The following is a 72,089-nucleotide window of genomic DNA, read 5'->3' on the forward strand; positions in this document are numbered from 1 at the left end:
GTAAGTTGCATTGTAGTTGCTAGTTCTTGTAATGGGTGGACACAACTTATTTTTATATCTGTTACTGTTTCCAGGAGGTTTCCTCCAACATTGGCAAGTTTATCGAGCCTGGATGCAGTGATCAAGGATGGATATGCGAATATTTCTGCTAGTCTGAAATTCTTAAATTTGGTAATGCACTGCAATTTCTTTGGCCTTTTAGTTTTTTTTCAGTAACATCAATATATTAGTGCAGCTGAATTGCCAGGAGATTTGACTCATGGGGTTTATATGAGACACTGGTCCTGTTTGATATGCTCATCAGAAAAAAGCCATCAAGAAACTATTTGAGAAAATATTCAAGATAGAGCCAGAAATCAATTTCTTTATATTGCGTTTGATAAAATTAATGGTTTACTAGAATAGCTAATGTTGCGACAATTTTAACCCGGGAAAGTTGTTCTTTTTTTCATTTTTTCCCGCTGGCTATTCGAAAACAACATGAGAACTCATTTTTCTAAAAACTCAGCAACGTGATATGGCTCAAATCCATTCCCGTGAATAGCTAGGATATCAAACAACTAATTATGCTTAGAAAATAGCCTTTTTTCTTGCCTTTACGGGGCTATCAAGCAGCCCCTAAGATGAAAAACATAGTTAGTTGACGATACTAACTTGGTAAAGAGATAACTCGGATATCAAACAACTAAATAAGCTTAGAAAATAGCCTTTTTAGGCAGATTTAAAGCTTGAATTTTTTCTACATCAAAAGGGTGATGTATTAGAAGTTTGGCTTATGGTTCAGCGCCTTTTTTGGTTGAGATTGCTTCCTTGCCTCACCTTCTAACAAGTATTTCTGGACTACTTTCAGATAGAGAGCAGATTTGTTGTCTCCACCCGGCTAACTGTCGAGGGACCACTTAGAATGAAAGAGGAATACGTTGAAGGGATGTTTGGCTCCCCAAAAGTTAATGAGGAAACAATGCCTGAACAACTAAGAGGTGCTTTAGTTCAGGCTACTAATACGTTGCAGCAGCTTCCTGTTCCCATCAGGGATGCCGTGGCAAATGGATTTAAGATCCCTCTTGGTATGTAATATAAGAGACTTGTACTGCTTGATCATGCAGTTCCACTTTCCAAGGAAGGAAAAGGAATGAATCCGCATATTTCATTATCGGTTTAATGGTTGTTAATTCTCACCAGTTATCATGTTTAGAGACATACTCCTGTTCTCGTTGCTTATCCTCCGCCTATCGCTAACACTACAACAATTCGAAAGTTTTCAGTGACCTAGTGATTCATTGCTTGCTTTTATTGGTTTTCAGGTGGGACATTCAGCAGGCTGTTATGATATCTTATCTCGACGAAGAGATCCTGGTAATTTTATTGTTTTGCAGATATCTGGACTTTATGAATACATGAATCTTAAATCAGGCAACGAAACAGGACAATTGTCGCATTTTCTTGATTTCTCGTCATTTGACAGTCATTTTTCTTATGCTCTTAATCATAAAACTCACTCTGGTTTTCACAAGTAGAGGAAGCCCAATGTTTATAGAATCATGAATGCATTATCTGAATTCTTGATCCGTGTGACTTGTCTCATCCCATTACTTGTTTCGCTATGTATGAATAGGATTCTATATGTGCAGATTATACGAGATACTGCTGGAGTCCCCGAAGTCCTTACAAGACTTGATCCCGGGCCATTGCCTCTAGTAGAGCCCATAACAGAATACGAAAGTTGAAGATAGCGTATCTTCGTGTAAAAGGATAGCCGAAGCAAAACTATGGCTAGCATACCTTTATTTTTATTAATAATACAAAGCTTCTAGTATGATTTTATGATTAAGGAACTTTCCTTTTTAAGTGGATGCAAGCTGAGATAAGCTTTTAGCAGTAGTTGATGCAGGTAACAACTAGCTGTGGTGGTTATATAAGTTGGTAAATATTGAAGCCTTGTTCACATTTCTTTTTTTGGAAATTAATGAAAAAGTGGGAAAAAATGGATAACTGTTTTCTAGAATTTTGAAAATATAGGAAACTGTCAAATGTGAATGCTGAATCTTTCTCCTCAATGATTTACTTCTTATGACTTGGGATTTTATAATTTCCACTTTTTGAGCGTCACTTCTTCTAAATTTATTTTGACTGACTTATATGATCCAAGTCCTTTTCATGGTTCATTGTTCTTAAGTTTTTTCTTCATGCAACTTGAAATCCAAAGTGTGTAAGAGTATCTGGAAATAATCACTTGATGTTTAAATCAGTTAAGACAAGGAAAATATACAGAGATGGTGTGAACCATATATGTTGTTCTAGAGTGTAATTTTCATCATGATGATCACTTAAAAATATCTGTATTGGACATTATGACAATTTATAAATTGTTTAATTGTCGTTTGCTAGGGTAGATAATTCCTCTATCTTGAATTTATTCGACCTAAAATATGTGTTATTATTATGGTTTGCATTATCTATCTTCATACCTAATTGTTACTTGGCTTAGTCAAACCTAAGCCCCAACTGATGTCGGTTTTGCTAATATAATTTTTTTTGCATTTGTCTGTTTTTTATATTATCAACTTCGTTTTAATCCTTTAAACAAGTAGTACTCTGGATAATCATTGATCTGCAACAATATATAGTATTACAAATTGTCAAATTACGAATATTATTGGCATTGACTTTGTAGTTTGCAAGTCAATTCTAACCCATTTATATATAGGGGAAGACTTGGGTTCACATCATTTGTTAGCCTGAATCAATCATGTTTCAATTCTTTTAATAAGTTTACTTCTTACCATATATTTTTGCTAATTTTTTCGTTTTAGATTTCGTGATTTACACTCACAACATTCTTCTAATTAAAAAACAAAAATTATTCAAAGTTTGTGCACTTTTTCCAAGTGAAAATATATATATGTGCAAGAATCCAAGTAGTGAAATGACAAAATTTGAAATACTAATAAATTCAGTTACTTGAAAATGTTCCAAATGGAGCCTAAAAATGTACAAATCCTCTCTTGTCAGCATACCAAAATTCAGAAAAAGGCACAAACCAACATATATATATATATATATACACAATATATTTACATCCCAAATTAGAAAAAATCGAGTACAAACAAATAAAATCATATAGAAAATCTCAAATGATCACCCTAGTTCAAACAAATCAATCATTGATCACCACAACAACACCAATCATAATTACTCTTATAAAACTAACTAATCATAATAGAAAACCCTAATCCTCACAATCAAGAAGTATAAGTAATTAATTATCCTCCCTTAATCCTAATCAAGCAAGTTGCAACCTTCCAAAAACTTGAAGTGATTAATTTCATCAAAACCATCCAAAAACTCATCTCCTCCTGATTTTCCACTCATCCAAAACTCTTCTGATGGTTTGGCGAATTTTTGATGGTGATGAATGCAGGAAAATACAGATCACGACACAGAGATTTACGTGGTTCGATTTACTGAGGTAAATCTACGTCCACGGGAAGAAAAGAGGGCAGAGTTGTATTGCTTGATCTGTTTTCTACAGCTTACAATACAGACTTGCTATTTGATATTTTATCTCTAGAGAGCTTCTTTAGAACTTAACCCTTTTCTATCTGATCTAAGTTCTATTTATACATTGAACTAAGATCGTGGCTTGCATCACCACTAATGATGGTTGTGGATGTCGTGGAGGTCATGGAGATCCTGCATGGGTCCACTATCTTGCATGAGATCCTGCATGAGTCCACTATCTCTGTACTTGGTCCACTATCCTGCATGTGATCCTGCATGAGTTGACTATCTTCCAGTTCGGTCGAATACTGAGACCGAACTGCTGAACTATTGCCGAGCAGCTTTAGCCGATCTGAGAGTAGAGCTTGACTGGTCGGCTTTTACCGAGCTGTAGGCTGGGGCCGAACTCTTTGGTAATGCCGAACTGATACTCTTCCTTGGGCTTTGGGCTGATGGGTCGTCACTGCTGTTGGGCTTGTTTAGTCCGTACCCCATCACTACCCCCCCCGAAAAACGAAGTGAATCACTTCGGCGAAGCGAGTCACTTTGGCATTCTGGATAAAGGTACGGGGTAAGTTGATGTTTGTCCTCGGTCTTATGAAGTAAACTCTTCTTTGACCGGACTTGGTTTGTGTCCTAATTTGGCGAGTTTTATCGCTCGGATCGGACTTTCCGTTGTCCTAATTTGGGGATCGGACTTTCCCTTGTCCTAATTCGGCGAGTTTTATCGCGTGGATCGGACTTTCCCTTGTCCTAATTCAGGCAAGTTTTATCGCGTGAATCGGACTTTTGTTGCAGTTCGTTTCAGACGAAGCGCTTGATTCTTAAGCTGAATTGTGGTCTTGTATCCTCTTTAGAAGCTTGGACTTCACAATCGTTGGCTTATTGCAGTTCGTTTCAGACGAACTGCTTGTTTAAGCTGAATTGTGGTCTTGTATCCTCTTTAGAAGCTTTGACTTCACAATCGTTGGCTTATTGCAGTTCGTTTCAGACGAACTGCTTGTTTAAGCTGAATTGTGGTCTTGTATCCTCTTTAGAAGCTTTGACTCACAATCGTTGGCTTGTATATGTTCTAAGAAGGGGATCAGCCTTCGAAGAACAAGATACCTCAGTAACATTTGTAAGAGACGACACGCACAGAGACAGACAAAACACACAGACAAAACGCACAGAGACAAACAAAGACCAAGCAAACCAAAGAAAGCACATTGACCGAACAGGACTCAAGACTGACTGACCGGACTGTCTCTTACAAATGGAACTTCTTGAGGTTGGAAATGTGCCATGTTCGGGGTACCTGTTCTCCTGACATGTGAGCCAATTTGTAAGACCCTTTGCCGAGGACTTCTGACACCCGATACGGACCTTCCCATGTGGGTTCGAGCTTGCCCAGCTTTTCTGCTCGGCTTACTTCGTTGTTTCTCAAGACGAGATCTCCCACTTGAAATTGCAGCTTCTTCACCCTTTGGTTGTAATACCGGGCTACTTGCTCCTTGTACTTGGCTGCTTTTATGCATGCCAATTCTCTTCTTTCTTCGGCAAGATCTAGCTCGGCTCTCAGTCCGTCGTCATTCATTTCTGCTGAGAAATTTAGAGTTCGGGGACTGGGTATGCCGATCTCCACCGGAATTACGGCTTCAGTGCCGTACACAAGACTGTACGGAGTTTCACCGTTGGAGGTTGTGGGTGTAGTTCGGTAGGACCATAGGACTTGAGGGAGATTTTCTACCCATTGTCCTTTGGCTTGTTCTAACCGAGCTTTTAACCCTTTCACCAGGATACGATTTGTTACCTCCGTTTGTCCGTTTGCTTGTGGATGAGAGACCGAAGTGAACCGCTGTTGAATATTCAGCTCTTGGCACCAATTCTTGAACGTCTTGTCGGTGAACTGAGTCCCGTTATCCGAGATGAGGATGTGGGGTATGCCAAATCGGCACACTATGTTCTTCCAGACGAAATCCAATGCCTTCGAGCTCGTTATCGTAGCTAATGGTTCAGCTTCCACCCACTTCGTAAAGTAGTCCACGGCAACGATTAGGAATTTTATTTGCCGAGGAGCTTGTGGTAGTGGTCCTACTATGTCTATACCCCATTGTATAAAAGGCCAAGGGCTTTGCATGGTGGATAGATCGGTCTGCGGCATCCTTGGGATATTTGCATGGATTTGGCACTTCGGGCATGTCTTGACGAGCTGCACTGCTTCTTGTACCAAGGTTGGCCAATAATATCCCCATCTTAGAACTTTTTTAGCTAAAGCTCTAGCTCCGATGTGGCTGCCGCACGATCCTTCATGAACTTCACTGAGGATGTAGTCCGTCTCTTCTGGCCCTATACATCGTAATAACGGCTGAAGGTAGGACTTTCTGTATAAGACTCCTCCATGAAGTTCGTACCGAAGTGCTCGGCATGTGATTTTCCGAGCTTCTCTCTTATCCTCGGGCAGTTGTCCTTGATCTAGATACTGTAAGATCGGCGTCATCCAGTTCGGCGAGCTGGTTACTGAATGTACCTCAGCTTCATCAATGCTTCGATGCATCAATTCCTCCACCTTTGAGCTTGGACATGCGGCTAACTTACTTAAAGTATCTGCTCGGCTGTTTTCTGCTCTGGGAATGCGGATTATCCGAAAATAAGAGAAACTTCGGCTAATGCTTTGCGCTTTGTCTAAATATTTCCTCATCCTCTCATCACGGGCTTCACTTGTACCCAACATGTGATTCACTATGACTTGTGAATCACAATGGATTTTGAGAGACTTGATACATAGACTTTGCGCTAGCTGGAGTCCGGCAAGGAGGGCTTCGTATTCGGCTTCGTTATTAGTGGTTGGGAATGAGAACCGAAGTGAATAGGTTACCTCGTGTCCATCGGGAGCGATAAGCAGAATACCAGCTCCACTTCCCGTTTTATTCGAAGCTCCATCTACGAATCCGCTCCAGCAGTCCGGCGGCTCTTCTTCGGATTCCAAGGGCTGTGCTAGTTCGGCATTGGCAGAATTTTTCTGTTCGGCAATGACAGGGATTGCTTGATCGAACTTGGCCTCTGCAAGAAAATCTGCCAAGGCTTGTCCCTTGATGGCTTTTCGAGGTAGGTACTCGATTGAGTGTTCTCCCAGCTCTATGGCCCATTTGGCGATTCTGCCTGATGCTTCTGGCTTGGTCAAAACTTGCCGAAGAGGCAGATCGGTTAAGACGCATACCTTGTGAGCATAGAAGTATGGCCGCAGTCTCCTTGCTGCATTTACTAACGCCAGAGCAATTTTTTCCAGAGGTTGATACCTTGTTTCTGGACCTCTTAATGCTCGGCTTGTAAAGTAGATGGGAAACTGCTTTAGGCCTTCTTCTCGTACAAGCACCGCGCTAATGGTTTGATCGGATGCCGCTAAGTATAAGAAAATCACTTCGGCATCTGTTGGAGCAGAGAGAATTGGAAGCTCGGCTAAATAACTTTTGAGCTCGTCAAAAGCCTTTTTCTGCTCGGCTCCCCACTCAAACTTTGGTGCCTTTTTTAACACTTTGAAGAACGGCAGTTGCTTTTCGGCTGCTTGGGAAAGGAATCTATTCAATGCGGCTAGACATCCAGTTAGTCTTTGCACATCGTGTATGGACTTCGGCATCGCCATGTTCTGAATAACTTGAACTTTTGAGGGATTTGCCTTGAGTCCGTCCTTTGAAACCCAACAACCCAGAAATTTTCCCGAATCTACCAAAAAGGTACATTTTTGGGGGTTGAGTTTGAGGTTGGCTTTTCGGAGCACGTCGAGAGTGGATTTGAGGTTGTCTTCGTACTCCGAAGTGCTTTTGCTTTTGACAACTATGTCGTCGACATACACTTCAACCTGTTTTCCGATTAGGTGCCGAAAAAGCTTGTCTACCATCCTTTGATAAGTGGCTCCGGCATTCTTTAAACCGAATGGCATCTTTTTATAAGCGAAAATGCCGAAATCGGTAATGAAAGCTGTTTTCGGAGCGTCACTCTCATCCATCAACACTTGGTGATATCCTTTGTATAAATCAAGAAAACAGAAAATTTCGAAGCTGATCAAAGCTTCTACTTTTTTATCTATATTCGGAAGGGGATAGCAATCTTTAGGACAGTGCTTGTTTAGATCGGTAAAATCTATGCACATCCGCCATCCTCCTTCTTTTTTCTTGATCATCACAGGATTGGCCACCCAAGAAGGATATTTCACCTCGAATAGTACATCCGCTTTTAGTAATTGGCGGACTTCGTCATGGATGACTTGGCTTCTTTCTGCCGCAAAGAGTCTTTGCTTCTGTTTTACTGGCCGGATTGAAGGATCAATATTTAACCGATGAGTGATTACCTCGGGGGGCACTCCGGTCATGTCCAACGGAGACCATGCAAAGACATCTTTGTACTCCTTGAGGAGCTGAATGGTCTTTTCCCGGAGTAGAGGCGTTCCTGCGAAGCCGATCTTGACCGTTCTGGATGGATCATCTTCGTATAACTGAACGGTCATTGAGTTCGGCTCTGAAGTGACTTCGGTCATCTCGCTTGCCTCTGACTCCGGTTGCTGTGATTGCTATGCTTGATGGTGCCGAACTGATTGCTCGGCACTTTTAAGCGCAATCTGTAGACATTCTTTTGCTCTCTTTTGATCACCTCGGATGACCGCTATCCCACCTTTAGTGGGGATCTTGATGGTGAGGTGATAAGTAGAGCAAACGGCCCGAACTGTGTTGAGCCAGTCTCTCCCCAGGATGATGTTGTACGGGGACCGAGCTTTCACCACAAAGAACTCGATCATCGTATTGGAGCTTGTAGGCGCTTTTCCCACCGTGATCGGAAGGCTGATAATACCTTCAGGGCGGGTGTCCTCCTGGGCGAAACTTTTCAGAGGAAGTGGAGCCGGACTGAGCCGAGCTGGATCCACTTCCATTTTATCGAAACATTCTTTAAAAAGAATGCTGACTGACGCTCCTGTATCCACAAATACTCTGTGGATCAGTTTGTTTGCCACTCCGGCTTGAATGACAATAGCGTCTTGGTGAGGAGAGATGGCTGGGACGGGATCGGCATCTGAAAATGTAATCACTTCGTCTTTCTTCAGCCTTTTATGTGTTGGCTCCTCTTGATTGGAACCTCTGCGTTCTGCTTTTAGGGACGACTTAGTCTTCCCGGCAGGGAGAGCATCAATAGTCTGGATTACTCCATCATATTGCGGCTCGTCGTCGTCTTCGGGATCCTCATGCCTTTTCGGATCCTGAGGATTGCAGTTCGCACCTCTCTGCCTTTTGTTCTTTTTCGGCTGCTTGCTTTGGTATTTTTTTAACGTTCCTGTTTTCACAAGAACATCAATACCTGCAGCCAAATTTCGGCACTCCTCGGTATCGTGACCGTGGGCTTGATGGAAGGAGCAATATTGATCCTGAGGTCGCCGCGCGGCTGATTTCGTCATCCGCTTTGGTTTTTCGAACATATCGGAATGTAGTTCGAAAATTTCCGCTCTTGACTTGTTTAATGGTACGAACTGAGCGGGCGGCTTCTCAGGATTGAGACGTGGCCCCAATCTGCCTTGTACCGGTGCCCTTTGAATTCTTTCAAAAGGAGTTCGGCGAGGAAGCACCTGGCCGCTTTGATCGGGCTTCTTTTTCTCTTCTCGGGATGAGCTGTCTAAAGACCGTTTTCGACGGTCTGCCTCATCCGCACGGGAAAACTGGTCCGCAATGTCCCACATTTCTTGAGCTGTTTGCGGACCGCACTCCACGAGCTTTCTGTAGAGAGCTCCGGGCAGGATTCCATTTTGGAATGCCGAAATGACAAGTAGATCATTGAGATTATCTACTTGTAGGCATTCCTTATGGAATCTCGTCAGGAAGTCGCTGATCTTTTCGTCGCGACCTTGACGTATAGAAAGCAGCTGAGCCGAAGTAATTCGGGCTTCCGCTTTCTGAAAGAACCTCCTGTGGAAAGCATCCATTAGATCTCGGTAGGATCTAATGCTGCCTTGAGGAAGGCTGTCGAACCACCTTCTGGCGTTCCCGATGAGCAGCTCGGGGAACAGCTTGCACATATGGACCTCATTGAGACCCTGGTTCGCCATATTATATTGATAGCATCCCAAGAAGTCATGAGGATCCACTAGCCCGTCATAAGTCATTGACGGTGTCCGGTAGTTCCGCGGCAAAGGAGTTCGGGTGATATCGTCCGAGAACGGAGTCTTTAATGCTCCGTACATGGCGAACCCGACATCTCTTCGGTACGGAGGAGATGGAGTTCTCCTGTGGTTCCGGTACCGAGGAGGAACAGGAACATGTCGGGGTTGAGGATTCTTTCTCCTGGAAGACACGTCACTACTGCGGTAGTGACTTTCATGTCTGGATGAGGAGGGAGAATCCGCCGTTGTCTTCTCCGGCTGTTGGCTCTTCTGCAGGAAGGTTAAGAACTCCTCCTGCTTCTCGGCCAAGAACAGCTTGACAGCTTCATTTAAATCGGGCTGCTGGGAAGACTCGGTGCGATCTCTCCTGGAGTGGCTTGTTCCTTCTTCGTGAGAACCGGAGGTAGATGTCTCCCGAGGCCGTTTTTCAGACCTGCGAGCTGGACTAGCTTCCTCACGGTTATCACGAACGGTATTACGGGTAGTATGTGATCTGGTATGCATTTTTTTGGGGTGGAAAAAGGGTCAAAAATTCGCTTTATCACAAATTTGGTTCTCTGTTTCCCACAGACGGCGCCAGTGATGGTTTGGCGAATTTTTGATGGTGATGAATGCAGGAAAATACAGATCACGACACAGAGATTTACGTGGTTCGATTTACTGAGGTAAATCTACGTCCACGGGAAGAAAAGAGGGCAGAGTTGTATTGCTTGATCTGTTTTCTACAGCTTACAATACAGACTTGCTATTTGATATTTTATCTCTAGAGAGCTTCTTTAGAACTTAACCCTTTTCTATCTGATCTAAGTTCTATTTATACATTGAACTAAGATCGTGGCTTGCATCACCACTAATGATGGTTGTGGATGTCGTGGAGGTCATGGAGATCCTGCATGGGTCCACTATCTTGCATGAGATCCTGCATGAGTCCACTATCTCTGTACTTGGTCCACTATCCTGCATGTGATCCTGCATGAGTTGACTATCTTCCAGTTCGGTCGAATACTGAGACCGAACTGCTGAACTATTGCCGAGCAGCTTTAGCCGATCTGAGAGTAGAGCTTGACTGGTCGGCTTTTACCGAGCTGTAGGCTGGGGCCGAACTCTTTGGTAATGCCGAACTGATACTCTTCCTTGGGCTTTGGGCTGATGGGCCGTCACTGCTGTTGGGCTTGTTTAGTCCGTACCCCATCATCTTCCTTGCTTGAAGGCAAAATTCTTGCATCTTTCTTTCGCAATCCTTTCGTTTTCTCGGGTTTCCCGGTGAGCCTCTGCACAAGCTCCCTGAAGTTTGCAGCATCGGTCTTGATGATTTCCGGTGCAAATATGTGGATTATTCGGATTTTCTGCTTCGTCTTTGAAATCGCTCGTGAGTTTCGATGCATGGCTAGGTTTGATGAGGCTGTTTTTGGGCAGTAGATTTGAATTTGATCTTCCATAGTAATGTTGTTTGTGAGATTGAGAGAGGAGAGTTGATTTTTAAGAGGAGGAGTTGGGATGTTTATTTATATAAGTGGGAATTGTAGAAGTTTGTTTATTGAATAGTTGACAACATAGGTAGAACATTAAAATAAGAGGAAAAAAACAGCTAAGAAGTCTACCTGCTGAGGCAAAAATTGGGTGAACTTTGTTATGACATATGAGTGAGAGAGGTAATTAAATAAAGTAGTCCCTTTATCGTAGCAGTCTGATAGAAAAGATAGATAAGATAAAACGCGACAAAAAACATGTACTAACATTTTGGGTTATTTTAAATCAGATAACTTCAAGATAGATGACTTATCTACTCTAGCAAATGAACCTCTTTGTAAATCAAGAGTGTCGTTATTGAAATGATGAAATGAGGGCTTTAGAGAGGGTTAATTACCAACTTTCACATAGTTTGAAAATTAAGCATAATTTTTGAAAGGGTGCAACAACTCATCGTCACTTTTCACTATAAAAAGCTAATCTTTTAAGGACATAAAAATAGAGACGCAACTACTTGCGTTGGAAAATTTTAAAAATTAACTGCAATTTAGGACGCAAAATAAAGTACCCCTAAGTTGAGGATGAATTATCTTAATATTTAGGTTTGATAAGAGCCTCCATTTGTACCCCATAATTTTAGTTAGGACATCAAGAATTAGGACACTTTTTGAAGCGTTGACGGTATAGTTAAAAACACAAATTAACGTCTTTATTTGCATGAAAGAAATGTCTTATCCCTTTTTTTTCTTTATAGTGTTTCTATTTGTTGTAAAAATTATATAAGAGCGTTAGCAATGGGGCGCCCTAAGGGACGCCCTAAAGCCCGCCCTATGCATCGCCACGTCAGCATTTTATCCTCTTACCATTCCACCTGCAGTGGGGCGCCCTATAAGCCGCCCTAAAGGCCGTCCTATAGGTTTCACTATTGTTTTGTTAATTAATTTAAATGTTTTCAAATATGTCAATGCAAAATAATTAAAAAATACCACGATTAATTAAAAACGTCAAATCCTACATTGATTAAAAAAAAGTTTTACACCAGTTAGAAATGAAAAAAAAATTGACTACTCTACAAAAATCTCAACTTGCGGCGCAACTCATCGATCATCCCCTGGAGGTATTCGGGATCGTACTGCGTGTTGGAGTCGAATGATCGATATTCGTCAGGGTCTGTAACCGGCCAACGTGCATCACCCCCAAACATCCGACTATTCGGACTTGGGTATTCACCGGAATCCATTTTATAGTGTAATTTGAGTGTGGAAAGTGAATGGAAAGGTTACAAATGAAGGTGGGGTAGGGGGTATTTATATAAATAAATTTTTCGAAATTATAAAAAAATAAAAATGCGTTGCATCGTCCGCGCCATCGTCCGCGTCGCCCACAGTGGGCGGACGATGCCCTATCGTCTGCGTATCATCCGCGGACGATCTATAGGGCGAGGGACGATGCATCGGGCATCGACCGCGCACCCACGGTGGGCGGACGATGGCGCGCCCGAGGCATCGGGCGGCCTTGTTAGAGAGATTTACTGAAATATGAACAACCGGATATACTGAAAGGCGTGAACAACACTTTCAGATCAAATCAATTTGGTAGTTTTACCAATATTTGATCGGATACAATTAAGGTTTGTAGAAGATTCGTATGTTGATTTCTAGATCAGAACTTAGAACCGAAAATTATCAATAAGAAGATGCAGAAACGAAGCATCACGTCTCTTCACGAAACATTGCGTCTCTTCATCAGTTAACTGATTTTTGGCGGGTTTCTAAAATTACAAATTAGTCCTTCAATTATCGAAAATTATATTTCCGGATGAATTTTCTGTACAACCAGTTTAATGGACCCCGCTAGGGCCTGCCGCCCCTTGGACCCCGCTACTCGGGGGCGCTGCCCCCGAACCCCCGTCTTGTCATAATGAATTCAAACAAGCGTGCACTCCGCACTTCCAACTTATATGATGTCTCGTTATGACAATATTGATCAATCAAGTTAATCCAATTACACTAAAATAAACAGCAGACCTATCGTCCGCCCATTGCGGATGCTCTAAAACCCTCCAAATTTTTTGTTAGCATTCATAGAGTTTCGAAGCATTCGTAATTTTTTGTTAGCATTCATAGAGTTTCGAAGCATTCGTAATTAGAGCCAATGCTGTCTCAATTTGATTGTCTCTACTCAGTATTTATTATTCAATTAGCATTACGCTGGACATGTCATAATAAAAAAATTTGGTGTTCTAAGGTTGTGTTGAAATTAAATGATTAGTGAAAATTTGTGAATTACTGAAATTAATCCTAGATAAATTTTTAAAAAGGATTTAGTTAATTACCACTATATAGATTTGATTAATTAAACAACCCTTTAGTTAGGTTAGAATTTAGAAGATATATGTAGTTGCCAACTTGTAAAAATAAAATATTTTTCTATGATTGTTATCATTACTCATTAGTCGTGTTTAGTTGGTCTCCTCTCTTAATGTCTAAATCATTTTCGTGATTGAGGGTAGATATATTTTATTGTAAAGTTTCAAAATTTATGCATATTCGATATGGAGTCATATATACTCAATATTTTTCATTTTCACCCAAATTAGGCAAAGAGTTGTCTTGAACTAATTTATGATCTAGAACAATGAAAGTCACTATTTATATTGTTTGGAAATCCTAGGACCTCAAACAAAAATGAAATTTAAAAAAGTTCAAAAAATAATAAAATCACGATTTCTTCAATCCCTTCAGTAATGTTAGATGGCCAAAATTAATCATACGTCCTGGCAAAGGCGATGAGTTTGACTCGCCAGCCCGTCTTGCAGGTTCAATCAAATTTCAAGTCATTTCGACATAGTTTACGTTCCGACGTCGGCGTCTAATTAATGGACTGCGTCAATTTCTTAATCATATATCCTTTTCATTGCGACTTTTTAGATGCATGCACGTTCCCCTCGATCTCTTTCTCTCTAGAAAAGTTTAACCTAGGCGATTTCATGACTTGAAAATAGTTATGCATTCGTGGCTTACATTTTCAATGATCTCAGCTAATTCTCATTGCATTTATAAGCATGCACATTTTTTTTATTATAAATATGTGTGCATCTTTTCGGTTTTATAATACTGTACTATCTCCATCCCAAAAAAACAAATTATTTTTATCATTTTGGGTATATCAAAATTAGACCAATTTCTAAATATAAATTTTTAAAATATTTAAACATTATACTAATAAATGTTAGACCCCACAATTCACTAACACTATTTTTATCTTATTTTATCTAATATACATTAAAATCCGTACAATATATCTAAGTACTTCAATTTTGCATGCCTGTTTCCGGACTCCTGAAACCATCACATCATCCCAATTCAATTTCATGACATTTATTATGAAATAAATGTATTTTTATGTATTGTGGCATTTTTCTCATTTGGCTTTTGTTCATTGTGAGAAACTCTCACATATTTTTATTTAGCCGACTGAAACAAATTAATGAACTAGACGGCCCATCTTTAGTGAAAATTAAACCAATTTGTTATTTAATCAATTACTTTTTTTTAATGAATCAATTACTATATATATATATATATATATATATGTGTGTGTGTGTGTGTGTGTGTGTTCTTTTTAATGTGGAATGATTGATAATTTTCAACAAAAAATTGTGTAACAACAATAAATTCAAAATTGGACATACAAGTAAGACAAGAAATTTGAGATGATAAATCTGATCAGTTTTTCCTAATAACAACATAAAACAAATCCCTTCAATCCATAATAATTAGGCTAAAATCAGAATTAGTTACATACTCAATCCAACTCATGAACTAATTAACTAATTAATCAAGCAAGTTGAGAGAGGCCATTGACATCCAAGCAGTGAGATGTTGTACCTTCCAAAAATGGAAAGTGGTTAATTTCTTGCATGAAGCCATCAAAGTCTGCAAAACCACCCAAGAAGCCACCTCCTGAATTGGCACTGCTCCAAATCTCCTCTTCTCCTTTAATTCTCTCTCTTAAACTTGCATGAAATCCTGCCCTCATACTCATTTTCTTGCTTGAAGGAAAGATTCTTGCCACTTTCTTTCTTGCTTTCGTCTTTGTTGTGCCACGGCTGCTCGGGTCAGCCTCAGAGGGCTTGCCGGTGAGCCTTTGGACGAGCTCCCGGAAATTTGTTGCGTCGGTTTTGATGATTTCCGGTGCGAAAATGTGGATGATTCGAATTTTGGGCTTGGTTTTTGATATAGTCTGGGAGTTTTTGTGCATTGATAGAGGTGTTGAAGGTGTGTTTGGGCAGAAAGCAAAGTGGTTTTCCATTGTATAAGAAATGATTTTTTTTCTTACACAATGTATGTATATATAGGTAGCATAGGCAAGAATTTGATGAGTGTTTATGTGTGTGAATAAAGTATAGGAAGTAAAACAGAATGGTCCCCCATATCACAATCATATATTCTATGCATCCATGCAATTATGCAAATTATGGGGTTTGTACTTTTGAATAAGACAAAATGACTACTCAATTAGACATATATTGTGACAAAACAAGGGGTGTATGTATTCAATTATGATTAAATTTAGGTTTAGCCCTTTTGTGGTAAAACATGCACATAAATGCTAACTTGCTCAGCTAATATTTTTTACTACTAATTAGGAATCTAGGTGTTATTACTCTCTCCGTCCGCGAATAGGAATCTTATTTCTTCCTTGCACGAGTTTTAAGAAATGTTACAATAAAAGTGAGTGGAAAAAAGTTAGTGATGTATGAGCCTCACTTGTATTATTAGTTTCAAATGATATGTGAATGGAATGAGTTAGTAGAATGTGAGATATATTACCATTTATAGTATAAATGAACCGGGACTCCTATTTGTGAACAGACTAAATGGAAAAACGGGACTCTTATTCGTGGATGGAGAGAGTAGATCTTAAAAATTAAAAAAAAAATCAAAACTATGATTTGGTTTATACAAATTCATTAGTGCACTATACTAACTACGTTTGTAGTATATAAATGGCTGATGTCTAATCTTGTCTAATGTTTGTGTGTGTTTCTACTATACATTATTTAGTGAAAAATCCATAGCCGGACTTCTTGAACCATCATCCATAAATTATTTAATTATGAATTACGTCTTTCTCCTAATTCGGCGTTTGCACTTATAAGTACAGATCTCAACTTTTAACATATAGTTTAATTAATTTGGCCGACCATTGCAAATTTGCAAATAAACGAAGTTGATTTAACATTGTTGTGATATACTAGTAATAACAGTCTGAGTTTCTATAGAATGGAACACTTTTTTCTTAAGTTGGATTTCAATGGTTGAGTAATTTCTACTTTGGATGTGAACTCACTCAATCTCGATCAATGTTTTAAAAACCGGACCGGCAAGCGAACCGGCGACGTTACTGGTTCACGGTTCAACCGGTCCAACCGGTCGAACCACCGGTCTAACCGTTTTACTGTTGCAAATATATATAAAAATATATTAAATTTAGTAAATGATTTACAATTAATAATATATAACAAAACATTAAACCTTATAGATAATTAGTGATGTATAAATATAAATAATATTAAAATTTAGTAAATATATTCAGATATATATATTTAATATTAGTTAGTCTAGATAAAAAATTTAATATTTCATGTATTAAAATAGATAATGTTTATATTAATTTAAGAAAATTTATTTCGTAAAATAATATATAATTAAATACGAATTAAGTACTTATTAATTAGTTTAGATAAGATTATTCATTAATGTCACTAGCTAGGGTATATAAATTAAGTATGTAATATAAAAAATTTATTTATAGTAAATAATGAATCTTATATGGCACTAATAATAATATTGGTGGTAAGTAGAGCATCATTCAAATATAAAGGATGATAATTATATATATTATAATTAACAATTATATTAAAGAATAATAAAACTAAAATGAATTATTAGTTTTTGTAGATAAAATTAATGGTTAATGTATAAAAATATTTAATGTTCAAATTGTTCAATGAGCCCATGTGGTGGAGTGGTAGAGGTCTTTTTAACTAGAAGAGAGGTCATGAGTTCAACCTCTACCAACAACAAATTTTTAAAAATTTTGAAAAAAAAATAGAAAACCGGTTTCCGGTTCACGGTCCAACCGGTCCGACCGGCCGGTTCCACCGGTTCACGGCGGTTCAATGCAGTAGTGGTTTAAAAGGGTGAACCGGACCGGACTACCTACCGGTTCGCGGTCCGACCGGTCGAACCGGCCGGTCCGGTCCGGTTTTTAAAACATTGATCTCGATAAAGTGACCAAGAATGCTTTTTAAAGTAGTACCCCGCATGTCCCATAAAAATAGATACATTTTTCTTTTCCATGTCTCATAAAAATAGCTCATTTCCATTTATGGAAAATTCTACCCTACTCCGTACAAATTTAACATCAATTTATATACAACTTATATCAATATGACTCGCCATTAAATACTAATAATAGTGTGAGTCTCACTATCCACAAATGCTATTTTAACTACCCTTATCCTCATTTCTTTTATTTTACCAATTATACATTAATTCTCGTACCGTTTGAAAAGTTTCTAAATTTATGAGACGAAAGGAGTATATGAATTTGAAACAATTTTAATTCATCTTATAGCCTCATACTAATTTAAAAGGATTAATGAAAAAGACATAGCATCTATATCTATTCTAGCCGGCCAAAGATACTGATATTTGAAATAATTAGGATCTGGATGGAGAGAATGAGAGCCGTTGGATGAGCACGTTGGTGTCAGAAGATCTGCGTCAGAAAATCATTAACGGCGTCATTTCGAACACGAAACTCGTGTGCCGGCTGGGCTGGCCCACATTGGAGCCCGCACGAACGGCTCTGCGCTGAACTGTTTCAACGCGCCATTTCTGAGCGCAGATTAAGCTGGATTCTTCTGCCTTTAGCTAACGTGCACCATTTCTTCTGTTTTTTTTTTCATTTTTCTAATTAAAGGAGCACACGATTTTACAACTCATACTCCACTATTCCTTTCTTCCTTCTATTCTATGTTTGGCATGGCAGCCACCCTTTTCTTTCTTTTTTCTAGAGGAAAATTTTGCAGTTATTAGTTGGAATTGATGCTTCCATCATAAGAGAAAAATTTTACGTAGTGTAAGTAATTAAGAGAAATCTATTCTCGACTAGTGTGAGTAATTAAGAGGTATTCTAATTTTTTTAATAAGGTAAATTGCCAAATAAATCATGAGGAATAGTCCAATTTTATCTTAGTCTCTTAATTTTCAATACTGGTGAATGATAAGTTATTTCATACGTCGTTTTTTCGATGAAACCCACAATAATATGGCAATCTGATTTTATAGTTATCCCACCATTGTTTCTAGCTAAGCCAAACAATGTTGTTATGTGCTACCGCTTTTTTATCAATGTAGATAATCTGGTTGTCAAATCATCGCGAGCAGGGGGCGGAGCCAGGAATTCTATTCAATATTGACAAAAATAAACTTTTAGAAGTTTGAGCTGGGATATTTATAAAGAAAATTGAAAAAATTTAAAAATTAAATAACAAATTATAATAAATAAAATATACGGAGTATTAAGGAGAGACAATTGCCCCCCTCCAAGTAGATTCGTCCTTGATTGCGGGTTTTAATGGAAAATTGGCGAATGAGATCAAATTCTGAAGCTTGGTGATTTATCATTCCAATTTTGAAAAGTATGAGACAAACTAGAATTGGATTATTCTTCATGATTTATTTATGATTTATTTGACAATTTATAATTTAGACGATGAAGCATTAATATACTTCACACATAAATACTCCCTCTGTCCCATCTCAAGTACTGATTGACTGCTTTTCGGCACGTGTTTGGCGAAAATGATAATAAATAGTTAAAGTGGAAAGAAAGTAAGAGAGTGATGTAGATACTGACTCTCTTCTATATTATTCTCTCTCTTACTTTACAATCTCTCCACTTTAACTATTTATTATCGTCTTCGCAAAACAACATCCAAAAAGAAATCAATCACTTGAGCTAGGACGGAGGGAGTAATAATATCTCCGTTCCACAAGAATATGCACTCTTTTCTTAGTTCGTCCCACAAGAATATGCACTTTCTAAATTTGAAATTTTTTTTCTCTCTAATAAGGTTGGACTCATTCTCCCATAACAATACTTTAGTTACTTTTTTTTTCTACTTCTCTCTTACTTACCAATTATATATTAAAACTTGTGTCCAACTAAAATTACATATTCTTGTAGAACGGAGGAGTAGTATTACATCAATAAGCTAGCTATACCCCCTTCTTTTATAGGTTTCGAGCCTACTAATCCTCAAAGTGGGACGACTCTTGATTTGATAGACTATCCAAGGATTTGAAAATAGATTTAGGAGTATCAAAATAAAAATACACGCACTGGTTATGAATATCACATATTCTTAGTTCGGTTGGTGAAAATGTGGCCATGTATTTGTACGGTGGTATGTTAAGGATTTACTCCTCAACGATTGATTCCACGTCGAACTTCGCGGGTGCCTTGCCCGTCGATCAGATTCGTCGTCAGAAAACAATAGGTTTTCTTGTGTGTGAGGCGCAAGAAAGAAAAGAACAGAGAGAGAGATAGCGTGAGATTATTTTATTTCTTAAGGTGGGAAATAAAATACACACATATTTATACTAAGGACCCTAGGGTTGATTCGACCTACGATCCGGGAAAGAATCAACGAAGAAAACCCGGAAAGGAGCTTAACGTTCGCTCAACGAATAATTAAAGAAAAAAGAATATTCTAAACTATTACATTATTTAAATGACTTCAAAGAAATAAATAAAGACTTAAAGAAATAATTAAAGCCTTCGTCTTCACCCAGGCACGAAGTCTCCATAACGCGACGGCCTCTTCACGACCCGTCTCTCCGACCTAGCTCGACGCGTCTGCTCTGGCTGCTGCACCTCCGCCGATACGCTAGTGTCAGCGTCGAGTTCTACTTCCGGATGCACTTCCTGTTCCTTCAGCCTAGCCGACGGAGGACCCGTAACAACTCCCCCCCCCCTAGACCGCTCCTTGTCCTCAAGGAGAGCTGGAAATTTCTTGCGCACCAAATCCGCCGGCTCCCTCGTCGGGTTCTCCCCCGAGTCGTCTGACCATACCAGCTGAACTTCCTCCACAGCTGCCCCATCATGCCAGACCGTCCGTCGATCCAATATCTGGATAGGATATGACACCGGTTTGCCCCTCGCAAAACGTTCTGGCAACGCCGTAGTAACCCAATTAGTGTTCTCCACAAAAGGCTTCAACAATCCCACGTGAAACACATTATGCACGCGGCTCCCTTCCGGTAATTGCAATCGGTAAGCCACCTGCCCAATTCTCTCAAGCACCTAAAAAGGCCCATAGAAACGCCGAGACAACTTCGACGACAAGGGCTTCGCCACAGAATATTGCCTATATTGCTGCAACTTGAGGAGGACTCTGTCTCCCACCGAGAACTCCAACTCACGACGATGCTTATTAACCGTCCTCCGTATCCGTTGCTGGGCCCGCTCCAAATTGTCACGGAGCAGCCGAATAGTCTCCCCACGTTGACGAATCAAGGCTGCCACATCAGGGGGAGTCGACAACGAAGGGGGCGCCGCGATCAGCGGTGGCGGTTCTCGCCCATACAACGCCTCAAATGGCGAGATCCCAAGACCCTCATGGTGGAAGCAATTCAAGGCGAGCTCCGCCAAAGGTAAAAAATTAGCCCATTTAGTCGGCCTATCCGCTGTGAACGCCCGCAAATATTGCTCAAGACCGCGGTTACGGACCTCCATCTGGCCATCCGTCTGCGGGTGATAAGCGGTGGAGAAATGTAGCTTAGTACCACTTAACCGCAACATTTCCTCCCATACATCGTTTAAGAAAACCGGATCCCTATCCGATACCAAGGTTTTTGGAAAGCCATGGTGTTTCACCACCGTCTCAATAAATAAGTTCGCAATCTTCAAAGCATTGTAGTGAACCGGCAGCAAGGCGAAATGCGCATATTTGGACAAACGATCCACCGCCACCATTACACCTGTGAATCCTCGAGAGGACGGTAGACTCGTTATGAAATCCATCGAAACGTCCTCCCACACTTGGGAGGGAATAGACAGTGGCTGCAACAGCCCCGCTGGCTTTTGGGTCGAGTATTTGGTCGTCTGACAAACATAGCAAGACTCGACAAAATTCTGAACCTCCTTCCTCATTCCCTTCCAGTAAAACGACGCAGCTAAGCGCCGAAATGTCCTCTCCAACCCTGGATGGCCTGCCGCGGGGGACGAGTGATGCTCATACAAGAGTGCCGCCTTCGCCTCCGAATCCTTGCTCACATAGACTCGCATTTTATAGTATAATAACCCGTCCACCAAGGACACCGCCGGGTCGGCCTTCCCGTGCTGCAGCGCCGCTTGTAATTCAATCAAATCAGGAGTGGAATTTGTCTCGAGCTTCAACAACTCCCATACGTTCGGAACAGGGTGGGCAGTCGCCATCAGTGCTAGGCCCGCTTCCTCAACTGCCTTCGCGGACTCTTCCGCCTTACCCGCCGCCGATCCGCTGTCCGGCTGCTCGATCATCACCCCCCCGTCCGACACCTCCATGTCTCGTCTCGAAAGTGCATCAGCCGCCTTATTTGAGGCTCCTGTTTTATATTCGATGCGGAACTTATAACCCATCAGTTTTCGTGCATAGAACTGTTGGTCCGGTGTCTGAATGATCTGTTGTAACAATTCCTTAAGGCTCTTCTGATCACTGCGGATGATGAATTCACGGCCCAGTAAATACTGTCGCCATTTCTGCACTGCTTCGACAATTGCGTACAGCTCTTTATGGTAGGTAGACGACACTCGTCGCCTCGGACCTAATTTCTTACTAAAGAATGCCAACGGATGGCCATCTTGGAGTAACACAGCCCCAATTCCAAAGTCCGACGCGTCTGTCTCAAGATAAAAAGTCCAGCTAAAGTCCGGGAGGCGGAGAGTCGGAGCCGACGTCATCGCCCGCTTTAAGGCGTTGAAGCTTTCGGACGCGGCGGCTGACCATGCGAAGCTATCCTTCTTCAATAGTTCTATCAGTGGGTCAGCGATGGAAGCATAGTGCTCGATAAACCGTCGATAGTACCCTGTGATACCCAGGAAGCCGCGTAGCTGTTTCACGGATGAGGGCACCGGCCAAGCCACCATAGCCTCAATCTTCGTCGAGTCTGCCTTCAAGCGGCCGTATGAAATGAAGTGACCCAAATATTCTACCGTCGAACACGCAAAGGTGCACTTTGACAGTTTCACGAAGAAGTGGTGGGCCTTGAGGATCGATAACACTTCGTGAATGTGCTGGATGTGTGACATGAACGTCGGGCTGTAGATGAGGATGTCATCGAAGAACACTATCTCCCACTGCCGCAGGGCAGGCCTGAAGATGGAGTTCATAGCTGCCTGAAATGTCGAGGGCGCGTTCGTCAGGCCAAACGGCATAACCTAGAACTCAAAGTGCCCGTCATGAGTCCTAAACGCAGTCTTGAATATGTCTTCCTCGGTCATTCGAATCTGGTGATACCCCGAACGTAAGTCCAACTTTGTGAAGAATCGTGCCGCGCCCAGCTCGTCGAACAATTCATCTATCGTCGGAATCGGGAAATGATCCGGGACGGTGACCGCATTCAGGGCTCTGTAGTCAATACAGAAACGGAAGGAGCTGTCCTTCTTTCTGATGAGTAGTACCGGCGACGAGAACGGACTCTGACTCGGTCGAATGATGCCTGATTCCAACATCTCTTTCACCTGCTTCTCGATCTCATTCTTCTGGAAGTAGGGGTATCTGTACGGCCGTGCGTTTACCGGTTTCGCATTCGACAATAGGTGGATCTTGTGGTCGAATTGCCGAATAGGGGGAACTCCCGACGGAAGCCCAAAAACTTCCTTGTGGGATTCAAGCACGCTACGGATCTCGTCTGGCAGCTCAGGCGGAAATACCAACGCCTCTACCGCCGACCCCTCTCGGGGACCTTCTGCCGGCAGTTGGACCAATTCAAACAACTCCGTTTGACCCAGCAGAGGGAGGAGGGATGCAAATGTTTTCAGCGACACCTCCTCTGCTGACGGCGGAACGAGCTTAAGGCAGACGTGTCGCCCATTCCGCAAGAATTCCAACGTCCCCTCGATATAATCGCTGGTCACTCTGCGCATCTGTTTAAGCCAAATCTTTCCCAATATCACCTCGGGACCATGCACATGAAGAATGTGTAAGTCAACCAGAAAAATATGCTTTTGAATTACCACCCGAGTTTGTACGGACGCATGAGTGCAAAGTAATGACGCATCGTTACCGACGTACACGCGAAAAGGTCGGATCTGCTGCAGTGGTAAAGCTAATTTTTCCGCCACCGTAGGATGCAAGAAGTTGTGGGAGCTCCCCGTATCCACTAGAATGCGCAGAGATAAGTCGCCGATCACCCCTCTCAGTTCAATATCCTCCTCTCGCTGTCTGCCATCAAGGGCGTAAATGTGGGACAGATCCGCGGAGATAACCGGCGTCTCTCCCTGCCCATCCTGATCATCGTCATCCTCATCCGAGTCCATATCAGCTCCTATGTTAACCAGAAACCTGCCCCGACAAGAGTGGCTCGCAACCCACTTCTCCGGGCACCACCAACAAAGCCCCAGCTTAGAGCGCTCCGCACACTCCGCTGCCGTCAACCGCACCACCGGCATCTTGGAGTATTCCTGCCCCTTCGATTGGGCTGGACGATTCAGAGGTTGCACCAGCAACGCCAGCTGCTGTTGCTGGGTTGTGAACTGCCGCTGGTCGCGGTTCTGCCAGGCCCGGCGCTGCCCCCCTGCTGGTGCCGTCGGCCGCTCCACCGTTGCGTCATATTCAGTTGCCAAAGCCATTGCCGCCGCCACGGAGGGCGGGTTCTGGTGTTTAACCTGGTTCTTCACCGGCTGCTGAAGGCCCTCCACGTAGATAGGCAGCAAAATATATTCCGGAAACCCACGTACACGATTGAGCATCGTCTCAAACGCCGTGTGGTACTCAGCCAGCGATCCCGACTGGCACAACTTCGCAATGAGGCCAATGAAATTCTGAAAATACTGGGGGTCGAAACGCCGACGCACATCCTCCAAAAATTCCTTCCATTGGGCATGCGGGTTGTTTGCGCGATAGTTGAAGACCCATTCCGAAGCGGGCGGATCGAACAACATCACCACATAATGCAATCTGTGGTCCTCTGACATCAATAAGTGTTCAAAATAATACTGGACCCGTGCAATCCAATTAGCCGCATCAGTACCATCAAATCGCGGCTGTTGCATCTTAAATTGTAGAGGATGATCAAACTGCTGGCCCCCGTTCTGTCTAACCGCGGGATTGTCCCAACTCGTCGGTTGGGGCAGAAGTTGCTCCCTCGAATCTCGTACAAGGAGGGTCCCACGCTGATCCTCGACTCCCAAATGGGCCCGCCCCGGGCGACGTCCTCAAACTATGGTTTGTTAGATGCGGAAAACCCTGAAAGCCTCGTCCCGGCGGCTCCCCCAACAACGAACGCGATGGCCCCGTTGACAACACACCCGTGGCCTGCGTATAGATCGGAAACGGCGGCTGCCCACTCGACGGCGGTTCAGGATCCGGCCGCTGTGGGTGAACCCTAGTTGGCGCGCCGCGCTCCGCGGCCTCCATACGCGCCTCCATCCGCGCCAGAGACGCCAGCATGTGCTCCATCGCGATGGCAGTAGCGTCCAACGGTGTGGTAGACGTAGGCAGTGGCTCTAGGCCGCGGATTGATAGTGGTTCCATGCGACCAGAGTGTGGCATGCTTCCGATGAGTACAAGGATGAAAGCACCACTTGTTAAGGATTTACTCCTCAACGATTGATTCCACGTCGAACTTCGCGGGTGCCTTGCCCGTCGATCAGATTCGTCGTCGGAAAACAATAGGTTTTTTTGTGCGTGAGGCGCAAGAAAGAAAAGAACAGAGAGAGAGAGATAGCGTGAGATTATTTTATTTCTTAAGGTGGGAAATAAAATACACACATATTTATACTAAGGACCCTAGGGTTGATTCGACCTACGATCCGGGAAAGAATCAACGAAGAAAACCCGGAAAGGAGCTTAACGTTCTCTCAACGAATAATTAACGAAAAAAGAATATTCTAAACTATTACATTATTTAAATGACTTCAAAGAAATAAATAAAGACTCAAAGAAATAATTAAAGCCTTCGTCTTCACCCAGGCACGAAGTCTCCATAACGCGACGGCCTCTTCACGACCCGTCTCTCCGACCTAGCTCGACGCGTCTGCTCTGGCTGCTGCACCTCCGCCGATACGCTAGTGTCGGCGTCGAGTTCTACTTCCGGATGCACTTCCCGTTCCTTCAGCCTAGCCGACGGAGGACCCGTAACGTGGTAGCAGTGAAAGGTGGGTATGATTTCTAAAAGAAATCTGTACATATCTATATACGCTCCTTCTCTTGGTAAACATAATTCAGGAACAAATTTCGTTAAAAACAAAGCTCTGTAACTAGTAAACAAAAATATGAGCTAGAGTTTAATCAAAATTAGTACTGCTATTATACAAATTACTATACTATAATTATTAATTAAAAAAAACACAAATAGTTCTTACACGGTCTTATTCCCATCCAACATGAACCAAGACTTGTTAGAACACCACAGTTCTAACTGAGCCTTACTCACTAAGACAAGCAACCAACATAACCTAGACTTTAGCCAAATAAAACAAAGCAGATTCTCCTACAACAAACACAGCCCAGAAACTGCATTTCCTACATTAACACTCCCCACAACTCTAAAGCTTGTTATTGTACCAGAACACACCTTTGTTCTCTTCACCTTCATCGGGCTCAACGTAGATGCATTCCTTCACCTCTCTAAACATGGCCTTAAAAACTGGAGTCTCGTCCAACTGGTAGTACTTTCCTAGGATTGGTCTGATAGCCTTTGTTGCCTCCATCGCATGGTAGTGCGGTATGGTCGAGAACAGATGGTGTGCGACATGGGTATCTGTTATGCTATGGAAGATGGTGTTGAGAATGCCATAATCTCTGTCGACTGTGGCCAGGGCGCCACGCAGCCAATCCCACTCTGACGAGTCGTAGTGGGGGAGGGCAGGGTGGGTGTGCTGCAAGAAAGTGATCAAGACGAGGAACCCATTGACCACGAGCAGTGGGCCACCATAGACACACAGAACCCACGCCAGTCCTTTAGCTACAGACATACGGTACAGCCCATAGAAGACAGCAAGAATGCCTGCATCAGAGATGAATATCTGCACGCGCTCCCGATCAGAGTAGATCGGGCTGTTTGGGTCAAAGTGGCATGCGAAGCGGTCGTAAGGCCTTCCAGAGAAGTTGAACATAAGGTATAGAGGCCAGCCTAAAGTGAGCTGGACGATGAGGGTGATGACTCTGCCGGGTGGGTTGTTCATGTACTTGGCAGTCCAGTTGACCCCTGACTTGACCTTGGGGACAAACACCTCGTCCCGCTCAAGTGAGCCGGTGTTTGAGTGGTGGCGGCGGTGGCTGTATTTCCAAGAGAAGTACGGCACGAGGAGAAATGAGTGCAGGATTAGACCAACAGTGTCATCTAGCCATTGGTAATCACTGAAGGCATGGTGGCCACATTCGTGGGCAAGGACCCAAACACCGTTTAGGATACAACCTTGGCATATCCCATAGAGAGTCCAGGCTAGGTAGGAGAGAGGCTGGGGGAGCTGTTGGATGTAGTTTGTGGCGACAGAGTAAAACAGAGAGGCAATGATAAGGTCATACACGACGTAGGAAAATGAACGAGGAATAGATCGCTTGAAACAATGGGGTGGAATAGCTTTCTTGATCTCGCCAAGTGTAAATGGAGGCTTTGCGTGCGGAACTCGTTGGACGACATCAGACTTTGCCTTCTTATCGGCAGGGGGTACAGACATACGCCCTCCAGCACCCATTGTTCAGCGACCTGCAAAATTATGTGTTAGTAACTTCCAATGAAGCTGCAGATATGAAACAACTATATAATGTGGTCTGGCAAAAAATTCATGTTTCTATTGAATCAGCACCCTGACAAATGTTTTGCTCTCAAGATTTTAACATGGGTACAATATTTAATCAATATTGGGACAAAGAAAGATTTATAGCAGGGGTGAGCAAGAATTAAGCATGCTCGAAAACTGACAAAGAGTTACTCCGTAATCCCTTAATTCCTCAAGAGAGTAACTTCCAGATTAAGGAAGTACTACAGCTTAAGAAATACACTTAGATCGGCATTGCTTAGATACCTACACAAAAGTCTAGCTTAGGAGTTACTTAAGTCATCCCTTCTTAAACACCTACAAATAGCCAGTAAGGTGAACCAATACGAAAAGATAAATTACCAGTTTAATTATGTTATACGTTTCACTCATGCAAGATATTTTAAGAAAGGAAGTCTATACATTTCTTTGACCATGATTAAAATAATAATAAAAACCTATGATGCGGCTAGGGAGGTCAATTTAGCTCGTAACCCGTGGGCTGGCCCGAATAGCCCGCCAAATTTATAGGGTTAGGGGCCTGATAAAATTACAGCCCGATTAGCCCGCACCCGATTAACCCGCAACCCGTTAGGGCCAGACCCGAAAACCCGATGGGCTAGCCCGGAAACCCGATAAAATTTCTGTTGTTCTATTTATTTGACTCTAATTCGACATTTTATTGATTATTTTATAAAATAGATTACTGAAAAAATAACTTTCCATTTTATATATTAAATATATAAACTATATATTAAGTTTTTATTAATATAATAATTGATAAATGAATTAGAAACTTCAAATTCACTAAAAAAATATATTTAAATTTCTAAACATGCTTTAAAATTTCTTGATGTTTATGTTTTATTTTGCATAAATCTCAAATATTAGTATTTGATCATATTTATGTTTGAGTTTAAGCATATATCTCAAATTTATCATAATTAAATATTTTACATTTTATAAATATAACTAATTTTCACCATTATTTATTGGATTGATCGCATGTTAATTTTATCGGTAGCAACCCGAGCTTTTAGGGTTATGGTTGAACTTTTATATCCCGAAAAAATCACAACCCAATTAGCCCGCACCCGATTGACCCGCAACCCGAATAAGGTTGGCCCGAAACCCAGTGGACTGTGACATCCCTAGATGTGGCCACTAGAAACTGCGGGGAAGGTGAAATTCAAAGGTGCGGCTTAAGCTAAGTATAGAAATGAAAAAATTGTGTGTGCATGGATTAAGCCCAATTATTGTACAACACCAAGCTCATTAGACAACTGTTAATTTTTATTTGTGGCCCCGGAGATATTCAGACTTAATAACAGAAACCACAGCTGTCGATTAGATTTCGGCGTAATAAAGCATTGAATCTTTTATTTTCCATTAAAAACGATGCAAGCAATTACATCAAAAGGGTCATTATTTAAATACGCCGATACTTGCTAGGGAAAACCATTTTATGGACAATTGACAAAGCAAAGCAAGTTGGCCATAGTCATAGAAGTGAATATTACAGAATATTTTTTTATGTAAAAAAATATTAAATGAAAAATATATATAGAAAATTAACTAAAAAACCGAAAGGCTGAAAGTAGACATGGCCACTAAGCAAAATTTTGTCCAGTCTTCTAACTGCCCATGTAAAAAGTTGAGGCTCTAATAAAAACCTTCCAACTACCAAACAAGGATTCATAGTCTCTAAAACGAAAGATATTCTATCTCAAGCTAAAAATGAAAGATGGAAATGAGACAGACTGCCTAAAACGCACATATTCTATCTCATTAGGAAATCAAGACAATAGATGAATTGCACTACCCCATTAATAGAATGCTATGATTATTATTTTTGTGCCAATTAAATTAATAAGATATTAAAGGCGACCTGAGCACATGAAAAAGAGAACGCGACAATAATGTCTCTCTTTATGAAGAGCATGCACAAAGGTGGACGCCGGCCCCTCGTCCGTCCGCGCCGCTGGCACAGCGCTGCTCGATGCCAGCGAGCAGGCGACGTGGCGGCACGCGATTGGGCTACGGCATAGCCGTTGCCTTTGAATTTTTTTTATTTAAAATTCGTTATTTAATTTTTAAAAATGATAAAAAAATATTTTTCAAATCACAAAATATGGCCGTTTTTTTGCCAGTTTTCTGAATTTTTTTTCCCCCAAATCATCTATAAATACACACATTCATCATCCATTTATCACTTCAAATCATCTCCCATTCATCTCTCATTCATAATTCTCATACAAACTATCAACACATTCATCTCTCACTCAAAACCTCCAATGGATATCGCCGACATCATGTTCACGTGTATTATCGTACACAACATGATTATAGCCGACGAAGGACCGAGGGCGGCTAGCTTGTACGACGAGGTTGAAGCCGAAAGCTCAACCACGAGGTCTCCCCCACGCCGAGGTGCGCATACGACGGTTGGCCAGAGGATCGAGACAAGGCACACAATGCGCGATACCCGAACCCACATACAAGAAGACTTAATCAAACACATGTGGGCGAAATTCGGCAACGAGTAGTGGTTTTTTTAATTTTAGGATTTTAATTATGTAATTTTTAATTTTTAGGATTTTAATTATGTCTTTTTAAATTTATTTGTAATTTGTAATGTTATTTCGGTTTTTTAATGAATTTTCATATTATGGAAATGTTTTTGTTTAATTGAATTTTAAATTGAATTGTGCCCGTTCTTGCGGAAGAGCACAGTTGTGGGTGTTGTGCTCTTGCCAGAGAGCAGGCAGGAATAGTGGCGCCGGGCCCACAACCGTGCTCGCTGGCAAGAGCACGATCGTGAATGCTCTAGGTGTTAAATATTTGACACTGCACCAACCAAAACTATTAATCGATTCACACGTGAATGCTCTAGGTGTTAAATATTTGACACTGCACCAACCAAAACTATTAATCGATTCACACGTGATTTACTCCACTTTTTAAATGTCAGATTTTTTGGTAAAATACTAAAAAATCTGAGAAAATCTGGAGGTGCTATAAAAAATAATACTAAAAGCAAATCTTATTCAGGATGAGAAGATCTGGAGGTGCAATGGCATTGGAATATATTTGACGATTATAAAAGAGTGAATCGTAAATGGTCTCTGAACTATGCCTTTTGCACACCAATGATCCCTGAACTTTAAAAATATCGTGGGTAGTCTCTGAATTAAGGTGTAATCACATTTATGGTACTTTTTCATTATTCATCATAATTTTACACCCAAAATGCCCCCAAGGCATGAAGGGCATTTTGGGACTTTCATATCTAGGTATTGAATTTGATACTCCCTCCGTCCCGGGCTACTCGCTCATTTCCTTTTCGGCTCGGAGATTAAGGAATGAGTGTATAGGAAAGTCAAAAATGACGGCTGTAGGTGAAATTTTTACTAAAAATAGAAAGAGTGCAAGTAACTTGGGACGCCCAAAAAGGAAATAAGTGCGAGTAGTGCGGGACGGAGGGAGTATTTTCTTTATCTAGTACTAAATATGATATTTTCTTATAGTTTGAGTACCTAAAATGATATTATTCACTTCAAGTACCTAAAATGATATTATTCACTTCACTTTTTCAACATTTCTTCTTTCTCTCTTTCTCTAAAAAAAAAAAAAAAAAATAGTACTATGAAATTATTAAATATATTAATTATAAAAATCAAAATTATAAATTTAATTATAAAATAATTTTCACAAAATTTAATTTTGATTGTGATTTGATTATTTTTTTAATATTAAAAATTAATTTTTTTAATTAAAACTAAGCATTAATTTTTGATGATATATTCTCTTGATCTATTATAAGTTTTGATGATATATTCTCTTAATTAATTTTTTAAATTAAACTAAGCATTAATTTTCGAAAAAATTAAGAATTTTTGCAAAATTAATTTTTAGGAAGTAAAAAATTAATAAGCTTACTTGCATGTAAAATGTGTTGAAGTCGTTGTAGCCATCCCTACATACATGGTAAAAGAAAATTTTGACGCTTGAGTACGAATGCATATACAAGGCTCATCAATCAACAAGGTTATTAAGTTATGACTATATCTCAATTCTCATGGTCAAAAAACAGTTACAATCATAGATTCTTGGCCAAAAATAAAACTTCCATAATTTCCCAAAACATCAAATACTTTGTGAATTACAAGAGTTTTCACTCCACACCCAACTGACAACAATCAATCTTCATGTGAGTGAACAATAATAGATCAAGAGAATATATCATCAAAAATTAAGAATTTTTCGAAAATTAATGCTTAGTTTTAATTAAAAAAATTATTTTTTAATATTAAAAAAATAATCAAATCACAATCAAAATTAAATTTTGCGAAAATTATTTTATAATTTTTATAATTAATAAATTTAATAATTTCATAGTACTAATTTTTATTTTTATTTTTAGAGAAAGAGAGAAAGAAGAAATGTTGAAAAAGTGAAGTGAATAATATCATTTTAGGTACTTGAAGTGAATAATATCATTTTAAGTAATCAAACTATAAGAAAATATCTAGTACTAGATAAAGAAAATATCAAATTCAATACCTAGATATGAAAGTCCCAAAATGCCTTCATGCCTTGAGGGCATTTTTGGTGTAAAATTATGATGAATAGTGAAAAAGTACCATAAATGTGATTACACCTTAGTTTAAGGACTACCCACGATATTTTTAAAGTTCAGGGACCATAGGTGTGCAAAAGGCATAGTTCAGGGACCATTTGCGTAGTTCACTCGTTATAAAAAATCACAGATGGCGATTCATCTCTGTCCTTCATCCTAGAAGGAGAAAATGATTAAAAAGTAAAATCAGAAAAAACTTGATTGAGTACGAAACCGTTAAAATGAGTTCATCCAGCCCCAAACAGTAGACTATAGATCCAAAAACCAAACCACATTCGACAATTTTAACAAACACTTGAGAGTCAAATCCATTATTCCAGATTGAGCATGTAGAAACCGAAGAAAGTTGCGTTAAATTTCACACGATCAGATACACAGCCAATCCAGATCTATTCACGTATCTCACCGAAACAAAATCACATGCACTCAAATTCAGCTAAAAATAGGAGGCGAACAGCAGAAATGAGAAGAAGATCTACGCGCATTTCCCCAATCCGCCAAAAAAAAAGAGGCATCGAAAGGCATTGCAATGAAACGAGGAGGAAAAAGATGCATTAATTTCCAAATGTCAATGTCTATATTTTCTTTTCTTATGGTATAACGATATGACTTGGAGTGCATCTTCCCATTTTACAACAATATATGGAAATTTCATAATGTAAATTAAAGAAGGAATATTTTTTTATGCCCACGAACTTTATCAAGATATCAATTTTAGTCCATAACAATTGAAATTTTCTGAGATCCATTAACTTCGATGTGATATTATTTAAACCATATTTTCACTGTATCAAATTTTTTTGGATGAAAATACTCTCAAGTCTATGAACGTTTAAATCTTGAACAGACCCATTTGACATTCCTAGTAAGAATAAACAATGTCAATTTAAGATTGATAAAATATATCATATTATACTACGAATGTATAATCATCAATATAAAAAATTATTTTACAAAACAAAAACCCAAAAAATGTTGCAATTAAGCGTGGCTTCAGTCTGGAAATTTAATTTCACCAATGTATTGCACAGGCCCGTTGTGTACCTCTCTTATTTATTTCGTTTTTATTTAGATTGAAAACGTGAACAGGCTAAAAATCTACTTATTCAATTGATGTTTAATAAATTGAATAAGTGTGCTAGTCCAATACGAATTATTGAATTGATGGTTACTCAAAATTCGTACTCCCTATTCTTAGATTATATGTTTATACTAAATAATTTTATTTTCTCCCTTACACACACAAACATGTGCGAACCATAACTTGCTAGTACAACATTATAAATATAGTAATTAAAATAATGTAATAACAATCCAACGATTTTGCGTGGTATAAAGGTTGCCAAGTTGTATGTATGTGACTAGATTTTGCAAATTGCGTACAACTTGTTATTTGAATTTACATTAGTCGATGTCGCACCTGCTATATAATTTTTATTTCAAAGATATTTATTTGGTAGGCTCTATTGCAACTCACGAAGAAAAATCAGCAACTTAATTTGCTATATTTGGCTATTGGTAGTTGGCAAACGTTATTTAATTATTTTGAGGACGTAATTGCTAGCTTAATCACACATGGGTATATGTACCTAATATATACGATGCATTATTTAATTGTTCGTTACTTGTTACGCGAACTTTTAATTTCGCTTAAGTGGGACTATAAAATTAGTTTATCCATATCATAAGATCACATGTTTGTGTACAATACGTAAAATATTGATTGATAATTCATTTCTTCGACAAAGTTGGGGTAATCTTTTATTGTCCTTAGAGAGGCGCATTAGCCGTAGGGGTGAGCAAAAAAACCGGAAACCGAATATCCGAACCGAACCAAACCGAAATTTTGAAATTCGGTTCGGTTTTTTCGGTTTTTCGGTTCGGTTCGGTTTTAAAAATAAAAAAAATTCAGTTTTTCGGTTCGGTTCGGTTCGGTTCGGGCAAAGAAAAAAACCGAAAAACCGAAAAACCGAATTATATATATATTCTATTAATTAAATATATTATATTATATATAATATATATTCTTTTAATATATTCTACTATATAATATATATTATATGTATTATTAATTTTATATTATTTATAAATATTCTATTAGTATATATAAAATAAAATAAAATACACATATATAAATATATATTTATATTATATTTATTTTTTCGGTTTTTTTGGGGTTTTTTCGGTTTTGTTCGGGTTTTTCGGTTTTTAAGTTCGGTTTTCGGTTTTTCGGTTTCGGTTTTTCGGTTTCTCGGGTTCGGTTCGGTTTGGATTTTGAACTAAATTCGGTTTTTACGTTTTGGCAAAAAACCGAACCGAAACCCGAATGCACACCCCTAATTAGCCGTGCATAAAAAAATTATTAATTCAAATCTTATAAATTTTAATATGTCCCGGAAGTAGATATTTTATACTCCTTTCGATCCCACAAATCCGACAAGAATATGCACTCTTTTTTTAATCTGTCCCACAAGAATATACATTTTCTAATTTTAAAAACTATTTTCTCTTTAATGACATGTGACTCATTCTCTATTAACAATACTTTAATTATATTTTATTTTTATATCTCTTTGACTTTATCAATTGTGCATTAAAACTCATACCCAACAAAAAGTACATACTCTTGTGGGACGACGGAGTAATATAATGCTCTCCCGTCCCAACTAAGTTGAGTCACTTCTTTTGGACATCGAGATAAAAAAATTGAATGAGTTGAATGATAATAATATAAAATAGGAGAGAGGAAAAAAGTAGGAGAAATTAAGACGGAGTAAAGTAAGAGTGATTAGATGTTTTATTTTTTATTGTTAAAAAAAGGAAATGACTCAACTTTGTTGGGACATCCCAAAAAAAATATGACTCAACTTAGTTGGGACGGAGGGAGTAGTATTTACATTAGATAGAACTAAGTAGATATTTTATATTCACATTTAGGGTGTCAATCGGGCTAACCCATTCTGGTTCTGGCCAACTCGTTTGGATTGTCGGGCTATTTGGGTATGACTATTCGGGTTATGAATTTTTCAAATTGTAAATTTTCAACTCTAACCATAATCCACCAAATTTTGGGATAACTCATCGAGCTATTCGAGCCAAAAAGCTTTTCAAAACAAACTCTCGTTATCAAAATTTTCCTTCGTAAAATATTTCTAAATTTTATATTTTTTTTCTTCTAAGATTTAGAATCACATAAATTTTTTAAACTTTCATGGTTTTCAATACTAGTTGGACATGAGCCTTTCATGTTGGTTAACAGATAAATTAAAATTAAATTAATCAATTTGAATTAAAGTGTACTTGTCATTATTTTGGCATTGGTTATATAATCAATTCTTTATGAAAATTAGAAATCATATCTTACATAAAACACTATTAAAATACTAAATATATTGAAAATTTTGATGGGCTAATTCTAAGTTTTGTCTTGATTGGCTTTGGCGGTGATAAGCTGATGGTGACAAATATTGGGACTATGGAAGAATGGGTCGAGGTGGAACTTGAAAGCTGTTAGTGTGGAACCGAGTGAAAAATGTGTGGAACAAAGATTGAAAAAGGCTAGTGAATTGCAGTGCATGAAATCCAAAAATACAAGAAAAACCCTCCGTCCACCAAAAATAGAAAGGTTATGAATGACACATGTTTTAATGTATAATTGGTAAAGTAAGAGAAAGATAGGAAAAAGTAAGAGAGAGGAAGGGAAAATGTAGTGGAATGAGTGTTAGTGGATTGTTAGTGTTTGAGCTCATCAAGATCGGATTGAGCTGGTGGAAGAATCAAGTCAGGAAATAGCCGTTGGGAACCAAAACAGGAACTAGCCGTTGGAAACGGTTATAACCGTGTTCGGCAAAAGGAGCTGTTCGGCCAAAGGAAGCTGTTCGGCAAAAGGAAGCTGTTCGGCAATTGGAAGCTGTTCGGCAAAAGGAAGCTGTTCAGCAATTGGAAGCTGTTCGGCAATTGGAAGCTGTTCGGCAAAGGAAGCTGTTCGGCGGTTTTCTTGATCGATACTTCTTAAGGGAGTTGCGATTCATTCCGGAACTAACAACAACAGAAATCAAAAGTGATAGAGAGAGAATTCAAGAGAGGAAGTGTTATCTTTCAGCTGTGCGTTTTTAGCTCTCGAAGCAAGAAGTTTTCGGGCGAGTTGAGGGTTTTCCATCTTGTAAATTCTTGAGAGTTTTGAGTGCTCTTATGTTTGTAATTTCTCGAGTGATCAATAAAGAAACACACCAGATTCTGCCCGTGGATGTAGGCTTACGCCGAACCACGTAATTCGCTTGTGTTCTTCCTTGCATGTTGTCATTTCATTAATTTGCATTTCGATCATCACAACCGTAGGTTCGTTCTTCACAACGTGGCGCCGTCTGTGGGAAATTCGTCCACTGAATTGATCGAGAAGGCATAAAGTTTTGGGAGTTCTTTCTTTGTTTCCTCAAGAAGGCGCTCAACCTGTTTGAATAATGGCTGCAGCAAGGTTTGATGTTGAAAAGTTCACAGGCCGAAATGATTTTGGCCTATGGAGGCTGAAGATGAAAGCAATCTTGATGCAACAGGGTTTATGGGAAACCCTAAATGGTGGAGGCAGTAATGAGGAGGAGAAGCCCGAGCCTGATGAAAAGGAGAAGGCAAAGGCTCAAGACAGAGAGTACAAGGCATATAGTACCTTGATACTCAACCTCAATGACAGAGTCCTCAGAGAAGTTTCAAAGGAGGAGACAGCGGCTGGAGTTTGGTCCAAGTTGGAGTCATTATACATGGCCAAATCCTTGGCAAATCGGCTGCACCTGAAGCAGAAACTTCTCACTTTCAAGATTGCTGATGGAAAAGGTGTGTTGGAACAGCTCGAAGAATTTGGGAAATGCATCGATGATCTTGAGAACATTGATGAAGAGATTAAAGATGAGGACAAGGCTCTGATGTTGTTGAATTCCTTGCCACCAAGTTATGAGCATTTCAAGGATGCTATACTTCTTGGTAGAGAGTCCAAGATTGGATATGAAGAGGTGTACTCTGCTCTAAAGCTCAAGGAAATCCAGAAATCTAATCCAAAGTCCACTGAAATGGTGTCTGAGAGTCTGAGTGTTGCTGATCACAAGAAGAATGTGAAAAGAAAGTCACAGAAGAAGCCATGGAAAAACAAGACAGCTGACTGGAAAGAGACCAGATCATGCCATCACTGCAAGAAACCAGGCCACATAAAGAAGAATTGTTGGGTTTGGAAGAAGAAGCAGGCCGAGGAAGAGAATGGCAAGAACAATGCTGATATTGCAGAAGAGTTGGTGGTCCCGGAGGCTCTGTGTGTGACTGAGGACATGGAAGAACTTCCATGGATCATGGATTCTGGATGTAGCTTCCACATGTGTCCAACTAGAAGTCATTTTGAGGAAATCAAGAATGCAGCTGGATCAGTTTTGTTAGGAAATGACCAGATATGCAGAATCAGAGGAATTGGGTCCATCAGGCTTAGACTTCATAATGGCTCCATCAGGTTACTCACTGGTGTGAGGTTTATTCCAGAGATTAAGAGGAATTTGATCTCTATTGGAGTGTTGGATGCAGCAGGATATAATTGCATATTATCTGATGGGATTATGAACATCGTCAAGAATGGTGATGTTGTTATGATGGCTGAGAGAAAGAGAAGCCTATACTATCTAAAGGCAAGTGTGGTTACTGGATCTGTGAATCTGGTGCAGGTATTAGACTTAAGAATGTGGCATCTCAGACTCGGACACTTGGGAGAAACTGGAATTAAAGAATTGGCCAAGAAGGAGCTGATTAAGCTGGAAAATCCCAATGAGCAGTTGGGTTTGTGTGAGCAATGTGTGCTCGGAAAGAGTAAGAAACTGCCCTATGGAAGAGGAATTCACAGCTCAAAGTCACCACTAGACTATGCCCACAGTGACTTGTGGGGCCCAGCTACACCAGCTTCATTGGGTGGAGGTAGATACTTTCTATCCATTATTGATGATTTTTCTAGAAAATTATGGGTGTTTATCTTGAAGGAAAAATCAGAGACATTCATGAAATTCAAGGAGTGGTGTAGGGAAGTGGAGGTGGAGAAAGGGTGTTCTTTGAAGTGTTTAAGAACTGATAATGGGCTGGAATTTCTGAGTGGGGAGTTTGATTCTTTCTGCAAGCAGAAAGGTATGAAGAGGCATAGGACATCTCCATCTAATCCCCAACAGAATGGAGTTGCTGAGCGCATGAATAGAACCATCCTAGAGCGAGTTAGATGTATGCTCTTTGGCTCTGGAATGGCTAAGAGATTCTGGGGTGAGGCTGTGAGTATGGCAGCAGTTCTCATCAATAGAAGTCCTTCTTCAGCTATAGCTTTTGACACTCCTGATCATAGATGGTATGGAAAGGCCATGGATTATTCGAATATGAAGATTTTTGGTTGTATGGCTTATGCACACATCAAGCAAAGTAAGTTGGAGCCAAGGGCCTTGAGATGTGTGATGATTGGATACCAAAAGGGAGTGAAGGGCTACAGACTGTGGTGCATAGAGCCAGGAAATCAGAAAGTTATTATCTCTAGAGATGTGCAATTTGAAGAAAGTAGGATGCCATTTCTAGAAAAGGCTCAAGAGAGCCAGAGGCCATCTCATTCTGAGAAAGAACCAGAGCCTGAGAGGATGGTGGAGATGGGTGTTCCAGAACCTGAGGAGGCTGAGGAATCAGTTCAGGTGGAGGTTTCTGGAGCAGATAGAATTGCTGAGCCTGAACAGCAGATGGGAAATCATGGTGAACAAGAAGAAGCAGATGCTGATGTCTTGAACCCTGAAGAAGAGCAGCAGGATTTGGGTGACTATGTTCTAGCCAGAGATAGGGTCAGAAGAATCCCTAAACCATCTACAAGATACAGTGAAGAAGAATACTTGCTATATGCACTATGTGTTGCAGAAAACATAGAGTATGCAGAGCCTTCAAGCTTCAAGGAAGCTATGAGTTCTAAGGAGAGCAAGCAGTGGATGGAGGCTATGATAGATGAAATACAGTCCCTGATCAAGAACAAGACATGGGTGCTTGTGAAGAGACCTTCCACACAAAAACCAGTGAGTTGTAAGTGGATATACAAGAAAAAGTTGGAGGTTGGGAACAAGATTAGGTTCAAGGCTAGGCTTGTAGCTCGGGGGTTCACACAAGAGGAGGGAATAGACTATAATGAAGTATTTTCTCCAGTGGTAAAGCATGCCTCAATCAGAATTTTGCTAGCTATAGTTGCTCAAAGAAGTTGGTTTTTGGACCAACTTGATGTGAAGACAGCCTTTCTTCATGGAGAGCTTGAGGAAACTATATACATGAATCAGCCAGAGGGATTTGTGATACATGGGAGTGAAGATAAGGTTTGTCTACTAAAGAAAAGTCTATACGGTTTGAAGCAAGCAAGTAGACAATGGCATATCAAGTTTGATGAACATATGCAGAGTATGGGATTTATAAATTCCAGATATGATAGTTGTGTCTACTTCAAATCAAAGTCTGAGGGACCTGCTGTGTATTTGCTATTATATGTAGACGACATCTTGCTTGCTGGACCAGATAGACAGGAGCTAGATAGGGTGAAAGCCTTATTGAAAAAGGGATTTGAAATCAAGGATCTGGGGAGTGCTAGCAAGATTTTGGGAATGGATATATTCAGAAAGGCAGATAAGAGGGTGTTGTGGTTGTCCCAAGAAGGCTACATTCAGAAAGTACTGCGCAAATATCAGATTGACAAGAGTAGAACAACCTCAGTGCCACTATCACAACAGACTAAGCTGTCCAAATCACAATGTCCCAGAAATCAGCAAGAAGAAAGAGAGATGAGCCAGATACCTTATTCCAACATAGTTGGGAGTGTGATGTATATGATGATATGCACAAGGCCTGATATTTCTCATGCGGTAAGCGTGGTGAGCAGATACATGTCCTGTCCGGGAAGAGAGCACTGGTTGGCTTTGAAAGGGATTCTCAAGTATCTCAAAGGAAGTAGTGATCTGGGAATAATGTTCAAATCAGAGAATGAAGGAGATAAGGATAGCATTATTGGGTTTTGCGATTCAGATTATGCAGCTAACCTTGATAATAGGCGCTCACAATCTGGGTACATATTTACCTTGTTCGGCTCCGCGGTGAGCTGGAAGTCTAATCTCCAATCCGTGGTGGCTCTATCGACGACGGAGGCAGAGTATATAGCTCTTGCTGAGGCAGTAAAGGAAAGCTTCTGGCTTAGGGGTATAGTTGGTGATTTTGGGGTGAAGCAAGAGAATGTTGTGATCAAGTGCGACAGCAATAGCGCGATTTGTCTCTCGAAACATCAGACATATCATGAACGCAGCAAACATATAGACGTGAGGCTGCATTTCATTCGAGATGAGGTTGAGAAGGGTGCGGTGAAGATTGAGAAGGTCAGCACCGAGCACAATGCGGCTGATGCACTTACTAAAGCCCTACCAAGATCCAAGTTCCGACATTGCTTGGATTTGGTTGGGGTGGTCCGAAATTTGTAAGTATGGGAAGGAAGGTGGAACTGGTGGTGATGGATCTTAGATTGCTCAAAGGTGGAGGATTTGTTAGTGTTTGAGCTCATCAAGATCGGATTGAGCTGGTGGAAGAATCAAGTCAGGAAATAGCCGTTGGGAACCAAAACAGGAACTAGCCGTTGGAAACGGTTATAACCGTGTTCGGCAAAAGGAGCTGTTCGGCCAAAGGAAGCTGTTCGGCAAAAGGAAGCTGTTCGGCAATTGGAAGCTGTTCGGCAAAAGGAAGCTGTTCAGCAATTGGAAGCTGTTCGGCAATTGGAAGCTGTTCGGCAAAGGAAGCTGTTCGGCGGTTTTCTTGATCGATACTTCTTAAGGGAGTTGCGATTCATTCCGGAACTAACAACAACAGAAATCAAAAGTGATAGAGAGAGAATTCAAGAGAGGAAGTGTTATCTTTCAGCTGTGCGTTTTTAGCTCTCGAAGCAAGAAGTTTTCGGGCGAGTTGAGGGTTTTCCATCTTGTAAATTCTTGAGAGTTTTGAGTGCTCTTATGTTTGTAATTTCTCGAGTGATCAATAAAGAAACACACCAGATTCTGCCCGTGGATGTAGGCTTACGCCGAACCACGTAATTCGCTTGTGTTCTTCCTTGCATGTTGTCATTTCATTAATTTGCATTTCGATCATCACAACCGTAGGTTCGTTCTTCACATGGATTGTGAGGTTTATATTTAGAATGGTATGCATGATTAGTATTGGTTGAAAACTTTCATTTTTAGACTTAGTCTAACTTTGGTGGACACCCGAAATGGTAAAACTAGTTTATTTTTGTGGACGAATGGAGTTTTATTTTTTAATTAACCACTGCAACCCATCGAGCTGACCCGTAACCCTTTCGGTCCAACCCATTTAACCCGTGAACCCTAATGGACTAACCCGTTTAGCCTGTTTTGTAGTATATGGATTGCCAAATTACTGCCCTAACCCGCTATTTTTTTCGGATTATTCGGGCCAACGGACAAATTTCAGGTTAGATTGATATCCATATTACATTAGATACAACTACTTAGGTGACATGTTTTTTTTCTTTGAAATTAATGTTTAGGTGACATTAATATATCAGGAGTGTCTACCGAGAGGCGTGGACAAGTAGTGTAGAAATAATGCAAAATTTTAATGCCATACCAAATTTTAGCATCAACTAGTGATGCCCGAGGTTCAGCAACAACCGGTTCCAGTTTGCCAGACCACGGGGAGCGAACCATTACCCCGGTCAGTCCGAATCGGGCTAAAGAGAACTGATAAGCCAAACTATGCACATCTACTTCAAAAATAAACAATAATAACGATCGAGCCAAGGAGAGATTGGCCAACCAAATCGCAGCATAACAAGAATAACTAAAATTTCTAGAGTTTTGAAGACGGAGCAGAGAGCTATGCATGATGAGTAGGAGCTCTTTCAATGTATCATAATAGTTTTCGCTTCCCTCTACGAATGGCAGAGGCCCTATCAGTAGCTTTATTACCATCACTTTCAGGTGAAACTTCCACGACAGTCTGCTCCCGCATAACTAAACCTCGGTTCCTACACAATTTCCTTATATGAGTTGAAGGCTGTGCAACTTGTGGTCCATCAAACTCTAGTTCTGCTTCATTCACCTCGGCTCTATGTGGCATTAGTTCCTCCCCGGCAGCAACAGAGTCCAACATTGAATACAAGTTGGCATTATCCAGGAAATATAAAGATATGAAAGTCTGGTTAATATGAGGAATTGATTGCTACAAGTACCTTCCAGTCGTTAAAGTCGTATCTGAGTATAAAATGACTATAAGCAGACTCGCCAGATTGAATTGCATCAGCACTAGGAGCATTCTTCGGGGCTGAAAGCAGGAGCATTTCAGGGTAGACGTACGTTAGGGAGGGGATAAGGGAAACATTATTAAACTAGGACGACAATGGATTTTACTTACAAACTAGATGTTGTCTCATCCTCTGAAATCTCAGCACGTCCATCTTTTATAAGAAATGATAGAGCAAATAAATTTTCCACAGTTTTTGCAAACGACTTCCTGTTTAACATTAGATTTTCAAGCTTGGCTTTGCGATTTTTCCTCAAGATGTTAAACATAGTAGCCATATTCTTATCAGTTGCGGTTTTGTCATGATCCTTTTCATCAAGCTGTCAAAGAATAAAACATGTCAGTCAGTCAGTTCCAATTATCGGCTCATATCGTTGCTATATGATGATGCAAAATATCCAATAGTAATAAACACAATTGAGAGTAAAAAAGTCTTGACATCACATGGTACTTCTCTTCCTTAAAGATTGAAAGGTTTTTAGCTCTTCTGGTCGAGTATTTTTAGCGAGTTTTGCACGCTCTCTACGAACCAGTCTTACACCGCTTCAACTCAGTGTTCATTGGCCCAACCCTGCCGTGCATGGTAAGCATAACTAAGTTAGACATCCTGCTAATTTTTACAAAAATAACAAACAAACTGGCAAAGTGTAGAAAAAAAGATTACATTGTACGACAGCCAGGAGCACTCCTGAAAACAACAGCGACAGCTTCCCCAATGTCTTCCCATCTTATCGAACTCCTTAGCTCATTTCAGTAACTACATAGTCCGCCGCCTTCTTGTCGAAAATCTCTAAGAATGCAACTAACAAACTCTGAAGGTGTCAAGCCATCATTATTATACGCTTTAACAAAGGTCACCAGTGTATTTGTAATGTCAAATAGAGCTTCAGCATCTACTACTTGCTCCCTGGGATATTGTACTACTATACAGGAAAAAAAAACTAAGTTAAACCAAACTAGAATGAAATACAAATGTACCAATAATATAACATCACATAACCAACTAATAGTTATGGTAGTCTAGTAAATCAATCAATCTTTCCCTGATAAATAATCACATTGTAGATGCTAAGTCATCCCAGCTCTTCCCAACAGTCATCCGTCGTTAATATAAAAAATCCGATGTTCCACAATAATCCGTACAAAGTTAAAATTTAACCAAATTTCCATGAATCTTTTGCTATGAAACAGTATAACACCTTTATTATAAGTAGTTGGGAAGTTTACCTAGCTGATGCAAGCTATCCACTTCTTCAACCAATGTTATCAACTTATGAGAATCAAATTCGGATATATCATCCCTCCCATCTGCACAACTAAATAGAAATAGAAATCCAGCCATTAATGCAGAAAGAAAGCAATAATTATAAATGATAAATTAATCAGAAACGTCCAAAATTAATGAACATATACATACAAAACCCCATTAAGGTATTGAAACGAGTACAAATCTTGAGATAACAGACTAAACACGTGAATCTAGCGACAAAGAAAACTTATAGTAGAGCAGGATAATATTGATTTCCAAACAGAAATCGAAATTGGAAATTGGGGGGAAAAAGGTGGAAATACCGGAAATTCGGTTCTTGAAGGTGAGGTACTTGGAGCGAAGAAGCCTTCGGCCAACAGTGTGATCGGTTGTAGCTTGTGCTTTCCCTTTCCAAGTGTTACGGTTAGGTATCTCCCTCCGCATTGCTTCTGCAGAATTCAATTCCTAAAATCTATGGGTTTTTGGGGGGGGAGGAAGGAAGGAATACAAATAGCGAAATAGGGTTTAAGCAGAGGGAATTCCCAAATTTTTAGCTGCTTTCAAATATTTTGTTTTTAATGAGAGAGAATATATGGTTTATAGTAGTGACTAAATACTTTCATTAATTAATTTATAATAATTCGATAAATATGGAAGCATGCATTTTTGTATTAATTCGCGATCTAATTTTTATGGTGTAATCTCCATAATTTACTTCATTTAATACAGCTAATATATAATGTTTGCATTAACTATATATGAGCAGAGTACAAATGTTCTATATCAATTTTTATATTGATACAAATTTTTTTTATCAATATTTCATATTTTTACTACACGTAAGTAAATATATAAGTAAATAGTTAACAATTTTCAAACATATAAGAAAAAATATATTAACTTGAGACATGGATTAAACTTTTTATAATACTTATTATTCCCTCTGTCCCATAAAAAGGTGTGATTTTCATTTTCATTTGTTCCATAAAAATATGAGCATTTCTATTTATAAATATTATCCCAATTCATATGCATCAAGTTATTTACACTTATACTATAATTATACACTAATAATAATGAGAGTCTCACTATCCACTAACACTATTTTAATTAGGGATGTCAATCGGGTCAGCCCAGCAGGTTTCGGGCTAACCCAACGGGTTAATCAGATTACTACCGATAAAATTAACATGCGATCAATCCAATAAATAATGATAAAAATTAGTTATATTTATAAAATGTATAATATTTAATTATGATAAATTTGATAATTTGAGATTTATGCTTAAACTCAAATATAAACAAGATCAAATATTAATATTTGAGATTTGTGCAAAATGAAATATAAACATATTTCAAGAAAATTTAAAGCATGTTTTAGAAATTTTAATATTTTTAGTGAATTTGAAGTATCTAATTTATTTATCTATTATTATATTAATAAAAATTTAATATATAATTTGTATATTTAATATAAAGTTGAAAGTTATTTTTGTAGTTATTTATATTATAAAAATAATCAATGAAGTGACGAATTAGGAGTCAAATAAATAGAACAATAGAAATTTTATCTGGTTTTCGGGTCAGTCCATTGGGTTTTCAGGTCTGGCCCTAACGGGTTGCGGGTTAATCGAGTGCAGTCTAATTAGGTTGTAATTTTATCGGGCTATAAATTTTCAACCCTATAAATTTGGCGGGCTATTCGAGCTAGCCCACGGGTTGCCGGCTACACTGACATTCCTAATATTAACTACCCTTCTCATCTCTTTTACTTTACTAATTTTATCTTAATTTCTATGTCATATCATATGCTCATATTTGAACGACCTCATATTTTTATAGAATGAGGAGAATATAATTTTTGCAAAACTTCAAACATTTTATAATTATTATAAAACAAAGATAGAGACAGTTTATGTTAATAGCGTAATTACCGCTTTCCCTTCAAGTTATTAATTTTACTTGTCTTGTGCCTTAAATCCATGTAGTTCAATTTTCCTCCGGTTTACGATATTTTCAACTTCAATTTTGTTAATATTGAAATAGAGCAGATGTTGCAATTTCCGTGCAGACGATGTGCCTGCAATGCATGGACTAATAAAGAAAAGTGTGACAAAAATATAGCCCCCTAAACTGCAAGGAAGAAAAATTAAGCAGCAGAAACACCACTTGCAAGAATACTATCCTACACCCTACCATATCACAAATTCACTATCTCCTGCTGGAACTTCTACAATCCTATAATGGCCTCCGATGTCGTCGGCATTCATCTTCCCCAACTCCCAACCACCAGGAACTTCGATTTGCAGGTCATTCATCGAGGTCTATCTTTCTGTTTGTTTATTCCCGATAGCACAGCATTTACACCTCAACAACCATGAGCCGGGCTCACTTTCATTGACTGGGAGTTTCTCGGTCCTGAGATTTAGCCGTTCAAAAAACATGGCGACTCTCCCATTTGAAGCTTCATGGCGTTTCTTTTGCATTTGCCTGCTGCTCATTACCCCATTTCTATAAATTCAGTAAAATCTGACAGGTCGTCCAGCCCAGACGTCAAGTCCGGGTCATAGTTTGACGAGACCAGCTCTGTCATGTCTGGGGATAAACCTTCATCCATGTCCACCAGGCTGGCAGAGTCAAATCCAATATCAGAAAAGGAGGAGGACAAGTCATCGAACTTCAGACTGGGGTCAGTTGGCATCAATGGTAGATTTTGGAACACTTCAGTGGAAGTCAAATGTTGCGAGTCAGTGTGATCTTTACTTGCTCTTCTCGACTTCGATTTAGAAGGCTTGACCGGCTCAGAAACAGGGAGCTTGTTTTTTCCCGAATTTGAAGACCTGTTATCGCCCGTGGTTAATTCTTGTGATTCTTCCCCAAAACAACTGTCAAAATGTGCAGCTGATGCAGTTCTGGACACGAAGAGAAGATGTAAGAATAAGGCTGCTTATCAAAACTCGCAGATTGGTGCAACATTGGTAGCATTTAGGTTCCCATATAAAGACACAAAGAAACACAAGGAATACACTATGAACCAAAAACGAGGATCTCAAACATACCTGAATTGACTCTCAACTGTGCCCCTGGAAGATTTAAATTGCTGATCCTCTCCAGCATGCCCCTTGAAAGACGTGGAAGGGTCTGAACCAAGAATTGACACATTAATGACCGAGGGAAGAGGTAGTAGAACTTCAGCCATATCTGTTTCAAGCTCAAGAGTTAAATCCAATATCTCCTTTTCAATAGGGGTATCCTCCATAGGATTGGTGATAGTTAGCCTGTCATCTGTTTGAATGTTGCAGCTTCTATTCAGAGCAGCGGCAACTAACTTCCCACACTGAGGCAAATTACAGAATCCCAGCCTATCTGGTGATTTTCCCAAGGAATTCTTACTGCTGGCAGAGGCATAAAACTCCTGGGATGAATAGAATCTGTTCTGAAATAATAGAGCATTGCCACTGTGGCTGGAGTGTGAGATATTCCTCCAAGCAGCCGAGAGCACCGAAAAGAAATGCTTTTGAAGAAGTGGTTCGTGATCTGGTAAATCAGAAGTGATGCCAAGCAATACCCGGATGTTATCCTAATTCATGAAACATACAAAAGAAATTAGGAACATATGTATTTTTGGAGCCAATAATAAATTGAAATGCCTAATATCACAAATCAACAGAGCATGCATTTCAAAGCTTCATCCCTAAAGAAGAGATTTACTGTGAGAGGATTAAATTGTCCAAGAACAAGCAGAAATCTAAACAAATTACATTCAAACTACACTTGTGTCTGATTATGCCAAGTAACTGCAGTATCCTTGGTAAGGAACAAGTCATCGCTTACTAATACTTCACCTATCGTAAGAAAAACACATTATTTCACAAACATACACATTTCAGGAAACATTGCTTGGTGCAACAATAACACTTCAGAAAACTATTCACTGGCAAAGATAACAGACAAACAGCAACATATGAATTAATACAATGCGTCAAGAGAGAGCTGAACATACCTCAGTTACTCTTAGAGGACCCTTCCCTGTACCCATGCCAACAGCTTTGTCATTAGTTGTAACATCGTTAACTGATAACACATATCTTTGAATTAGTTCCCTAAGCCTCTCAGAGCAATGGACAGGATGACGAAACCTGCCCCGGTACGACCCACCATCACTCATTCTGTACAAGATTTCACTTGCCAAATTCCAATTTGGACCATACTCATGGATAGCTGCACATAAAGCGGCATCTTCCTTTGGTGACCAAATATCAGGAGAAGGGAGGAAATCCTTAGACCAAATGTTTCCTTTCTTTTTTAACTTTTCTGGTTTTATTGTGAAAATCCGTTTCAGAGGCATGATGGGGATAGAAAGCTTTCCTCGTGCCTTGTTTCTATTTATTTGCTTTTCATTATCAAAGTAACCATTATCACAAATCTTCAAGTCTTTAAGTTCATCTTGATGCTTTCCAGGAGATTTGTGATACAAAACAATGTTCCCAGTTTCAGAAGCATTCAGCTTTTTAGACTTCTTTCTGCTTCTTTGTACTTCATTATCTGAAGGTTTACGTTTCTTCTCTTGAGTTGAGCAGGGAGATAAAGCATCTGAAGATGTGGGGGTGTCATCATATATTAAATCATCATCAATAGACATATGTTCTATTGATGACTCTTCTTTTATAGATATGGACTTCGAAACTAGAGCCCCTTTCTTCAAGGATTTGAACTTGGCCTTTTTGCCTTTCTTTTTCGGTTTTGGTTTTGGAGTAACGAAATCCCTGTTTGGTCGGAAAACAGAGTAAGCTAGAAGGAAAGCTGTTTGATAGAACATAATACCTATTACGATACTACTATTCTTCTGCATAAGAGGAACTACGGTACATGTTTCTGTATCACATACTAGTGTAGTAAGTGAACAGGGTGAGCCAGCATGTATACATAATTTTGTTAGGTGAACTTAGAATCTCGCTTCAGTTAATAAGAGACCTAGAATTCACATAAAAGAATTGCCCGTGAATACTAAAGAGGCCACCTAATGAGATGTCTATCAAGCTAGTCTGCATGCATACTAACAAGTACTCCCTCTGTCCCTGAAAATTTGTCAAATTTGTCACTTCCATTTTCGTCCGTCCCTAAAAATTTATCACCTTTCACTTTTACCATTTTTGGTAATGGACCCCACAATCTACTAACTCATTTTCACTCACCTTTTATTATAAAACTACTATATAAAAGTAGGACCCACATGCCACTAACTTTTTCAACCCACTTTCTATTTTTAAAACCTGTGCCGGGTCAAATGGTGACAAATTATTAGGGACGGAGGGAGTAACAAAAAAACTCCATACACTGAATTCAGAGTTTCTCTTACAAATACTAACCTTTGAGAGTCTGAATAACAACATTCTAAAGCCTCTTTCTCCTGGGCTTCACGTTCCAGATCTTCCATCAGCTATTAGATAGTTAGTATTAAACATTAGTTAGGAAGAAAAATCTCCAACCATAAAAATAACTAAATTGAGGTAGAAATTCCAGAAGGATCCAACAGCAAATGAATTGGTTCCCTCACAAATCTTATATCATCTTATATCATAAAGCAAGTGCTGCTGTATACCTTGTGTTGTGCTAGAGCTTCAACTTGTTGTTTATATACTTCAGTTGCAAAATCAGCATCCCAACCTAAACAACAACAATTAAATTAAGATAAAGTCTTGATGCATGTGTTGATGAACTTCTCTTATTTTCTACATAGCAGACGGATTTTCTTGTCAAGAGATTTAATGAAATACAATAATTTCCATGACAATGTAGTTTCAACAACTGTCAACCAAAAATAGAAAATAACAGAACAGAAGAAAAGACAAACTTGACAGTGAGAAAAAAGGAAAAAATATGAAGATCATACATCTACAATTCAGGATATAAATTTGAAATGCAAAGCAATTTAAATCCAACTTACAGAGAAAGCAAACATAAGAAACCATTACATGTGTATTAAAAGATTATGATCGTATTTGTAATGGTAACAACACTTAGTAATCAGAGGAAAGATGCCCCATAGTACCATAACTTTCTACAATGCACATAATATTTGCAAAGCAATAGAAACATAAAAAAAGTCAATCTTGAAAGAGCACATACTTTCATACACCAACGGTTCTTCGTCATCATCAATCTCGGCCTCCATATCGTCCTTTAACTTCTCAATGCGCTCCAGCTCCCATTCAGCTTCCTCGACTTGAGTATTAGGCTCAACTGCAGTCTTGTCAATAATTGGGTCCCACAACTCAAGAAAGCGTACTGCATATCGATCAATGGGGCGTAACTGATTCTCGAAAGACATGATAGCCTGCCCAGCTGCAGCTGCAGCTGCGGCCATCTGTTTGACGTCAGCCAGCATATCAACATCATCTTCATTATTCTGGATAGCAAGGGCTCCTTCTTCAACTGGATGGCTTTCACTCACAACATTGCCCTCATCTGATTTCACATTCAAAGCAGGCTGTTCAGCAGGACCATCAGGCTTCATTTCCTCTTCATTGGCTAGCTCATCGTCCTCCAACTTGCCAACTGCTTCTTCAGTGAACTCTTGATTATCTACAGCCTCTTCTTCTTCCACTTTCTTTAGCGCCATGTAGTCTGCCTCATCTTCAGCATTCTTTAAGGCAGCTTCCAAATCCACACAAGATAATGTTACCTCACCGCCATTCTTGGATGTTTTGTCTAGTAGTGTATCCTTTTGGGAAACTGTTCCATGGCCCGAAAACAATTCTGTTGGATCCAGCTTCTTAAAGAATTCGGTATTGTAGCTTCCACTTTGTATAACTAAATCATCCAAAGCCCGCTTCTGATTGGCCTTTTTCAGAATATTCTCTTCGATTGTGCTCTCACTTATCAACCTATATATGTGAACCTCACGTGTCTGACCTATCCTGTGACACCTATCTTGTGCTTGTTGATCCATAGCAGGATTCCAGTCACTATCATAGAAAATCACAGTGTCTGCCCCAACTAGGTTGATGCCTACACCTCCACTCCGTGTTGACAAAATAAAAAGAAATATCTTGGGGTTTGTATTAAACCTCTGCATGAGTGTCTGCCTCTCTTCAGGCGGAGTAGAACCATCTAGACGCATGTAAGTATAGCCATAAAGATTGATGAATGCCTCTAAAACATCAAGCATCTTTGTCATTTGGGTGAATATCAGAGCCCTATGACCCTCTGATTTAAGTCGCCGGAGCAGAACTGCAAGCTCCTGCAGCTTACCACAGTCAAACTGGATAAGTCTTCTATCTGGAAAGTAAACTTGCCTCCGGATAATAGCAGGCCGAAATGGAGTAAGAAGAGGGGAAAAAAGTTGTGACCATCTCTCTTTGGACGTTTGGTGAATAAACACAGGTGATCCACCCTTACTGCACCAGGAAACTGGGGGTGGTGCACGTGCAGCAGGTATTGCAAACATGAAACTTCCAACCTGATCAGCCATCTTTTCAAATCTTTCAACTGGGGAAAGTACAATATCAGAAAGCTTGGATGAATACAGATATGACAAAGGATTGTGTTTCTGATGATGAATATCGTGGACAGGATGCTTGACACTGACAAGCTCCCTGAGGCCAGTGGCATAAATGGGTTTTCTTCTGCACCTTATAGAATTCCACCACGAAACAGCTGCAGCACGATCTTTCATTTCTCTCAACCTCTCATCCAATAGTGCCTTCTGAATCTCATCAAATATTGAATGCCTGTTATTCTTTTTCTTGCATCTGACCCAATTATCCTCCAAACTAGACAGGTTTACACGTTGCTGAATCAAGCTTGAAGGTGTAGCAATAGTTTGAATTTCTTCACTCTCCCAAGATGTCATGAAGAAATCCAGATGAGAGAAGACAAATCCTAAGCCATTAAGATCAACAGATGCAAATGGCCCAGGGGCAAGCATTGAGCAAACAGGAGAGCTAAGTTGCATGTCTATACCACGCATATCAAAAGAACTTACAATTGGACGGCCTTCAAATAGATCGGGATGATTGCAAACTTTACGAAGTTGCATAATAACACTGATCATTCCAAAAAAATTACCATTAGCTAGGGTAGCCTGAGTCTCGGAGCTAGCAATAAAGTCCTCATATAAGTTACGCTGTCTCCTTGACAGCCTACAACATATAATATGTTCATGCTTCGAAGGAAGCTGTTTCTCGACATCCCTTTTCAATCGGCGAAGTAAGAAGGGACGGAGTACATTATGCAGCCGGTCAACTACTTCTTTGTTTACCTTTTCTTGTCCCTCTACCATGACGGATATAGGATTACTGAACCAATCCTTAAATTCTTGGTGAGACTGAAAAATATGTGGCATCAAGAAATGCATCAGAGACCACAGTTCCATAAGATCATTCTGTAATGGAGTACCAGTTAGTAGAATGCGCCTCTTGGAGTTAAAATTGAGTAACGTCTGCCACCTTTGTGACTTCCAATTCTTTATTAGATGCGCTTCGTCCAAAATAAGGTACTTCCACTTCTTCCTCTTGAAAACCTTTGAATCTTGGATGACGAGTCTATAAGTCGTAATGCAAACATGAAATGAATTAGGTTTCAACCATCCTTGCCTCTTTATTCTCCGCTCTTTAGCACTTCCAAAGTATGTCAATATTTTGAAAGCAGGACACCATTTAAGAAACTCAGTCTCCCAATTGAGCATGACACTAGTTGGAACGACAATGAGATGTGGACCCCAAATTCCTTTCTCGCAAGCCAGGTGAGCAAGCAGCGCAATGGTCATAATCGTCTTACCCAACCCCATCTCATCAGCAAGTATTCCATTGAGTCTCTTCTCATACATGGTCACAAGCCAATCCAAACCAATATGCTGATACTCACGCAGGGGAAACTTTAGAAGAAAAGGGAACTTCGTTCGCACCTTTGTCGTTGAGAATGTATTTCCAGTTGGTTGTGCTGACCTGGCAGCTGCTGCTGCATCAGCAATTATATTTTCACTTTGTGTCTCTTCTCCAGATTTTCCTGAACATTCAGCTTCTTCTTCTGGATGGGAGCATATATCTGGCTCCAATCCATTTGACCCATAATCAGGCTGCATAAGGTTAGACATCCTATGTTCTGGTGAATCCAATAACTCTACAGAACCAGAAGTAGACAAGGATCTAGAGTCGTCATCTACATCACTGTCACAATCCTGAACAATGAAGTATCATCAGAAAAATATATGCACTCAATAAGAACAGAGGGGAGGAAACAGGGAACTCCTCTACGTACCTTCTTATACCTTGCAAGCAATTCCTCTATAGGAACTTCACTTTCCTTCTGGAGAAGTGCAATCTGAAAAAGCATATGATTAATTAATATTACCATCTAATTGATTAAATAAAAATTTGAAAATTCAAGACTTCAGAATATAAGGATCCCACATCCTCACCTCGTCTGCAGTATTGATTTTTTCTGCATTTGCTAATTCTTCTTCCTCCACGAGAGTTGTTTCATCATCCTGGAAACCGACCACATGTATCAAATAAAGAGAAGACTAAAAAATATAGAAGATTTTCCTTCGGATGAGTGGGTAGCCAACCCAGATAATGAAGATGTCAAGGCAACAATGTCATTGCTAATAGATGGGGGGTGGGGGAGGTTCTTGAGCACCGAGGAAGAGAAAACAAATCAACCAAAGGGTTAGTTTTATTTTTTGACTAAGTACAGTACATAATATATACTCCCTCCATCCCATAACAATAGAAACTCTTTCCATTTTCGTCCATCCCATAAAAATAGCACACTTCTATTTTTGGTAACTCCTTTCTCTCTAATGAGGTGGGCCCATTCTCCACTAACAATACTCCAATTACATTTTTGTTTCTACCTCTCTTACTTTACCAATTGTGCATTAAAACCCATGCCGTCCCAAAAGTTTCTAGTATTTTTTATGGGCCAGAGGGAGTACTTATTTCTAATATTTAATTTTTCGACGGTGGACATGATTGATGAAAATGAAAAAGAGGAATATGGTTTTGAAAGTGGACATGAAGATGGAGAGAGAGGGAGATGATTCAATCTTCTTGGATCTTTGATTATTATGTCGAATAATTATTAGACTTGAGTTTCAGAAGACTTGTAATTATTTAGCAGTTATGACTTATGACTGATGTGTTTTCATATATTTTTCAAGCTTTTATGAGTTATTGTAAAAGGTATAACATTTATGTGCATTTATGATTTATGCTTTATGCTTTGGTCTTACGCCGCTGGGTGGGGGGGGGAGGGGGTTGCAGGAAAATGCCTTGGTTCTTAAAATGTATTCTAAAGCCTGGGCGGATTATGTGAAATAATGGTACCCAAGTCCATTAGGATATAATGCATAGCACTCACTGAAAAAGGAGAAACTTAGCTGTATGTGATGGATGGGCGAATTGTTATTGAAAAGAAATCGCAGGTACCCTTACAAATGAAGAACGGTGCATTGCAAAACATGTCAAATTCCAAACATTTATTAATAATCAAGAGCTTACCATGTCATATTCATTTTCTTCCCTGGCTGAGAGTACAAAATCATCATCTTCCTACAAAAATAGAAGTAATCAGAATTCAACATAATCTGAACTGTATTGAATGCATAACATGGAAAGAGCAGGCAATAGCAAGAAAAGGTTGGAAAAAATTAAACCTAATAGGCTAATATTAATTTGAGAAATCCAGTACAAACACCATATTAAGGAATAAGTAAAAACATATTTGGGAACTAAAAAAATGCCATAAACATGATAAGTAGCACTATGCACAAACATTAAGGGTCTTGTACATTAAACAGCACTTATATTCAGAAACCAAATAGACACACTTACTTGTTCGTCATTGAACTCATGTGAGATCTGCTTCTTCTCTGAGTCAAGAAGTTTCTTCGAAGAACTTCTCTTGTGATTTTCAGCCACCTCCGGACAATGGTTTTCTGGTGCAGACAAAATACCATTACTTTCAACCTGAATGTATCAAACAAGGAATATTATGTTGAGTATTAGACAGTCTTTACAATTTGCAACAGTATATATAAACACATACAACTTACACAACGACGACCAGATTTCACAGGCGAGTTGCCTTCCTCTATCACAAGGGCATCTCCCATGGAATCTTCTTTTCCTGAAAAAGATTGAACCTCTGGTTAAAAGGAAGTGAGTAGAAATAAATTCAAAATGCAGCATGATAAGACCTAACCATTAAGTTCATTATGCCCAGTTGTTCCAGGCTTATCATCATCCTTCTGGGGACTTTTTTCTCTGCTGCCTGAGCAAAAATTACATTAATCAACAGTAGTTTGACACATAATCATACAACATGGAGAAGAAACCAAAATTTCCGAGCTAAATTTAATGAGCCACCCAAAATGACATAAATAAAGAGGTACCTTCATGGGCTGCATAACGTTTCAGTATCTCCTCCAGAGGTAAATCGACTTCACTTTGTAATGCTGCCAACTCCTCATCCCGCTCCTCTTTAGTAATGAGAGCCTCATCCGCATCAACAGTACGCTCATCATCTTCCTGAAGGAAAGATAATGGGATGTTTTATAATAATGGCTATAAATAAGAGCACAAGATTTTACTAAGACAAAATCAGTATCCATAAAATGAAAATGCAAATTAACTTTTGCAAGAAAGCACAGGAACATAGTCAGTTTTCTATAAGCTCACACACTGATACTAGATAGCAAAAGATGTCCAATGAATGAATGCAAGCCTTTTTAGATTCCAGAGAAAAATAATTTTATCCAAACAAAGCACATGGCTTCAATTATAATCTTCAGACAATCAATGGTGATCCTCCAAGAAAATACTCAAACCATATATAGGACATCTTATTATAGATGAAAACTGGCCCTAGTTTATCTCGATTATAAAAGCCTTGCTACCTTGTCAAATAGATTGATAAAGAAGTCATGGGTAAGAAAAGATTTAGAAAAGAAAAGACTAACAGCTCATATCAAGGTCTACTTGCCAAAATAGTTGAAGAATCAGAAAAGGGGATCTAGTGCTAGGAAATAAAATGCATGGAAACTGCACAATGTCTATACGCAAATATCTTCCAACAAAATTGAGAATACTGCTTACAATATCCATAAGGATAACCACCATTGAGAGTTGGAACTTACAGATTCTTCGGTGGATTGCAAATCATAGTCTTCATCTACAGCTTTGATATCTGACTGGGATCCTAGCATTATCAAAGGATCAAAACTCAAAAAAGATACAAAAACAGTAGAACTGATCAATGCCAAAATTTTATGACATACCATTATCTGATTCGTCAGCTCTTCTCCCAGAAGTACTCGGATTTGCCTCAGCATTGCACAAGTAAGATGGTTTGCAAAGACTCAGTGGATTGACAAGATTTTCAGCCAGCATTGATGAGTACCTAAAAGATGAGGTGAGGAGCATCAGTATGTCAATTAATAGGATAACACGGACTAAGTTCTTCATGAATCTGCTGATGTTGATTTTCCTTGGAAATTATTCATCATAAGTATAAAATTCACAGGCAGATAGCAAAAAGATCCCATATAATAAAATACCTTTCAGTTTGTCCAAGAAGGAACTCAAGCTGTTTATCAAGAGCTTTCTTCTTTTTCACATCAAGCTCCAACTGATGCTTGTATAACACCTGTACCACCATGGTAACCAGATATTTAATCAAATCATCATATAAAGAAAATCATTAGAAGAGAAATTTCAGGAGGGCACTTGCCAGCTTCTCTATTTTTATCCAGAATTTCTTTACATCCTTCGAAATATTGAGGGCAACTTTTCTCAACTTTTGCTCCTCTTCCTGATTACATTGTGTTCAGCATTACCAAATTATCAGTGGACTTGAATAAATAATTGTAAAGACATCAGCTCAAAACGAAGGGGTGAAAATGACATCTTTCTTCAAAAGTCCTCCAACTACATGCAAAATGGAAAAGGAAAAATGTGCACCTTGACTCTCTTCTCGCCTCTTGTTGCCTGATCAAGCATGCCCTTGCTGGCTCGTATAGCAACTTTCTTTGCCTGTGCCAGCTTCCATTTCCTCTCCGACTCAAAGTCCTAAACAATGATACAGAAAAAGCTTAGAAAGTTAAAAACTGAGCCAATCAACTAGGTATCGCGTTGAAAGAATATATACTTGGTTACCTTTGACAACCAGACCATCTCTTCCAGGACATGATCCCAATGTGCTTTAGGACGTTGAGGTTCTTTCGGAGCTTCAAGGGCCTAGGATCGAGAGAAAAAAAAAGTGTCAGTGCAAACAATTAAACTATAGAAGCAGAAGATTTCAGTCATTCTAAGCTCGAATATAATGATCGGACATTTTGCTATATGCCCCAGCTTTTCTTATCAATCAAGATACTGCGTAGGATGTGTGTGTGTGTGTGTGTGTCCTTGTACTTCTAATACCCAATCATAGATACTCCCTCCGTCCCATTATAAGTGAGGCGTATTCCTTTTTAGGCCGTCCCACTATAAGTGAGACATTTCCTTTTATAGCAAAAAAGCAACACTCTATCTCTGTCTTTACTTTATCCTCTCTTCTACTTTTTCTCTCTACTTTTCCTCACTCCTACTTTATTCTCTCTTCATTTAACCACTAAACACCACTACCCCAAAAGAAATGTGTCACGTGTAATGGGACGGAGGGAGTACAATATTATGATATTGGACAGCCACGACTTCAAAATTTACAGCTTTATAAATACGATTTGTAATGGATTTCAAGCAAATGCAATTTAACTGTATGGATAAATAACACAGAATAAATAACAAAACATGGCTCTGTATCATGGGATCCATGCAGTCAAACTTCCATCATTCGAAAGCTATAAGTATGACTAAGAAAGTATAAATTGTAGCTGTAAGCATGTATAACAATTAACAAACAGACAAATTTTATGTATATTAACAAAAGTAGTAGATCCTAGAGTGACTAATATTACAATTCGTTGATCATATCTCCAAATAAATCTTAGGGAAGTTAGGATACTAAATCTCTGAGCCATTGAATTCTTCAATCGTATAATATTAAGAGTTTCAGCAACAAACCAGAATTGTATTTGAAAAAACTCACTATCAAAGATTAAACATATTCTAGGTTAAATTATAAATCAAGTATATACTCAGATAATGAGAGGTTCGGTAAATGTTTTAGGAGCCTAATACAAATTAAGTTGGCACACACATGAAGTTAAAATCCTCACCTTCTGCCGCTTAGCCCGCGATTCATGGTCAAGTTTAGACCTTGGACCCTTCGAGGCCATGACTATCAGTATATCTATCTCATAATTAAAACTACAAAAACAGAAAAATGTTTAACATAAGTTAGTGCAATACATAAAAGCAATGGTTGGAGTCAGATAGTCCACATACTTACGGAGCAGTAACTACATACATCTTGCAAATAAGAAAGACACAAATGAGCTCGCAAAGACAATATGTGCAGATATAGCAAATAAGAAGAACAGAGAGACAGAGTAGATCATAAAAATGATAGCATAGAGGATATTCTGATATAACATGAGCACAACTATCAATCATTACATAGAGCAATCCTACAACTGGGACAAAAATGAGTCTTTCCCGACGTTATATCTGTAAGATGCTCATAGCCTATGTTCGATCATTCTACAAACCATCTCATCATCCACAATTGACTAGTAGTCTTCCTTCTCTTTCAGTGGTTAGTGCCTAAAACAGTGCTTCCTTAAAAATGAAAGGCAGTACTCAAAAACATTGCGTCAACCACTGTCAATATGCGAAGCCATTCTTGCTAAATATACATGCCAAACCTATAAGTGGTTTTAATTTCAGCAATACAAGGTTTATCGTCTTCATACCTACCTCACTATTTTGCACTAAGTGAGCAAGAATTCACAACTCTTTAGTGCTTTTATATGAAAGCACATGACAGCTAAGAAAAAACAAATGGTTTGAGAATTCCACAATCACAGCATGAGCAATAGGCTTCTAACATATGAATTACTCACAGAAAAGCTACGTAGGATATCATTATAATCAGATATTCCTCATCAAATCATTGCCAATGTAAATCCATCTCTCGTGTTGTACCATGGGCCCTTATCACCGAAAATCATGTTAGGCTATTTGAGTTCTCTACACTATCATCCTCTTAAAACTAGTGGTTTCCTACAGCCAGGCATTCTCTATGAGTGAATATTTAGGTACCCGAAAACCAATGCAAGCACCTAACATCTCCAGTCTTGCTACACATAAGCAAAAGTAGATTCACTAATTTAGTCTGTCATGCAAGTGAACACACACATCTACACACACAAAATGCAGAATAGTAAAATGAACTGCAATAATGATAATCTCAAGAAAATTGCAATGACCGATTATCTCTCACACAAACGAACAGACATTGAACTTATCATCAAAGCAAGGTCAAGAAAAGTACACTTCAGCTCAACAGAAACATACCTCGAATACACAGAGGTTAATACACATCAACAATGCATGCAAACATTTGCTTGACACAATAACGACTAATTCAACGCAACAACCATTAAAAACCCACAAAAAAAAATTCAAAAGTAACCCCAAATATAAACGGGAACAAAACAAAAACTTACCCCAAAAACGCCCTCTCCACACTCAAAGAAGCGAAAACAGCACAATAAAATCCCGCCAACAAACAAAAACATTCACTGGAAGGATCTAGAGGAGCCGAAAAGTGGAAACGAAAAGGAGGTCGGCGGAGCGTCCTAGGGTTTTCCGGAGGCGGAGCGCGAGAAAGGCTGGGGTTTAAGCGCCGGCGTTTTCCGACGAGGCTCAGATCCGGAAAAAGAAATACGTATACGAGAGTGTATGTATCGATCTAGCTGAGGGTAAATATAAATATATGCAGTGAAAATTAATTATATTTAAATACATAAAAATTTAGTATTTGTGAAATAAAAATAAAATTTAGGAGGAGGAAGAATGAGGTTAGATTGAAGGGAAGGGTTTTGAAATGGAGCCTTTACTGTATTAATGCGGTGATGATATGGGGCGGGGATCGACGGCTGCGATTCGTTTGCAAAATAGAGGCTTGATTTTGGGGGTGGGGTTGAGTTGAGTTGAGTTGAGTTGAGTTGCGTGTTTGGTATCATCTACTAGTAAGTGTAGTACAATAAAATGGTTCCATTTTTCTTTATTTAAATAGGACTTTTTTTCATTTTAAATAGGAGTGCCATATGCAACACTTTGGTTTAATATTTATGCAGTCGACCTCGAATTAGTAGTTACACACATAACTTTCTAAATGTTGATAAATAGTCAGTCACTCCTTTGAGATTAATGTGGGTAGAATAGAACAATTATGAGCTGAGATTAATATTGACTAGCGTGGAAGCGCCTAGTGAGCTTCTAATTTCATTTCAAGTATTTAATTCCATAAAATAATCAAATGCATATTTATTTAATCCGTTTAAAACATTCAAATACTTGTACTACTATTAATTATATGGATTAACAATGGACCTATAATAATTGGGCCATCTGCTATCAATTGTTATTGGGCCATCTGCTCTCAACTGTACAGTCAGTGGAGTATTATTTTACGTTTGGCCCATTACGATGGAAATTTAATTTTATACTACTATTATACATTTCAAGTTATAAAACACAAAAATTTTATAAATTATAACATTGATATAGTAATGTCCATCTTTGAATCTAAATCTAGCTAATAATTTATTGTTTATTCCAAAATGTTTTAGTTAAGGATAAAATGCATTGATTTATATAGAGCGGTGTAGGAAGAAAATAAAGCGGCACTATACATTTTTAGTTTTTAGGGTTTTAACATTTATTTATATAGTACGGTCTTCTTGGTATGATAGAATGGAATGGAGATGGGAATGGAATGACAATTCCATTCCATTCTTGTATTTGGTAAGAACAAGGAATGCAAAGGGAATGGAATTGTTATTCCTTGATTGATTCTATTCATGTGTTTGATAACTACAAATAATATAGAAAAGGAATGGAATGAAATATGAATAATTAATATGTTGATTCTACCCAAAAAAAATATTTATTCAAAAATATTTTTACCAAATACTCCAGTTTTCTTGTTTGTGTATATGTCGTGTTGGTGTTGTGTGTGTGCATATGTGGTGGTAGCGTGTGTGTGGATTTTTCAACTATTAAAAATTTTAATTTTATTATATAACTGTGATGATATTAATTTAAAATAATATTTATATAATTTTGTTAAAATTTAAAATAAGAAGAAAGGAAAATGAAATGGAATAGAATGATCATTCCTTAGCTAAATGGATGGAAAGGCTATTCCTATGTGGAATGGAATGGTGATTCCTAAGAAAAAAATTTACCAAGCAAAGGAATGGAATGGAGATAAGAATGTCATTCCATTCCCCCATTTCATTCCATTCCATCATAGTATGGCCTAATAGTTTAAGATGAGCTTGGCTTAATCTAAGTAAATTTTAGTTAGCCATTATTTAAACATGAATATTTAGGATTTGCAAACAAATTCCAAATATTTCCAAGCACATAAAGCTTGAATAAACTAAAATCATGTCATCAAATTAATAAAATTTTCGGTGAAATGTAATTAGTTAATCAAAGTCGATTGGTAAAATTCATTAAATAGATTTGGCTGATGAATTAATTAATTAATTGACTTCAAGTTTGGCTAATGAAGTATTTTAGTTTACTTCCATATTATTGTGATGTGTTTTATGTATTTTAGTTTTTCTATTTAATATGAAATACATTTAATACTCCATACAAATAATCAACTTTCATTGTATTTTCATAATACATTTAGCATGGAATTAATAAATTATCGTATTAAAGTTTGGCTAATGTATTTTTTATTTTACATTTTATATTATTGAGATGTATTTTATGTATTTTAATTTTTAAAATTGTTAAGTTTTCTATTTAATATACATTATATTTAATATATAAATAATCAATTTTTATTATATTAATAGTAATAGTTTTTCTTTCCGGCAATAATCATTAAATTTTTCAGTCTTTTTTATTCTATTTATTGATTATCGATTTTATGTATTGAAAATTAATTTTATTTCATTATAAAGTTATGGTAAAACGTATTTTATTAATTAACTTTTTTGAATTATGGATGTATATATTGCAGTTTTAAGAGGTGACAAACGAGTAATTTTACTTTCGAGTTGTGAAAAATTGAACATTTTAGTTCATAATGACGAGGTTGATGTTTCTTTAATTCTAACGTTAATGTAGTGTATAAAGAAGTTTTTAAAAGTTATGAGTTTTCCCTTTATATTTGTATATAGTTTTAATCCTCATACCCCTAAAATTTTGTTACTCATTTTGTTTACAATTTTATATAATAATATTGATCTAATTTTGTTTAGTTAATTTTGAATATATTTTAGTTCGTGCATAGTGCGGGGTGATATTTGTGTAAATAATTTTTAAGTATTTATTTATAGTATTTGTGTTTTTTTCTATTTAGTTTGGGACAATTATAGAAAATCGCCCAGCTTTTAACATAAGGGCGTACTCTATCCGTCCACGAAAAATAGTCTTATTTTTCTATTTTGAGAAGTCCACAAAAAATAGTTCCATTTATAAATGGAAAATTTCTCTCTCATACTTTACTCATTTTTTCTCATCTGACCCATACTTTACCTACTTTTTCTCCTTATTTCTTATTTTATCAAGATTAGGACATTCAGTGAAGACCTCATTGTGTCCAACTTTCAGTGAAGACGACATTCTATAATTCTGAATTTTCAAATTTCAGTGAAGACGACATTCTACTTCACTACTTTCCTTTTTTTGTGGAAAAAAGTGAACAAGTCTTTAAAGTGGGTGTGGAAGTTAACAACATGGTAGCTTCTTTATGAAAATAACAAAGACCTCATTGTGTCCAACTTTTCATGAATCAAAGTTATGTCTGAGGTTCAGATAAATTCAAAACCCATAATTAAGTGACTAATTAATAAAATGAAATTTCTCTATGCATATATGTATATATTATCCGAACCATACCAACTACTCTCTTCATCCCACAATAAGAATCATATTTTGTTATTTTGGTCTGTCTCATATTAAAAATAATATAAATGATAAGTAGGTCTCACTTTTCTCTAATTCACTCATATTTATTATAAAATCAATATGAAAAAAATAAGCAACATATTCCACTAACTTTTGAAACTCACTATTTTTTACGCTTCTTAAAATACGTGTCCACACTAATGTGACTCTTATCGTGGGACCGAGTGATTATATATCATATCCATTTGAGGACCTCATAAGTCACAATCAAGACTCTTCAATCCAATTCCAAAAGGCTAGTTCCAACATTATCTCCATTAAAATTAGATTTGCACAAATCCCACCAATCCCTTCACCCCAATAAAAAAGAAAAAGATAACAAAATTATACACTCCCCCAAAACAAGAAAAAAAAGAAGCTAATTAATCCAGTAAAAAAAGAAGTAAAATAGTGAAAAGTTACTAATAATCAAACGCTTCGAGCCATCATTTCTTGAAATCTTCTATAAGATTCTTGCTTCTCCAACCTGAACTTCTCATGGCAATCAGCAATGAACAAATCAGCGAGCCTATCAATCTCATTGCACGACTCCTCATCGCCTCTCTCGTCCAGCCACTGCAGGTACTTGGAGAGCTCGCCGGAGCAGTCGACGTCGTAGCGGAGGGAAGCGGGGTAGCAGAGCGAGCGAGAAGAGGAGCACCAGTTGTAGTGGAGCCGAAATGAGGCGAAGTAGAGCTTCTTATGCTTGCGCTTGCGCATTAGCTTAAATATTTGGAGGAGGAGTGATTTGGCTTTGGAGAGGGCGCGGTAGATGTGGGAGAAGAAGAAGGTTTGGAGGAGTGTTTTGAGCTTCATGGATGAGAGAGAAGGTGAAGGGGGTTTGATGGAGAAGAGGTTGATGGAGTTGAGAGTTTTGAGTGAGGGAGGGGAAGCCATTTTTCTTGGGGGAGGGTGGAATGTGTTTTTGTTGGGATGGATTTTATAGACGAGGATCTTGGTTTCCTAATGTTACAAGTGGTAGCACTTCTTAGGTGGTGATTTTAAATAAAGAGCCAACAACTTTGCATATCATTTGGGAAGTCATTCACTTTTCTTTTCTTGAAATATATAAAAGAAAATAATTCTTCGTCCGCCATTAGCAGTCTTATTTTTCGGTGGCACATGTTTTAAGAAATGTTGTGAAAAGTGAGATTCCTATTACCATTTATAGTAAAAATGAATGAGACTCTTATTCACGGGCAGACCAAAATGGAAAAACGAGACTCCTATTCGCGGATAGAGAGAGTAATTATTAGTGTCTTGATTTGGTCTTTTTAAGCATTTCCTATTAGCTAACGAATATAAGAAACGCCTAGTCTGTTATGCAGCAATAGATGATCAAGCCTTGTCGGGAATCCTCTAAGTCATGAACTTCCATAATGAAATTATAAGCATAATGCGGCATAAAATAAGAGAGAAAATTTATTTCTTTGTGCGCATATTGGATTATCACTTGTTTAGGCAATAAATCTCGCACTATTTGAACAATAGATCAAGAATTGATAGACTTCAAAGTTCCCCGTTATCATGTAAATTCCAATGAAATAGATCACTCTCCACCCCCAACTTTCTGATACCCAAAGCTTTCGCCAAGTGAAGGCCATGATAAATAGGACTAGATGAGCATACACCAATAATATATTAACAACAAAACTATACCTCCAACATTTTGTATTAGACCTCCTCGTAACGCAGAATGTAACATCTGTATTCAACTTCAAATCACTCCTCAGCTAATTCATAATAAATCTCCATGAAAAATTGGTAACCTATTTATTACACATCATAACCAAAAATTTATGAGATTATGAGAATGTAATTGCAAATTTAATTTTGAATTTATGAAAACTTTAACAAAAGTGGGTGATGTGATCTTGATATCTATAAGGAATCTTCTAATTTTTTTTAAAAAAATTACTAAATTTGATACACATATCTTTTAAAAAAGTGAAGATGTAAGAAAGTTTTAAGAGTAATTAAAAAAGTAATGGAAGGCCCAAGTCTTGCGGCTGGGCTTCAGGAATCAAAGGCATGCTCGATGAGATAAACAAGCCCGATTCTTCGCTGCAAATTACAATACCAATGTCTTCTCTCTCTACATAGCAAAGACAACAACTAAAGATCAACAACCCTTTCACTAAAAACCTCAATTTTCTTTTTTCTATTCAAAAGTGCATTTGATCCTGTTCCAATATTTTTATACACTTGACCTCCAATCTCTATACTCTTGTTTAGTAGTACTACCTTCGTCCCAGTTAAGACGATGTTCTTTTTCAAACGTGTTTTGGGAAAATGATAATAAAAAGTTAAGGTGAAGAGAAAGTAAAGTAAAAGATAGAATAATATAGTGGAAAGTCTCTTCACTACAATAAAAAGGCCATTAAGGACATTTTTTAGTACAATTAATGACGATAATTTGTGTTTCTAAATACACCACCAACGCTTCAAAAATCGTCTTTATTATTAGTGTCACAACTAAAATTAGAGGACGGAAACGTCCTAAAAAACACAAGATGAAGTTAATTTGTCCTTGATTTAGGAACGCTTTTTTCGCGTTCTAAATTTTTGTTATTTTTTAAAACTTTCCAGTGATTTCATCTCAATTTTTGTGTCTCTAAAAGATACTCCTATATTTTTTGTAGTGCTTCTACTTTATTCACTCTCCTACTTTACTTTCACTCTATTTTAACTATTTATTAGTATTATTTTCTCAAAACGCACAGCCAAAAAAAAAGAATCATCAACCCTGATTTTCATAAAAATATGAAATCCGTAATTAGCGTCTACTTTAGTAATAGCAAGATGCGGAACATTACCTGAAACTGAAAGGAAATGTTTAGTGCATTATTAAATACTACTCAGATAGACATTGGTCTAACTAATTAAAATTAGTCATCTTACTGCATTCACAATTTAAAATATACACTTTCTGCACCCTAAAATAATCCAAAATAAATCTTACCTAACTTTAAATTTATTCAGCCCCCATGTTTTCCGCAGTTGCTTTTGTGATGATAAACCTTCTTATTAGTTTTTTCCACCATTGTTTCTTTTCCTAATCAAACCTCCTAATGGAGAAAAGAATCGTTTAATCTGGACTGTTAATCTTTATTAGATACATCATTATCGATTTAATCATGAGCTCACTGATTCATTAGTTACATGACTATATATATGCAATGATTATTATCATGCACAAGTAATTAAAAATTGTATGATTCGGAAACCAATAATAAATCTACGAATTTCTTGGGTCAAGTTTGATCTACAAGCAAACCACTAGTTAAATTTGTTGGGAACTTCAATTAAATAAAAATAAGAGAAAAGATATATTGGCTTTAATTAATTAATAGTATAAAAAATTAAACAACGTAGAACATCATCTAAGCTGACATATGTTTTTATTTTCATCCCAAGATTCCCCCGTGATCGAAGACATTAATTAACACTAAGCTGATTACACAAGTACATTTGTTTTTAGTACAAGATGAATGCATAAAAATAAATCAAATCAATCTATCATTTATTTTGAATGATTGATTAATTTTAACAATATTTTTTTTAAAAAATTCAATATTAGATATATCAGTATCACTATCACTATCACTATCATTTAATAATCATTGAAAATAAAAGCACCCACAACCGTGCTCTTGCCAACGAGTACGGTTATGGGCCCGACGCCACTTTTTCTGCCTGCTCTTAGGCAAGAGCACAACACCCACAGTTGTGCTCTTCTGCAAGGACGAGCACAAGGGTCCGACCATTCCATTATTCAATTTAAATAAAAACATTTCCACAAAATTAAAATACATTACACATACTCGGAATAATATTACAAAATACATTAAAAATTAAAAATTACATGATTAAAATCCAAAAAATTAAAATTTTCATAATTAAACTCCAAAAAATTAAAAATTACATAATTAAATTCATAAAATTAAAAAAACCCACTACTCGTTACCGAATTTCGCCCACATGTGTTTGATTAGGTCTTCTTGTAGCTCAACGTGGGTTCGGGTATCGCGCATTGTGTGCCTTGTTTCGATCCTCTCACCCACCGTCGTATGCACACCTCGGCGTGGGGGAGACCTCACGCTTGAGCTTCCGGCTTCATCCTCGTCGTAGAAGCTAGCCGCCCTCGGTCCTTCGTCGGCTATAATCATGTTGTGTAAGATAATACACGTGTACATGATGTCAGCGATATTATTCATGTACCACAGCCGAGCCGGGGCCTTCACAATGTTGAATCGGGCTTGAAGGACCCCAAAGGCTATTTCGACGTCTTTCCGCGCGGACTCTTGATGCTGCGCAAAAAGAACCAGTCTCGGGTCTTGCAGGTTGCTGAGCATCTTCACGAAAGTCGACCACCTTGGGTAGATACCATCAACAAGATAGTAACCCACGTGGTATGTATTTCCGTTGAAAGTGAAGTCGATCACCGGTGCTACACCATTCAACACAACATTGAAGAGGCGTGAAGAATAGAGCACGTTCAAGTAGTTGTTGGATCCGGCAACGCCGAAATATGCCTGCCAAATATATAGGCGGTAGTCGGTGACCGCTTCAAGGATAACTGTTGGGCTGCCGCCTTTGTGGCCGCTTAAGTGTTGCCCCCTCCAAGCAGTCGGGCAATTCTTCCACCTCCAATGCATGCAGTCAATGCTGCCAAGCATTCCGGGAAAGCCATGGACTGATTCGTGAAGACGAAGCAACCTTTGGCAATCATCGGTGGTGGGTGCCCGAAGGAATTCATCACCGAAAGTTGTACGAACGCCCTCGCAAAAATTTTTCAGACAAAGGATTCCAGTGGACTCACCGACATGCAAATACTCGTCGAAGAGGTCGGTCGTTTGCCAAGTAGCGAGTTGTCGGATGGCACACGTACACTTCTGCAACGCCGAGATACTTTGCCGACCGGCTGCATCTGGACCTGTTTGGAAGAATTCAACACGGGCGGACAATGTGTTGACAATACGCATAAACAAGCGCTTTGACATGCGAAAACGGCCCCTAAAGTAATCTGCCGGAAACCGCGGCGGGTCGACAAAATAGTCGGCAACGAGCCTTTCGTGGGCTCCCTCCCGGTCACGATGGATGTAGCGGCGAGTTGATCTAGTTGGTTGAGGAGGAGGGGCGGGGGTATTCGCTGCGACATATGCTTCATAAGCGGCACGATGTTCTTCGTAGTATTCTTGCTCTTCGCGCTCCGCTTCCGCAATGAGATGAGTGAAATCTATTTGAGGTTTTGAGTGAGAGATGAAGGTGTAGATAAGTTGTATGAAAAATATGAATGAGAGATGAATGAGAGATGATTTGATGTGAAAAATGGATGATGAATGTGTGTATTTATAGATGATTTTGGGGGGAAAAATAAAAATAAAATAAAATAAAATACAGAAAAACGGGCAAAAAAACAGGCATTTTTTGGGATTGGGAAAATATTTTTTTTTGGTATTATTTTCGATTTTTTTAAAAAAATAAATAAAAAAAAATTTTCCAACGGAAATGCCGTTGGCCAATCACACGCTACCACGTCATCTGCTCGCTAGCACGGACGTGCTCGATGCATCGAGCAGCGCCGTACCAGCAGCGCGAGCAAAGCGGCGGACGACGTCCGTCCACCGCTGCAGATGCTCTAATTAGTAGAGGGGAGCTTGGTGAGTGGGGTATGGGCAAGAAACATTGGATTCTTTCGAGAAATAGAAATAGGAAAATTACTGTACGTATTTATTTCGAAAGTTAAATGTGTTTGAAAAAATTAAAGTTAGAGAATCTGGAAAATAACACTAGAGAGAAACAGTAAACACAAACCACTTTAATATATGTAAAAAGATGAATTCAATCTCAAATGGAAGATTGGAAGACATCACCTTTTCTTTATTTTATTCCTTGGAATCGTTTTTCACCATTTTGTAAATTTTCACAATCAGAACTTTTTCAGGGAATTTTTGTTAAATCCTACTCCCTCCGTCCGCGAATAATAGTCTCATTCCATTTCGGCACGGATTTTAATAAATGTTAAGAAAAGTGGGTGGAATGAAGTTAGTGGAATATAAGTCTCACTTATATATATTAATTTTAAATGATAAGTGAGTGGAATGAGTTGGGGGAATGTGGAGCCTCTTTACCGTTTATGGTAATTATAAACCGGGACTCCTATTTGCAGAAGAACCAAAATGAAAAAATGAGACTCCTATTCGCAGACGGAGGGGGTACATATAATTCAATTCGAAAGCAGTCCCGCCCACGACTGAAATCCAATGACGAATTTGATACATTTAATATCTATTAACATTACTCTATTTATATTTATCAATGGAGTCCATTTATAGAGTCGAAGAAGATAATTTAGATAATGAATTGAGAAATTAAATTATGAAGCTTGGTGATTGGCGAATGAGATCAAATTATGAAGCTGGGTGATTTATCATTCTAATTTTGAAAAGTATGAGAGAAACTAGAATTGGACTATTCTTTATGATTTATTTATGATTTATTTGACAATTTACAATTTAGACAATGAAGCATTAATATAGTTCACATATAAATACTCCCTCTGTCTCATCTCAAGTACTGATTGACTGCTTTTTGACACGTGTTTGGCGAAAATGATAATAAATAGTTAAAGTGGAAAGAAAATAAGAGAGTGATGTAGATACTGACTCTCTTCTATATTATTCTCTCTCTTACTTTACAACCTCTCCACTTTAACTATTTATTATCATCTTTGCAAAACAACGGCCAAAAAGAAATCAATCACTTGAACTGAGACGGATGGAGTATGATATTGGATTAAAGTAAGTAAAGAGTTTACATATACACTAGAATCATAAATATGTTTCGCTGCATAGTAACTCTAACAAGATTTCCGCCGTTAATGAGGCCTTTTTTACGGTGGGAAGTGAACTTCAATCCTAAAGGATAGGGATGCAACTATCGTACCGGGGGATTGGCGACAACTCTAAAGATCAAAATTCGATAAAATTTTCGGCCTATTTGTGGGTGGTCGATCCCCTCACTAAAAAAAAGTTCAATTATCGACGGTGGTCAATCCCTCATTAATTACTAACGGAATTATCGACACAAAACAGTGTTACCGACTAAATTTACTTAGTTTAGCTAAAAATTTTACTGACATGTAAATAACCAACGAAATTTGTTGGTTTTTTGTAGTGCCCGGATCCTTCATTGCTCAAATCAATATCTACAGAACTTTTCTGAAGATCAAGTAAAATTACTAAATAAAATATTATTGTCTTTTACTAATATGTTTGTTACTTTGAAATTGATGTGGCAAGTGTACAGTGCAACTATAATATAACTATGATGAACAAGAGTATCTTGTTTTTTTCTACTTTGAGGTGATTCTACAGTATAGGGTCCCACAATAGAATTTTTTATAAGGCTTTGGAAAAACGCGTATCCATTTTGCGTGTTTAAGCACAAAAGTATATTGGTAGTAAAATGAACAAAACGCCATGACAAAACATTGTGAGCTTGAGCCTCGCCTCAACCAAATTTTCTTTTACCCTTAAAATATAAAAAAATGTTATTCCCTCCTCCCACTTTAGGAGTCCCGATTTACCATTTTTGGGTGTCCCACTTTAGAAGTCCAAGTTGAAATATTTCATAAATAGTATTAGGCACCACATTCCACTAACATTTTTCCACTCACATTTTATTATAAAACTAATATAAAAAAGTAGGATTCACATTCCACTATATTTTTTCAATATAATTTCTTTAACTTATCATGGTCAATATGATTTGAAATTTTAATGAAAATTAATAATGTTCCAAATATTTTGAATAATTTTTATTGGGTCAAAAAATGTACTCATAATTTTATTTTCTTGATTGTGTAATTTATTCGCTTGATGCAGGCTTTGAACTCTCGACCTTGCAGAAAAGAGGAAGAATTGTTAACTAATTGCGCTACCATAACATTTTATTAATTGTGCTTAACACACTACTAATACTATTTGAGTAACAGTCATGACTAATGAGGCTCGTTTCATGCATTGCTTATTGGGTGAATTTCTATACTTTCGGGGAGTTAATGTGCCAATTTGAGTTCGGGCGTGTAGGTCCAGAAGATCGTGTTAGCTGGCCCGAGTAGACGCAAGATGAGTGGAATTGGAGTGAAATTGCTGTGAGCCACCAAATCGACCTAGGAGAATCAAAGCAGATGAAGGCTGCATGGAGTGGGAAGAGAAGAGCTAAAACCTGAAGACATCCTTACTTTTAAGGGTACAATGGTCAAATAAAGGGAGCTGTGCCCTAGGGATTTGAGCCACAAGCCTCCATATATAAAGGGAGGAAAATTGAAGAAAGAGCAGCTCTCCGTTCCCTTAGTTCTCTCTTAGCTTCTCTAAGCTAAAAAATCACTCTACCACTCTACGTTCCAGCATCTCTGCCTCACACTTGGAGGAGGGAAGTTCTTGTTCCAACTGTGTTTTTAGTAGTAACTAGTTTCACACCCGTGCGATGCACGGTCCATTTAATTTTATTCGCTCTAATTTTAAATTGTTTCATAAACAAAATTAAATAATTTTTGAAATAAAGTAATATGGATACGCATTTTGATTAGAACCTTGTTGGATCCCTAATATAAATAAAGTGGTCATAAATAAACAAATATATATTTTATTTTAAAAATTATAATTAAATTATGTTAACAAAGTTAATATTTTAAATATAGAGAAAGATAAGTTGGTCGTCCCAAAATGAGTAGCATGAGAGTCTCTTCTTTTCTCTTCTTTTTTTATAAGTTATTATTATTTCAAGTTTACTTAATCTATAATCTTAATTCAAAGCATGGGAAGGCAACATGTAAATTGGATGTGAGAAACATAATATTTTTCACCCGTGCTACACGACATATTGAATATTTTGGAAAAAATATATATAATATCTAAATACTATGTGTCAAATATTTAAAAAAATCAGCTTCTCAAATTTGCTGACATTGGTTAGAATATGTTGGATATCAAATAAAAAAAGTATAAGCACACATCGTGAACATGTGATAAAGCATATAGTTCAACAGTGAAACACTACCACAAAACAATCTATATTAATGTGGATATAGAAACAACATCCATCATACTTCGGTAGTCCCCTGGACCAATAGAAAGAAGGAAAGGATGTTGTAGGAATGTACCTACAACAGAAAGTTCACAGGAGAAATTGTGATAGTGTTGTTTGCATCAAATGTTATGGTTCCTTTTACTGCCAGCTCATTTCTCCTGACCCTGAAGATGAAAGAAACAAAGACTAAATCAAGATAAGCACTTAGCAATAAAACAAAAGTAAGTACTGAAATATGATATGGCTTCTTACTTGTATTCCATCTTCCCGGAAATTACAAAATATTAATTCATAAGTTTTGGAAAACTTCCTTGTAAACAACATTAACAGTAGAATACATAGACTCAGATACTTCATCATTACAAACCAAAATTTTCAATCCCTCACGACTCGTGACTCTAGACACAGCAACATACAATTGGTCGTGGCTAAAGACAGGTCTTTTTAAAAATAATCCCACATGCGCAAGAGATTGACCCTGGCTCTTGTTAATTGTCATAGCATACGACACCGACAAAGGAAATTGTCGACGTTGAAACATGAAAGGCAACCTAGGATCAGAAG

General features: G+C 38.4%; 5 protein-coding genes and 2 pseudogenes across 7 annotated transcripts; 1 reads left to right on the top strand and 6 right to left on the bottom strand.

The window, feature by feature from the left end:
• LOC121746597 overlaps positions 1-1,848 on the top strand; it is a 2,882-nt pseudogene extending 1,034 nt beyond the window's left edge.
• Positions 1,849-22,588: 20,740 nt separating this feature from the next.
• LOC121749322 lies at positions 22,589-24,424 on the bottom strand. The gene has a single exon (XM_042143902.1). The coding sequence runs from the start codon at positions 24,422-24,424 to the stop codon at positions 22,589-22,591; it is 1,836 nt and encodes a 611-aa protein (XP_041999836.1).
• A 1,232-nt stretch (positions 24,425-25,656) lies between these two features.
• LOC121747569 (delta(12)-fatty-acid desaturase FAD2-like) lies at positions 25,657-27,421 on the bottom strand. 3 transcript variants are annotated; one of them, XM_042141637.1, is made up of 2 exons: positions 27,401-27,421; positions 25,657-27,081 (listed from the first exon to the last, which is right to left on the bottom strand). In XM_042141637.1, the coding sequence occupies exon 2, from the start codon at positions 27,068-27,070 to the stop codon at positions 25,919-25,921; it is 1,152 nt and encodes a 383-aa protein (XP_041997571.1). In that variant the 5' UTR covers positions 27,071-27,081; positions 27,401-27,421; the 3' UTR covers positions 25,657-25,918. The 3 variants fall into 3 exon arrangements, with proteins under 3 accessions (XP_041997571.1, XP_041997570.1, XP_041997569.1); XM_042141636.1 differs by lacking the exon at positions 27,401-27,421 and adding an exon at positions 27,298-27,396; XM_042141635.1 differs by lacking the exon at positions 27,401-27,421 and adding an exon at positions 27,182-27,390.
• Positions 27,422-41,399: 13,978 nt separating this feature from the next.
• On the bottom strand, positions 41,400-43,949 carry LOC121749012 (annotated as a pseudogene).
• LOC121749323 (non-structural maintenance of chromosomes element 4 homolog A-like) lies at positions 41,706-42,376 on the bottom strand. The gene is made up of 3 exons (XM_042143903.1): positions 42,214-42,376; positions 42,028-42,119; positions 41,706-41,921 (listed from the first exon to the last, which is right to left on the bottom strand). Exons 1-3 carry the CDS (start codon positions 42,374-42,376, stop codon positions 41,706-41,708), a joined length of 471 nt encoding a protein of 156 aa, XP_041999837.1.
• Positions 43,950-45,407: 1,458 nt separating the features above from the next.
• Positions 45,408-59,343, bottom strand: LOC121746633 (protein PHOTOPERIOD-INDEPENDENT EARLY FLOWERING 1-like). The gene is made up of 21 exons (XM_042140538.1): positions 58,961-59,343; positions 57,569-57,659; positions 56,508-56,588; positions 56,313-56,420; positions 56,083-56,163; positions 55,910-55,998; positions 55,631-55,752; positions 55,490-55,551; positions 54,746-54,881; positions 54,556-54,624; positions 54,407-54,480; positions 54,186-54,320; positions 53,853-53,903; positions 52,769-52,837; positions 52,609-52,671; positions 49,477-52,528; positions 48,950-49,014; positions 48,717-48,787; positions 47,351-48,113; positions 46,407-46,927; positions 45,408-46,259 (listed from the first exon to the last, which is right to left on the bottom strand). Exons 2-21 carry the CDS (start codon positions 57,626-57,628, stop codon positions 45,848-45,850), a joined length of 6,084 nt encoding a protein of 2,027 aa, XP_041996472.1. The 5' UTR covers positions 57,629-57,659; positions 58,961-59,343; the 3' UTR covers positions 45,408-45,847.
• Positions 59,344-62,858: 3,515 nt separating this feature from the next.
• On the bottom strand, positions 62,859-63,326 carry LOC121749324. The gene has a single exon (XM_042143904.1). The coding sequence runs from the start codon at positions 63,324-63,326 to the stop codon at positions 62,859-62,861; it is 468 nt and encodes a 155-aa protein (XP_041999838.1).
• Between the last annotated feature and the right edge of the window lie 8,763 nt (positions 63,327-72,089).

This window comes from Salvia splendens, chromosome 9 (assembly GCF_004379255.2).
Source record: "Salvia splendens isolate huo1 chromosome 9, SspV2, whole genome shotgun sequence".
Classification (NCBI taxonomy): domain Eukaryota; kingdom Viridiplantae; phylum Streptophyta; class Magnoliopsida; order Lamiales; family Lamiaceae; genus Salvia; species Salvia splendens.

Coding starts and splice junctions, on each gene's coding strand:
- LOC121749322 (XM_042143902.1), bottom strand. CDS start 24,424: ATGCAACAGCCGCGATTTGATGGTACTGATGCGGCTAATTGGATTGCA.
- LOC121747569 (XM_042141637.1), bottom strand. CDS start 27,070: ATGGGTGCTGGAGGGCGTATGTCTGTACCCCCTGCCGATAAGAAGGCA.
- LOC121749323 (XM_042143903.1), bottom strand. CDS start 42,376: ATGGCTACTATGTTTAACATCTTGAGGAAAAATCGCAAAGCCAAGCTT. Junction 42,120..42,213: donor AGAGGATGAGACAACATCTA/GTTTGTAAGTAA, acceptor TCCTGCTTTCAG/CCCCGAAGAATGCTCCTAGT. Junction 41,922..42,027: donor ACGACTTTAACGACTGGAAG/GTACTTGTAGCA, acceptor GCTGCCGGGGAG/GAACTAATGCCACATAGAGC.
- LOC121746633 (XM_042140538.1), bottom strand. CDS start 57,628: ATGGCCTCGAAGGGTCCAAGGTCTAAACTTGACCATGAATCGCGGGCT. Junction 55,552..55,630: donor AGCTGACGAATCAGATAATG/GTATGTCATAAA, acceptor TGATAATGCTAG/GATCCCAGTCAGATATCAAA. Junction 52,672..52,768: donor AAATCAATACTGCAGACGAG/GTGAGGATGTGG, acceptor ATGCTTTTTCAG/ATTGCACTTCTCCAGAAGGA.
- LOC121749324 (XM_042143904.1), bottom strand. CDS start 63,326: ATGGCTTCCCCTCCCTCACTCAAAACTCTCAACTCCATCAACCTCTTC.